Source organism: Lygodium microphyllum, chromosome 26 (assembly GCF_053477565.2).
Source record: "Lygodium microphyllum isolate KBCC chromosome 26, Lygodium_microphyllum_v1.1.10, whole genome shotgun sequence".
NCBI lineage: Eukaryota > Viridiplantae > Streptophyta > Polypodiopsida > Schizaeales > Lygodiaceae > Lygodium > Lygodium microphyllum.
Window position 1 is genome coordinate 4,265,110 of NC_141160.1, and position 72,089 is coordinate 4,337,198.

Here is a 72,089-nt window from a genome sequence, read left to right on the forward strand (position 1 = left end):
GCAATTGCATGTCCTTTCTTCTTGTAGTAGAAACACTCTCCTTGAAAATATTTCTTACCACCCTTCTCCTTTTTGTCACTATTGGTAGAGGAACCACCTTTTCCTTTTGCATTGGCAAAGAATGTAGTATCTCCATTGTTGCTCCTTCTCATACTTTAAGTCACAACTCCTCCTTCATTAGTAGTGTACAAAACTCCTCAAAGCATCAAAGCTTAGGGTCTCACATGAGTATTTAGGACAATTATCAATCCATCAAACTTTGGTGGACAAATCCAAAGACACTTCCAAGCTAGCCCCTTATTAGTCTTTTTATCCAAGTGTTAGCCATCTGGTCACGTAGATTCTTGATTCGAAAGATGAATGCTTCAATTGTCTCTTCTTCAGCAACAAACTTCTCTACTGCTAGTTCATTCTTCAAGTTCTGAATCCTTGTTTGATTTCACATTTTGTATTGATTCCTTAGTATGTCCTAAGCCTCTGATGCCTTGGTTGTATGTTGAATCAAGGTCAAAATGTTGTCAAAACAACTTGTAACTAAGGCACACAATGCATCTATGTTCCTTCATTTCCAAGCTCATAGAATATCTATATTTGGAGGAATGATAATACTTGAATTTAATGGGTTGTCAGTCTTTGAATTATTTGTATATAAATAGCAATACTTGATGTGCTAGTACTATTACTTAATACAACACGTGACATTTCTCCTCTTTGATATTGAAGCACTTGCCTCTCATGTACTCTTCACTTCTTAGAGCCTCTCTCTGATACCATGTAGAAATGACACGTCACAGTGGATAGAATCTGAGCAAGGAGTAAAGAACACATAGCAAATATGAGAAGAACAAAAACTACTCTAATTTCAAACAAACTAATATAAAGATGACTCTATCTACCCATGCACTTCCATTGTGAAGCTTAGATGTTGATCTAGACAAATGATAGGGAAAGAGCTTAAGGGTAGCTAGAAGAACTTTGACCAGTTGAAAGATAGATTGATGATGGCTTTAGAGGGATCTTCCTTTTATAGCCTGGGAAGGTAGTCTGGTCAGCATATCCAACCATATTATAAACCTTCCATAATCCTCCATGAAAAATTAAACGAAATATTTCATTTATCATTGTGCTAGGGGCCCAACCAAGGGCTGCTTCCATGGCCCCCATACCTCAAAATAGGGATTCCTAGTGACTCTCACATCCCATAACTCAATGCATTGTGCCTCGAGTTGCCAGCATAACTACTCTATCTAACCCAAAGGATAGATCAATAAAGGTTGCATTTTTTCCATCTAATCACATAGACCTCATCTAGCATACTCTTTCAAGAGAGCTTTGACTCTTGGTCACTCACTCAAGTTAGCTCACATAGAACCTACTAGTGCAAACAAATCTAGTATTTTCCATTTTCTTTCTTCTTCCACAACCTTGTCTAAAACTTATACCTTAAATCTGGGTTTACGCAGAAATAGTAGCTAAGGTTTACACACAAGCATGTAATGTTTCCTCCTTGAGTATGGAGGAGGAAAGAAACAACTAAGATTATGTGGCTTGAGAGTCTCTCTCTCTCTCTCTCTCTCTCTCTCTCTCTCTCTCTCTCTCTCTCTCTCTCACAAAACAAACACATGAATAATGGTCAACTTTTTGAAGAAGCTCTCATGCTTAAGGTTTCCATTCCTTGGATTCCAAAACAATACATGGACTCATACGGGCAAAGCAAGGATTCTTACGTAAGATCATGTACTAAAGGGTAGAGATAGGGTATCAATCATAGTACTTATACTAGCTAACAACTTTCTTGGTTGTTGGTAGCATTTGATGATGCTGATAATAATGTTGCTCAAGTTAAGATGGAGGAGCTCCATGTGGCCCAAAATTTCCATTCCTTCCCTTTGACACATTCACAACTTCAAGGTCAAACAAACACGTAATCCTTATTCTTTCATGAACCATTGAGTAGCAATGCAAAATTTTAATGGTGGATACTACTCAATAGACCTAGAAGCTTTATTATGAATCACTTCTCTAAGGTCATTGGATCTTTATCTCAAGCAACATGAACTTAACTCACAATGGGAAATTAACTCAACACATGATGCTTTGAAGTTTTTCACAGTGGACAATATTCGGCATGACACTAGCAACATCTTATGACAGATATGGAGTTGTGACATGAGCTATGATAGTAGTGTCGAGCTGCCAACCCTAGACCAATGCTGTGAATTGCTAATGTGAAGCCCACATGCTACCCTCAACAAACTTGTTTGCTTTGCCCATGACCAAGTACATGCGGGCTTACAAGGAAGCCACACTTTTGCAAAAGTTATGCCCCTTGCTCCATTATACAGCTCCTCCACTATTGATCCACCATGAGGCTTTCTACAAAAGTTGTGCCCTCTATCCCATCATGAAAATCCTCTGCTACTAGTGTGCAACCCCATTAGCCTAGAGACAGACAGACAGATAGACAGACAGACAGACAGACAAAGACAGAGACAGACAGAGACAGAGACAGAGACAGAGACAGAGACAGAGACATAGACAGAGACATAGACAGAGATAAAGACAGAGATAGAGACAGAGAGAGAACTAGGTCTCGCTTGCAAAAATACCCTCATAGAGACAATTTTAAGAGGAAAAATTAGCATCATTTTAGCATACAAGTTAGTCAAAACAAGCGTCTTTTAGAGGTTTCTAATCAAATAGAAGATTAGCCTCTCATCCATATTCTTCTTGCTTAAAAAACCTAGAACAAGGTTTCTATGGTTGCCCATAAGTATAGGGTATAAAGTGAAGAAAAAACAATTCATAAAACCATAGTTCAAGCTTATATAGCTTCCAAGAGAAAATCAAGCAAGCATGCCTCTAATATTTGAGAAGTTTGAAAAGCTTCACCTTGAGCACATCATAGCTATCGAATTCCTCCTACATTTGGTCTTGTAGTAGCAGTTTGGATTGTTTGATTTGATGTTAGTTCAACTCTCTTTCTCTTACTCACCCCTTCTACCATCAACACTCCATGAACTCTTCATCAAAATCTTTAAAGGAAACTCCCCATGTTTAGATAAAATAGAAATGAAAGAAGGAAACCCAATTGCTCATCTTGTTTACTCCAAATGTGAGAGAAAAGAGAAATAGGAAAATCTCAATCTCCATTAAGGTATTGTACGGAAAGGAGGAAGAAATGAAAGCCTTGCTCCAACACAATAGTATTACTTCTCTCATGTCGTCTCTCCTCTCTTCAAGCTGCTTCTCTCTATTAGTGGTACAGATTACTACTCAATTACTATTTCCCTTTACTTCCTAGCCCTGCAAGCTACGTTAGCATGGTCAAGGAGGTCATAGACTAATCTACATGTCCATCATGTTTATTATCTAGCTCATACACAATTGTGATACCCTCACTCCCCACATACTTGCTAATTTAATCTAGCCCAATTTTTTTAATCAAAACTACCAAATATGGCTACCAAGAATTATGCCAAAGCTAGGCATATTCATCATGTAGTTTTTATTATTAGCCTTATAAGTCTCTTTAACATTTTAACTTTTATCATTATGTAATCCTCATTCACATGCTTGTGAAGGATGGGTCTATTTAAAGATGATAAAAGCATCTTTCCATGGCTTATGCCTCCTTTCACTCGTGCATTTCAAAAGATTATCTTTCCACTAATTATACAAGCACTTAAACTTGGCTATGGTACAAAACATACATAATTCAAGGGCATAAACATAGCATGTTACCACACCATCCAAAACTAAGTAAAGAATACCATCATCATCGTTTAAGTATTGGGGAAAGAGACTTGTGTGACTAATATATTAGTGCCCATTCATGCAAGGTCACATAATCTCTTTACCAACAACACATATGAATGTCAATAGCTCTTGTCATAAACTACCATATACCTAAAATAAGAAGCAAGACAATCAATAGTACGTGTGGCCTAAAGCATACATTAATCATGCCTTGTCATGGGTGCTCTCCGTGCAAACAAATCACATCTCATCAGCATAGATTAGTTTTGCACAACTACATCCCAAGCTAACCATTACGTAGCCTACATATTATAAATTAAATATTCTCAATACATGATAGGACACCTATAATGAGTGCACAATTTGTTGGCATTGGTGCACATGGTAAACATCAAAATCACATCATGTTGCATATATACAATGTCAAAATAAGGTTGCTAGAAAGATCCCATCAACATCAATTTTGTGCTTCTTTAACACACAGAGGGTGGATTTGGGCCACTAATAAAATGCAACTAAGGAGATTACATATTAGTGCAATGGAGAGGGACAACAATCTTGAACAGGCCAATGTTTTGAGGCCTATTGAGTGTGACAATCAACTAGGCCACCTTAAAGTCCTATTAATCTTGAGTAACCAAGGGAAAAGGTACACACCATGACCTTCTCATTTACTCGTGGTGCTAAGTCTTGCCATTTGAGTTGTTCTAAAAACTACATGAGAAGCTAGAGAACTTTAAGTAGTTATACAGGTTTGAAATTAGGTTCGAAACCATATGGTAGATATATGGTTTTGAAATTTATTCATATGTTACTAATGTTTCATTTTGATGTAGCATACATTTATCTTTTAGATATGGTTTCGAAATTAAGTTCAAAACCACATTTTATTTCCTTCAAAAAAGCACACATGATATCATATCATCAAGACATCCATATTATGATCAATACTTTAAATACTTGTCATGGCCTTTGATCAAGATTAGGGACAATAATATTATATTGACCTCAAAGACATGTTTTCTCTTTCAAGAAGAGTACATTAACTGCATCGGATGGATTTGCCTAGTTGGAGGACTATGCAATGACCTAACAATATAGGGTAATGGATGAATGAAATCAGTTCATTTTGCTACTAACAACTACATTGTGCCTCATTTGAAATATTTTATCTTCTAGTATTCAAGAATGAAGAATATATGTAAGGCTATAATGTGAAAAGATATGCTCCAAAGATGACTTTGCATCTACTAATTTTTACACCTATTTTTATGCATAGCAACTATAAGCAACATAATCTCAATATTTTCTTGCAAACTTTTGTCATATTGTGTGTGTGTGTGTGTGTGTGTGTGTGTGCGTGTGCGTGTGCGTGTGCGTGTGCGTGTGCGTGTGCGTGTGCGTGTGCGTGCGTGAGTGTGTGCGTGTGCGTGTGCATGCATGCGCGCGCGTGCGTGCGTGTAAGCATATGAGTTGTTTGGTTTGAGGAGGGGCGAGATTGTGTTATGTGTTCCAACTACATTTTTAATGACATGTTCACACCATTAGTAAATAGACATGCACTACAAGGTATCAATTATTATAGTCTAAAAACATGTGCACTAGTAAGCACAAGCTAATAAGACATTGATAGGCATAAGATTACTCTGATAGGCCTTTTCCTCGACAATGATAGGCATAGGGTTACTGTGATAATAGAGTTGCTTCACCCATTGTGGCAATGGTACTTTGTTCTATCATGAAATTTATTACTGAACCACCATCCAATTTTACTTCATTCAACAAATGGCCATTAATAGTGGTATCAATAAACTAGAGCTCCTGGATCCACAAATAGATAGACTATTTTTACCACTTTAGTTGCTTTCCTTTTAGGTGCGTTTGTGCTTACCTTAGAAGTGTTAGTCTCAATCCTTTTCCTTCTAAGCCGAACTAGTTTATGATAAAGTTTCCTTTGGCATGTAGGTGTTATTTCAATCAATTTTCCACGGTTAATTGTCAAAAATACATCCTTAATGCTGCCCAAAGATCATAGGTCTTGTTCACTACTTCTACTTTCTCTTTGCTCCCTTCCATTGGAGGAACCAATCTTTCTAGAAAGGGAGCTACCCCCACCTGAATCTTAGGGTCTGTCAAGGGCACAAGTAATAACGGATTATCAGAAGAGTGTTGAGGAGAATCTGACACAGGTAGCTCTATGTTAGGATCTACATCCTTGGATTTATATTTTACAACCCCTTTTAATTTTGGACTCTCTATCTCCAAGCCTTGCTCCTTGTGCACTCTAGTAACAACACCAATCATGGAGTCGGCCTTAAAGGTCACCTTTTGTTGCTACTTTTGCACTGTAGTAGCAACACCAATCATGGATGAAATTTGAGGTCATTGTTGAAATGGATCCACACACATCATATGGTCTGGGCTATTTCAAGCATATTATGCTCCTTGTCTGGATTAGTGTAAGTACTCATAGACTTCAAGATATATATATTACAATATAGTCATAGACTCACTAGATAGACCATTGTAGGGGGATATCGTGAGAATTCTTTGGTCTAGGAGATTTTCCACTATTGGGAATTTCAATGCATAACATGTTGTGAATATGCAACTTTGTGTGTTATTGATGCTTATATGGAAGGAATTGGTTGTAGTTGAAGTGGATTTGCATACATCTCACAATAGATATGACTAAGTATAGGTGACACTTTCTTGCCTTAGGTAGCACACATGGTTTATGAATTTACAATCCTCTATTTTTCTAGCCATCTTTAGATGCACTTGTTGAAATAATAGAGGAGGGGGCCACAAAAATAAACTACCTAATGGATTCACCTACATTGTGTTAGATGTACAAGACTTCACTATCTAGGCAAACCTATGGGGTTGGCTTGCAATTACAAAAGGGGTGTTGTACTTGCTCCATACCTACTCCATTTTCTCGATACCCAAAATACCACTTCATTAGAGAGAGACAGACAAATAGACAGAGGTCCTATAATGAAGGACATTGTAGCCCTAATCTCATTAAAGCTCTATTTGCAAAGACGAGTGTGGCAAGCAAGAGCTGAAAATGCTCACCTAAGTAAATCATAAATATATACATATATATATATATATATATATATATATATATATATATATATCTCTCTCTCTCTCTCTCTCTCTCTCTCTCTCTCTCTCTCTCTCTCTCTCTCTCTCTCTCTCTCTCTCTCTCTCTCTCTCTCTCTCTCTCTCTCTCTCTCTCTCTCTCTCTCTCTCTCTCTCTCTCTCTCATATTCTTTCCTACATGGACCCTTAGTGTGCAGGAATGGCATCTAAGGTCACTGGAAGGGGCACCTGCACACCATAGGGTTCGAGTTATTTCAATCATGTTGTCACCCTCGTTTTTGAGTTATTACAACCATGATCTTCTTGTGTGAGTGACATGATCCTCTAGTCAAAGCATGGCATGAGAGAGAATATATAAATCTTAAGAAATTAAAAGATCTCATGTCTACCTGGTTTATTCTTCAAGATATAGCATATCCATGACTCTTCTTCTAGATCTTCTCATGACTCCCTTTAGAGTATGTCCATGACTCTTCCAATACTCTTCTCTTACATCATCAAAATTATAATCTTTAAAGACTCTTTAGAGTACAATCCCATTTTCTAAAAACTCCCCTTCGAGTATGTCCATGACTCTTCTTCTAGATCATCAAAAGCACAATCTTTAAAGACTTTGTAGACTACAGCCCCATTTTCTAAAAACTCCCTTTAGAGTATGTCTATAACTCTTCTTCTAGATCTTCTCATGTAAGAAAATCATGAGAAAAAGTGTGGATGTTGGTATTTTGGTTTGATAATGATGAAAATGATAATGAACTATTGTCATAGAATTGTTTAAATGATTGTGTGTTCTTACTGCAATGTTTCTTAAAGTTCCTCTATCATTCTTTTTTCAATGCAAATGGAGACCAACCAAGAGAAGATCAGGGTTCTTGATGTTGTAGAGCCTAAAGACATAAACATTGGAGAGAAGATTCTAGCTTATTAGGAAAGTTTGGAGATTGGAGGAGGAGACAAGAGCAGTCCTTGTTTGCAAAGCCTTTAAATCATAACATTAGGTAGGACATCTATGTTGGAGAAGAAGTAGGAGATGAGTCCCCACTAGCACAAAAGCTATTCGCCTTCATTTATAAAGCTGTGCATACTCCATTTTGAGAGTGCCAATTCTCCCTTCAATACAAAATATTGCATGATATCCAACATATATCTTGTGGAAGACGAGTTCAACATCTTTAATGACTTGATGGAGTCATAAATGGTTATTGAAGATTCCAAGATCTTCATACACTACCCATATGAGGGAAGGAAGTACAATCAAATGAGAGTTTTTGAGAAAAGACTCCAACAACTTCCTAGAGGTTACAAGAAAACATTGCATTGCCTATTCCACAAAAAGAGTTATGAGCTATTTGAATTCTACTCTAGGTTTCTGAGCTTCTTAGGTTATCAAGAAGAGCGAACAAACCCAACAAAGATTTACTAGACTTTTTCCACTTGCACAAGAAAATAACAAATGTTGAGGATGCTAACATGGATATGGAGGAGCTCCTGCCTATTAAGGAAAGGGATTCTATGTCAAAGGAGCTTGACATAGTCAACATGAAAATTGGTAATCTACTTGAAGAGGAGCATGAAGACATATCAATGTCTATTTAGTCCCTCACTTTGGAAAATCTCCCCTTCTTTACCATTTTGGGTAGGGTTTTTTATTTCTTAATGATATCCAAAAACTCACAAGGATCCAAAAATTACTCATTTGTCACTTTTTAACAAGTATTTTATGATGTTGATGGCTTACTAGCTAGTTTCGATGGCATAAGAACCAGATTTGGGTGGGATTTTATCCTTATGCATTACCTTCCCAAGCTTAATCCAAGCATTATGAAGATTTACCACACAAAGTATTTCCACAAGCCAATAGTGCCAATATTCATTCTCAAGACCTTGTCTAGATATTTAGGGTATTCCCATGTACCTACAAATAGAGGTAAAATCATATTGATTGAAAAGTATGCTACAATAAAGTCTTTTGGCTATGCTCCAATATACAAAGTTAAAGAAGTGGATATTTCTTCTACTATGACACTTATGCCTTGGTACCTAGTCCTCAAAAGAACCCCCCCTTGCAAGGCTACAAAAGGCAAAGATACCTCATGCAAAATAAGAGGAGTTGATTCTTGCTCAAAGACAAAAAGAAAGATGGGGAAGTAAAAAGTAACAAAAGAAGAAAGCTTTTTTATTGACCTCTAAGCAATACAAAAGAATCAAATCACATGGATTGTACAATCTTGATTGTCAGTACAAAAGGCTCCTTGAGTGACCTCTCTACAAAATAATGTGATTAGAATCATACGTCTTGTACAAAGTCATTATACTAATGCAAAGCTTTATATTGAGTTAGATTTATAACCTGTGTGGTTTCTTCAATTTGTTGTGTACAGTCAATTGATTTTATGTGTCTAAGTTATTTTCTATAAAAGTTGTTGAGTATTTCACAAAGCAATTTTGCTTTTCTTTGTCTAGCACCACATCTTGTAGTTCTAAAGTAGAATGTTCTTGCTTGGTAGTGGAACTTCTCCATCCCTTATGTATATTAACAATGGTCCAAAATTATCAACAAAGTATGTTCCATATCTTAACAAAATGTTTTGCATAAGAAAAGAAACTAATCGAGACCATGGAAAATGTTCTTGTGAGATAAAGTGATAGAAAATCATACTTTACCAAGTAGAATGTGATGTCTTTTTTGCCCAAGATTTTACCATTGCTTCCATTATGTAGCCTTCTTGAAATTTAAACAATAGCTCACTGTGTTCTTACTTTGCCTCAATAGTCCTATGAAGTTATCAAACAAAAGAGAGTGGGAGACCTACAACATGCAAATATATGGTTATGAGTGACTTATTAAACTAATGCAAGTGCAAACAAAAATATAAATTATCTTAGCATTGAAATTTCCTTAATAATTTCTTGCTCCTTCCAATCCAATTGGCACACCAAGTTTTTTTTCCAATAGAACATACAAATATATAAAAGCACAAGAGCGGTAGTAAGAAAGAAAGAAGATAAAGGCATGTAACAATGAAAGACAGCTAAAACCCTTACCATTAGCAATGGAATCGCCTTCATAACTTTCTTGATTCTTCCAATACAATAGATATGGTAAGCCTCTTCTAATAAAACATACAAATACATAAAAAGAGCAAGAGTAATAGTAAGAAAAGAAAGAATAAAGAGAGACACCTATAGTAATTCAAAACCTCTAAAACCCTTAGAGTCAACAATCCAATTACATTCACAACTTTCTTGCTTCTTCCAATCAATTTAATACGTGGCTTCCAATAAAGCATGAAAACACATAAAGAGAGCAAGAGTAATAGTAAGAAAGAAAGAAAAACAAGAGAAAAACTTGTAGCAAATATATAAAAAAGAGTAACACTTTTAAAGCTCTTAACAATATAGTCAAATGAAAATGATACCTCAATCTTCTTCAATGGCATGAACGTGATACCTTAAATCCTCTTCTAGAACTACCTTCAATAGGACTCCTCCATTGTTTAGTACTGGTTAGTCCCATCTTTTTGACACCTAGTGTGTCACTATGTTTTGGCATACTTCAATGTTCCTTTGACCCTAGGGTCTCTTCTATCAGCTTTCATGTAAACTCTATTTTTGCTTCCTTGACTTCATAGCATTGTCTAAATTTTAGTGAGTAGATGAACCTACAAGTTTTGGTGTCCAAATCATAATTCTTAATAAGACTTTCACATCATAAAGTGAATTTGAGTTTCTATGACCTTGACATAATTGACTCATCAACAATAGCATATGAGCTCCTTGGTGGTTTGGTTCTTGTCAGTATTGCTCTCAAGGTTGGTTACTATTTGAAATCAAAGAGGACTTACTCCCCAAATGATCACTTCCATATTCAATTCTTATCATTGTTGTGTGGAGAACAATATCTTGTCTTTGTTGAGGGGATCTCCGATAAGCATTGACAATAATGTGGGCTTGAGTATAGGGGTTTTTTGAGTTGCCATTTACAAGATAACATGAAAAATTAAATCTAACTTACTTACCTCATTTTTACCTCTTTACCAAGTTACCAAAAAATTTTCTTCATACTTCCATGTTAAATTCTTCTCATTGCTGCATGGAGAACACTATCTTATCTTTGTTGAGGGGATCTCTAATAAACATTAGTAGTGGTGTGGGCCTTAGAAGAAGGGTTTTGTGAGCTACCATCTACAAGATAATAGAAAAAAGTCCCCATTAGAATTTCCTAACAATAAAAATTAGATCTGATCTACTTACCTCCTTTTTACCTCTTTACCAAGTTACCAAAATAAATTTACTCCATATAGATAGTGGAAGACTTGATATATGGAGGATGTGGAGGATGCCAAATAGCCTTTAGCTTTCCTCCCCATATAGAAAAAGACTTCAAGCTTCTAGGCTTGGAGGAGTTCATGAAAGTATGTGCATGTTTTTTAAGTTTTTGGTTGGTTTAAAGAATATGGAAAATAATGTTTTATTGATATCTATATACTACAATTGTTTATTTATGTACAATATTTGTTTTAGGAAGCCACCAGTCGTTAAAGTCAAGGTAAGCTCAATAAGGGTATCTAGATCATAGGGTTGAATTAATACGCATAAGTAAGAGATGATATCATTGAGAAATTAAGGGCTGTTAAAGCAACTGGTAACATTTGTAACTTCTCTTTGGTTGGGATTTTATTTAGGAAGTGATATAGCAACTCCTTGGGTAAGTTAAGTTTGCATCATTTGATAAATGACCTAGAGACATAGTTTCACAATATATGGGATCGCATTGTAACAAACTAACTACACAAATGTTAATCAATCGTGGTTATGAGATGGCTACCCATAGTGGCAATGTCATACCACAACATGTAATGATTCTATAGAAAAACACCTTTAAGAGTTGTGTTGTTTCTTAACTTTCTTAGCTTTGGATTCATCCATGAGTTTGGTGGCGTGTGCATAAATCGAAAATATTCAGCACATTTGCAATTATTTTTTGGGGAGCTCACATGAAAGTTTCTCCTAGGTGGATGGGAATACTCTTGCACTACAAGTATTCTTACTCTTTTCAAGTGGGATGCCACTAGGAGACAAGTGAGACCGTCATTATCTACTAGGCCCAAATCAATCATAGCTAAATGGTTTAGCAAAAGTACCGAAGGTTGAGTCCATCTATAGAAGTATTCCATCGTGGAATGTTTCATTTGTTGTGCCATTTCCTTAGCCAGTTTGTAAATACAATGGCAATTGCATTTCTATTTTAAAGTGGTCGGAGCTAGGGGCCTATGGTCACTAGTCGTGAAGGGAGATTGGGATTCTCTCTCTCTCTCTCTCTCTCTCTCTCTCTCTCTCTCTCTCTCTCTCCTCCTTTGTAGCTTGAACTGGTATTAGAGTCAATGGAAGTCTCCAGCATAATACCACCAATAGAAATATTCAAAATATCTATTTTGAACAAGATTCAACGGGCATGAAGAGATCAATAAATTCTCAAGATAATTCCATATGGGCTTAATCTGTTCCAATTTTCAATTTGGAACTATTTTTTGCTCCAATTTTGATATGTCACTGATGCACATGATGTTTCTTCTTTTTCTTCTATTTTGCACATGCTCTTCAAAACCTAGAAAACAAGTCAAGATTTACAGTTCTATAGGGGCATTATATATAACTTAGTGGACATTAGTAACTTAGTGATAGACTCTTAGAAAGAAAAAAAATTCAACATTCAAGTTGTTGAACATAGGTTGCAAATTACGAATTTCACAATTTTGGAGTTGTTGTTAGTTGTTATTTTTTGCAACAAGTGTTATTAGAGTACAAACTTTGATATATATACTGTAATAATTATTGAGCTACATATATTGTCACTTTCTATGCATATTTTCTCGTGAATGAGCAAGAACATTGTTCTTTGATGTGTTGCGGTGATTTCAAGGAGATCAATCCTTTAATGTGCTCCTAAACAATTGGGTGCTATGCTGTTATATTTGTGAGGAAGTATTGTACACAAATACAATATTCTAACTATATGCATTGATTTTCACAATTTTTGGAAAGTAATACATGCATTATTATTAAGCAATGGTTCATTTTCTATCTTCTCTCAATTCCAATCATCGTGAGTAGGTATTGTAAAAACTCTACCAATTTCATGGTGTAGTTTGTTAATTTTTTAGTTGTTATCACTTGACATTTAGTTGTTGTGGCTTCATCATCTATAATGGATAGAAAACTATATGACATCAGGAATTTTGATGGTAAAGTAAAAAAATGATTTGCCATTTAAGTGGATCTATAAGTTAAAGGTTACAATGTGATGCTAAACCAAAGTACAAGGCAAGGTTAGTAGCAAAAGATTTTAAGCAGTAAAAATGTATTGACTTTGGATGAGGTGTTCTCACCCATTGAAAAAATTAATACTCTTTACACTATGCTTGCCTTAGTGTGACTGATGACATTGACCTTATATAATTGGATATTAAGATAGCATTTTTTCGCAATGATCTTCATTATGAGATTTACATGCAGCAACTAGAGAGTTTTGTGGAACACGGCAAAGAAAAGCTTGTCCATAAGCTAAAAAGGAGTATTTATGTATGAAAGCATGCTCGACAAAAATGTTACAATAAGTTTAATGCCTTTATGAAGTCTCGTGACTACAAGAGAAGTGAGATACAACATTGCCTTTATGCGATCTCATGGCTACAACACTGACAGGCTAAAGATGGCAACTTGATAGTGTTGATCCTTTATATTGATAGTATGTTGATAGCTAGGAAAAAAATGATGCCCTGAACAAAAGGTTAACATAAGCTTTCAAAATGAAGGATTTGGCACATGCAAATCACATTCTTTGCATGCGTATAATCAAGGATGGAACAAAGATATTGCTCTACCTTTCCTAAAGGATTATGTCACCAAAGTGTCGTAACAGTTCAATATGGAGGGGGGGAAGGTAATTAGTACTCTATTGCCTTCCATATGTGAAACTTAGTGCTGATAATTGTCCCAAATCTGATGAGGAGAGGGCTGAAATGGCCAAGGTTTCATATCCATCATGTGTGGGCAATCTCATGTATGCTACAATTGCCACTCGCTTGGATATTGCTTTTGTAATAGAATTAGTGTGCAAGTACATGTCAAATCCTAGCAAGAAGCATTGGGAAGCAATGAAAGGCATCTTGAAGTATTTGAATGATACAAAAGATATGTGCATATGCTTTGGAAGTAGTAGTAGTGGTGTACTTGGGTAGACAAATATGGACTATGTAGAGAATATTGACAATAGAAGATCAACCAGATGATATGTTTTTACATTGTATGGGATGCAATCTCATGGATGTCTCATGTGCAGAAATGTGTGGTGTTATCTACCACCACTGAAGCAGAGTATGTCATAGCTACAGAGGCATGCAAAGGAGCCATATGGCTCACTCATCTAATGGGAAACTTGATCATTGATGGAGATATGCCATTGTTGCACAATGATAGTCAGAGTGCAATCATGTTGGTGAAGAATCCTAGGTTTCATGTGAAAACCAAGCACATGGAAGTGAGGTATCACTTCATTCACCAGATGCTTGAGGACAAGTGAATTGGGCTTGTCAAAGTTCATACTAATGATAACCCTACAAACTTTCTCATGCCCTCTGAAAAGTTTGAACATTGCAAGGAATTGATGGGCATTGGGTGAGAGTAACTTACACATACTTACCTCACACATTCACTTATTCTTTTATCTCCCTTAAAGGAACATTGGCCTTTAAGTGGGAGGTTGATAAGGTAAAGGCCAATGTGGCCGGTTGCCTATCTTACTCTCATATTAATCCAAACTATATATATACTCACACTCTTTTTTTATTTTTTGAGTGATAAGACAATAAGGTACTGCTCACAAGAGAGCTATTAGATGCACCGCAACTCTCTCTCTCTCTCTCTCTCTCTCTCTCTCTCTCTCTCTCTCTCTCTCTCTCTCTCTCTCTCTCTCTCTCTCTCTTTGTGCACAATCTATATTCTCCTTGCAGCTCCAACATGTGAGACACATCAAGCTTATCCGTGGAAGATAAATTAGCCAAGCTTTGAGGTGCATCGTTGTTTCCTTCTTAATACCTGGGGTAGTCTTGGTGCAATCATACTAGTGTCAAGTAGTGAGGTTTTGTTGCCTAAGCTTTTGTGATTTGTTTTAGTTGGCGCCTCATGAGAAACATAACAATTCAAAACAATGTGCTTTGATTTATAAACCATAGTAGGCCTAGAACTATCATTAGGTGTGGTGTTTTGAAGGACCGTTAAGTGGTTGGACTTTTTTGTGGGTTTTGGTAAAACTAGGTTCAATTTTTCTTATTTCTCCTGATGTTTTCTCATACAAAGAGTAGTGGCACAAGTCCACTACTATGATGATTTACATTTTTGATTGCTTGTAGTAGCTTGTATAGAGCGGTGCAATGGCTCTCGATGGTGTAACTACTTGGGCTTTGATTGTTTAGGGAGCTAGGGGTCTCGCAACCCTTATAATACCCTTATGTGTGCAATAAGGCCTTGGGTACCCATTGAGGCACTGTGCGGCCTCCATTGAGTTCTTCAAACCCTTTCACCTCACCTTCGAAAAGATTTGGTGGTCTAAGTAGATCTCAATCCCTATTGGGACTTGTTTTTAGACCTTCATTGTAGTTAAAGAGATGGGTTATGCATGCTTACATGATGCAGATTCTAAGCTTGAGTAGTGAGGAGTTGCTTGAGAAGAGTGGTGTCTTTTGGATGTGATAAGGTCAAGAATATGGATGTTCATCTCCATCCCTAATCAATAAGGTCAAGGAGTTGTGGGAGGGAATCACACTATGAGCAGGCATGTTGGGAGGTGGTCTACCAATACAAGAGGAATTCTTCTGGTGGGGACTATGCATCACTTCCTCGAATACAAGAGGAATTCTTATGGTGGGGACTATGCATCACTTCCTTGAATACATAGGATGCACAATAAATGTGACTCTGATTCATCTATTGTCTTTTCCCTATGGTTTCATGATCACTTACTTTACACATCGTTTCTCTTGCAGGGCTAGTCACTTCTGGATACCATGTGTATCCCATGAGTGCACCAAGGTTGGAATCCAACAAGTCAAGTGCCTTGACGAAGGTAGTTTATCAAGGACATGTGATGTTCTCACGAAAGGACCATGGGATGAGAGGACTCATAGGGTAACCACCTATGCACATGACTGCACAAAGCTAGTATGAATGGAAGATAACCCATGAAGAGGGGTTACCCTCTCTCTTTATACTCAATCCCATGAAAGAAAATGAAGTAGGAAGATTCAAGAACAATTGTAGTGAGCATTACCATAACCTTCCATACTGATTGTAGTCCAATCCACCCATACAATCTTTCAATAAGATCCATGATCCAAATGTGGCTCCTCTAATTCCACCACCACTCCTTCCTCAATCCTTTTATCTCCACTGCTCCATTTCCAAGAAGAAGAAGAAGAAGAAATGGATGACGAAGGGAGCTTCTCCCCATCGATCCCTCACTCATAGTCTCTCTCACTCTCCCCCTAACACTCATGCTCTCACCAAGATGGAAAGAAGAATAAGAAGAGTGATAATGATCAGTACATTCACCTCCTTGAGTCTCTCACTCACTCCCTCTTTCAGTCTCCCTTCTTCATCCCTCAAGCTATGGTGAAGCAAGCAAAAAGAAAGAGATTGAGAAGAAGAGACTCAAATTTTTCACACACAAAAATGAGCTCTCTATTAACTTTCATACATTATTTACATATATTTTCCTCTTGGGTGGGCACCCCCAACCTCTCTTACCCACTTACACTACCCAATCTTTGTGGGGCATTGCAATGCATGCATGGGATTTTCCTATTTAGCTTTATGGAACATTTTTTAACACACAAAGCATTTTATTTTACCCATACATTTATGCATTTGCATGAGGAAACCTAGCACTCCAATATTATAATAATTGTTTTGTGCATCCTATGCATATTTTACAGTTGACACTAAATTGTATTGAACTAGTCTCAAATATACAAAATGAGTAGAGATACGATATAAAGAAATGTTGAGGCCCTAAATATCTCCAAAATTACTTGGCTATTTTCTAAGCCCCTCCTTGATCTATTCTTACTATTTCTAGCTGGGATTAGGTTAATATATTTTCCCTCTTAAGTGAGTGCCAATGCCAGTTTATTGAACCTCACTATCAAAGATAGTGTATTGTAGCATGCATTGTAGACATAGAATATTAGGGCTTGCGTGGTGTACTTTATTGAAGAAATAATAGTTGTCTTTTATCAATGTGTAGCTCATGGTGGTGAAGGGGTGTATGCATTCGGCTTCCTTAGCCAATCAAAGGATGGTAGAAGCTATGGTGGATGACAAGGTTTTGCAAAGAATCATGTTGTTGATGATGATTGCTACTCAAATATGCTTCGTCCTTTTACTTTTTGTCCTAGCTCTTATACTTCATCTAGGCTCTTCTAGTAGTGCTCTGCATGGAAAGAGGGAATCAATCTAAAAACTTCCCATTGTGCATTTGTGAGTTGTGGAGATCCTCCACAATTAGTGTGCAACAATTGTAGATGTGTTTTCGCTTGTCTCTTGTCACTAGCACCACTAGAAATTTTTCATGCTCTTTAGCCAACATGCTAATGTTTGCTAAGCAAACAATCGAGCAAGTGTCATTTTCATGTCATCAATTTCCTTGAGGCACATGGTTACATGTTGATTTTCTTTTTGCCCATTTCTTCTACCATTTCCATGAAATATTCATGACCATTTCGAGTTTCAAGCATGTTAGGGCACATCCTTGTCATTGTTATGTTAATTACAATCTCTAACTTGGATTTTGTATCCATTCTTGTTAAAGCACTAGGAGCTTGTTCCTTGATTGAGTTGAGTGAGTTAGCTATGGTTTTAAAAGTTGCAATTGTTTGGATTCCACTCTTGATATGGAAGTAGTAGCTATGGATTTGGTAGTGTTAGTAGAGTCATGGATGATTGCTTGCTCGGATCCTTGGATGGATTAGAAGTATATAATTGTCAAGCAATCTTCAATACAAATATGACAATAGTCTTAGATTGTCATTGCCAAGCGTTTGATGTTTCAATGACTTCCCAATTAGGATCTAATTTCTTGGTTTGTGCATTGGTACAAGACCATCATTGTTTCATTTCCAATTTTGGCTTTCATGGTGTTGATCCTTCAAATATCTTCAACTAGTGGACTAGACACATGACTACCAAGAGATATTGCTCTTCTATGTTGGATAATTCTTTTGTTTTTTGCCTTCAAGATCCAACTTGTTGGATTGAATACTGGCATGGGACTCTTACCATCCATTCACTACTTCTAAGCTAATGGTAATAATTTCTTAAACAAGTTCTTCCTCATATTGAGTGGCAATTGTTGCAAACTATTGCACTTTGGCATTGAGTGGTTGTAGTGTCTTCTTTTTATGAGCATCCACACACTTTTTGCCACTCATTCCCTTGGTTGTGGCTTTTTGGTTTCTTGAAGTGGCCTTGCCAATGATACTAGTTTGTGTTTGAATCTCACTTGCTAGTTCTTTGGCTTAAAAGGAGCTTTCCTCAAGGTGGTAATTTAAATAAACTCTTGTAAAGGATTCAATGTAGATGGCCCAAGCAACCAAATCTATGAGCGCCAACATAATAATCTTGAGGAAGAAACAAGATAACATCTTCATGTGAAAATTGCAATTTTATTTTTTGAAAATAGTGCAAACAATAAATGTGATATAGGGTTTGGCAATTAGGATAACTAACCATTTCCCATATGATACCTATGACTTAAATCCTTCTCATATACTTCTCACTAGCAAGTGTTCTAATAAATTTTAAAATGATCATGCAAACCTTTCAAATTATCTAATTGCAACTTTTTTCGTGGCTCTAGATGATGTACTTTTAAATTGTTGTGATCTAGACCCCAGCCCCCAACCTTTCTTTTGCAATCAAATCATACTTTTTAACGATAATCTTCACTTTTGCCAACATTGTTCCCTTTGTGATAATTCTCTAGCCATTGGTGCACATGCATCAAGCACCCGCACATGCATGCACAATGTAAATCAATCATGACAAGATGGATTCTTTATACCTACAACAATATACACCATTTCTCAATGCTTGATATTGAGCAAGCTCTAGGACACATAAGTAAATTGTGATTGCTGTGAGCTACTAAGACTACAAGCAATGCCTTGATGGATTAACAATTAAGTTTAGTTGCCCATTGCAAATTCTGTGCAAGCTTATTCTCCATAAGATTATGGACATTTACATTGGTCAATTATGTCAACAAAACAAGCTCTACATAGGCATGCACAAACTTGTGTTTTGCATTCACCACTAGCAATTTGCAAGAAGGGCTACACCCCTATGGTTCTTATATGGAAAGAACTCTACAACACTCCTAACACTACTATAGTGGATATTTTTGTTCCATGCACTCACGATCAATATGAGAGAACATCTTTTACTTTGGGTACCTATGTAACGATCCATTGCTTTGCATCCATAACAAACTCATCCAACACTATTCTTAGAAAAAGCAGTCATATAAGCCTCATCACTCCCTTTGAAATATCTTGGAGTGATAACAAGAAGCTACAACTTGTCATCCCTAGTAGAGCATTAGAAGGTATGGCCAAAGGTGGATAGATACCTTAGCACAAACCAATTAAGTGTGCATGCAAATTACTTGCCAACTGCATGAACAGAGAGAGAGAGGGTTTGTTATACAACTACATGAATGCCCGCAGTTCATTGAGAAGTCTGCCAGCTGCTAGGCAAGCTTGACACTTCCAAAAACTCTTGAATTCATACCTCACCTTCTATGTTATATTGGAACTGGAAACCTTGCACTTTGAAAAACGTTTTAAGGGAGAAGGGAATCCAGATCATGATTAACACCTTCATACCTCTCATTTCAGAGCAATTCTTCCATCTCTTGAAAGAAATAGAGAATCCAATTTCTGACTAAACAGCAGTTATTTTTCTGCTATGTAAATCCGCTTCACATTCTATAACCCAGGCTATAACCCACCTCATCCGCCAACCAGTGTTTGAATGGCATTCGACCCTTTATGCAATTGGAAAAAAGTTTCAGAGTAAAATTAGATGATGATGGAATTTCCATGTCTTAAACAGCCCCAAGTTGGTCAAAGCTTGTTCAAATGATTAAAAACTGTAACGAAATTTGGTATTCGTCCAACCCTCAGATGACGAGACGGTTGACTATAAATTTACAGCTGAAAGTTGACGAGTGCCTTCACCTATAACTATGTCTTTTACTCCTCATTAGTGTCAACCTCACATACGGAAAAGCAGCTACAACACCTAAACTATCCACCCACAAGATTCCTGTGTTCATGCAATGGATTGGCAACTAAATAGCCAACTCAATTACATGTATACCTGGAGACCATTTTCAGTTAATAATGCTGCAATGCTGGTGGAAGTGTATATTGTGGTTAGGGTGTGAAGAATTGCATTCATTGGGCTGGTACAAAACTATTTGTGTCTAGCCAGCTGCCGTCGGGTCACCAATGAGACCCAAGAAATCATCTTTAATTGTACCAATACAGAACTGCAGAAAGCAACATAAACAACATTAAACTGTGTCGATTGCCATTTCTTGGCCACATAAAAACACATAAAAGTACACATCACAGATGAAACATAGGCATGTATAGCTTAGAGCTTTGTAATCAAAACTAGTAATATGTACAATGCAATGAGCCATGAACACAAGCATGCAAACAGTCCAAGTAAATGCATTCAACATCTATACAATGTGAAAGTTGCATTCTTATGAAAGCTTGTTACAGATTTGGAGCCAACCACTTTAAACGGTCAGATAAGTGTGGAGCAACAAAAGCAAAGAGATGGAGCTGATAGAACTGTTGTAAACACACAGAACAGAAAAAGAACAGCAAGAACACATTAAGTCAAAGAGAACAGACTCAAGAAATGGAAGCTTTGAGAATAGACTTGAGAAACGAAAGTCATATACCAAGGCTCAAGAGTGTGTACAGAGGCATGGGTTGTCAGCAACCAACACAATGCTGCAGTCTCCCTCTCCCACAGGAAACAGAACGCACTCATAGATCAACAAAGGAGGAGCAGCAGCCAATAAATAGGCTGAAGAAAACAAATGAATGAGCAGGTTGGCCAGCATTAAATGTGACCTGAAATACAATCGGACAACATTAAATGCATCTGACTCAAATCGAAATGCCCTCTAACTATGAGCTCTACAAACTAGGATACATACAATGTTAACACCCTCTCTTAGATCATGTGATCAGTACAATAAAATTAGAATGATGAAATAGTCAAGATCCACCATAGTACATACAACAATGACAATCAGATAGGACCATGCATATCCAATCAGTGGATGATCAAACCACCACCAAGGTCTCAAAAAGACATTAGTGTTGATGTAGGTCATACCAATCCCTAACCATAAAAAGTAGAAATAACTGAATCTCGATGCATGTCACGAACCCACCCTGCATAATGCATGTCATGACCATGGATTTCCTGCCTTTTGCCAAACTACCGAAGTGTCCCCTCACATAAGAACAAACTAGGAGCAAAGATTGCTCTTTTGTCAAACACCCCATCATGAACCTGAAAGGCAAACCTTCTCCAAGATTTAAATCTGCCATATTGAGTCAATGTATGTGGAAAGCCACGCTTCACCACACCTACATATGAATGAGGCTAACCACCACCACCACCACCATCTCACACTCCCTCTCTAACATTGGAGATTCGTGAGGGATGATAGCACCACTAGGTCTACAAAGCTGTAGAGGCCTACACCATCTTTGCCACTTGGCCATAGTCGGTGTCGCAATCTGAGAAGAATGGCTCGTTAAAGGAGTCCTTATCCTTCTTCTCCTCCTTCCACAATGCCACTAGTGTCTTGCAATCCTTTTGGAGATGCCCCTTCTTACCACAATGGTAGCACTGAATCTTCTTCTCCTCCTTGTCACCCCTCTCTAAAGTAGCCAAAGAACTCGAGGGGTGGCTACCAAGACAAGAAAAAAACCTCCCTTATAAACATAAAGTCACCTCATGCTCACGTAGCATCAAGGTCATATGATCAAAACTAACATGCTTTGTCAATCTCTAGGCTCACAAGGCATTGGCAACACCATCAAATTCTAAAGATAGCTTGTAGAGTGCAATCCCTACAAGACAAGCATTGAGAAGGGTGGACTATATGTTGCAAATTTGATAGAAGAAATGATTCAATCATATCAAATGCCTCAAACCAAAATGTCTGCAATTGACTGTAGAGGGTCACAGCTCGCATGGTCAATGGAGCCTTGTACATAAGTTGAAGCTTCTTGCACACCTTTGGAGATGTCTTGCAAGAGGTAACCGCTAAATGAACTTCCTTTGAGACACATCGAAGGAGAGCTGAATATGCCTTAGCATCTACATTGTCCCAAAGGAGGATTGCTTCCTTACACTTACCTTCATCCCAATCTGATGGAACTTGGAAGAGAAGAGGGCTTTCAGAGAGCAAGGCAGATCCTGAAACAAAGTAGCAAAGTCCATTCTGCAATCTGATGGAACTTGGAAGAGAAGAGGGCTTTCAGAGAGCAAGGCAGATCCTGAAACAATGTAGCAAAGTCGATTCTGCATAATCAAGCTTTCATAATGACACTCCAAGTAAGATAGTCATGTCCTTTAAGCTTGTCATAAATATTGCAGCATGGAGGAGCCATTTAGATGAGATGCAAAGAAGATAAAGTAAAGGGAATGAGAGAAATAGGCACTTTGGATGAACAACCAAACACCAAGAGTTTGACATCTCAAGAAAAATAAAGGCAATTCACACAAAGAAAGAAACAAATGTGAAGAGAAGTGATTGAAGCACAACAACCGACACAATTGATCCTACCTCTGAGTGTGTTGAGATCGAGCTCAAAATGCAAACACGCTGAAAAAGCTAAAGCCTATGAAAAAAAATGTGAGATGACTGCAAAAGAGATCAAAATGTCAACACTGATGAAAACAATGGCTGAACAAACAAAATGCAAGCTTGAACAATCAAAACACAGGTATAGTAGTGTTAAAACAGGCTGCCCTGACACTGAAAACTACCACCCAGGTGAGGAAACTACCATCCAGGCCTGCCTCGATCAAGACAGCAGCAAAACACAGATTCTCGAGCATTCTACATGTGATCAAACCCGAAATAACAAGAACACAAGAACTCAAAGAGAATATACTTGGGAAATGGAATACATATACTAAGGCTCAAGAGTGTGTACAAATGCACAGGCTGCAACCAGTAGAGTGCTGCAGTCTCCCTATCTCCAGCAAGAAGCAGGTGTGCTTATATTTGATCAATGATCAACAATGGAATAGCAGCAGCCAATAAACAGGCTGAAGAAATATAAATAAATGGGTAGGGTTGGTCAGCATTAAATGTGGCCTGAAATGCAGCCAGCCAGCATTAAATGCATCTGACACAAATCAGAAATGCTCTCTACCTGTAAGCTCTACAACACAAGACATACAATGCTAGCATAATCAAGTGAAATTGCTATCGGAAGTTGCAACCAAAACAAAAGAATGTTGTGATAAACACATTAGGAAGGAATCGATTAGAATCTTACTAGTAAGCTACAAACAAATGTAGATAGAGAAGCAAATCTACAACAATTAAACAAATGAACGTGCTTATGAAGGCCTAGTGGACAAGAAGGAGATCATGCAGCCACTTTGTACATCATAGCGACATGCAATATGGAGGACCATAAGTAGTGGTAGGTCACTCGGCAGCCGACGTACACCCTTTGCCCAATGCCCTGGTTGCTTTGAGGTGGAACACCTTGGGGTAAAAGAAAAGAAAAATATATGGGCTTGGGCTAGTAAAGTCCCTTTTGTTTCAATTTTGGGCTTGAGAGAGGATGTTGAGCTGAAAAACGCATTATATGCTGATTAGCCACATTAAATAGCCCCAAAACAAGCTTGATTGATTAGATTACCAAACTTTCATCAAAAAGAAATATGTTCCCAAAGAGTGTTTGTGTCCCATAAGTCAAACCCTAATTTGGGAGGAACCAGCCATCTATAAATAGGCAGGCTGTCCACCACTTGGCCTTCATCTCAATTTGTAGATTCCTCGTGCCTAAACTATGCTGTCCACAACCCTCACGGAGGATATCTCAGTTTGAATTGTTGCATGTTGCTGTTTGCTGTTAACACCAGCTTCTAGATACCCCCAGACTATTGGTAATTGTTGTTCAGGCCTTCTCTGTTGCTGGCAACTACAAATGACATGTTTCCAGCCTGTTCAATCGCAATTCAGCCTGCATTTACCCCTGTTTTCTCTCAACCGTGTGCATTTTCTGCATTCAAGCCTATAGGGGCAGTTACGTCCTGATTCTTATGTATCGAGATCGAGCCCAACAACAACTTGAAGGTAAATCTAAATCTTCCCCCTTTAGATTTGATGCACTAGTCTAATGATTTTGCGAGGACAAAAGCTCCACAAGGGACTAGCCATCCTATCTTGGAAATGGGCATGGAGTACAAACTATCATGAGGACATGAAATTGTATTGCTTTGCTTAGCATTTGATTAAAAGTTAAATCAAATGTGCAAATGTGTCTTGCACATGTGAGGTGCAAGTTAATTATTACACAATGTGAGACCCAAGTCCCCAAGATATCACTTGGTGCCAAAGGCAAAAGTTGTAATAAGTTATGCTTCATAGATACTAGGTCAAAACTTGGCTTAAAACATTTAATTATCAATTAATGTCGGTGGTGACGCTAGGGAATTGGCATTAATTAAGTTATCAATGCTTGTCTAATCACTGATAACTGTTCATGGATGCTTGAAAGACATTTTGTTACTGGCTGATGGAATTACTTTTTTGAGCACTAGAATAATTATTGAATTAATTTTCAAAGTTATTATTCTGAAAACTAATTACTAAGCTAGATAATGCTGAAAAATGAGAGTAGAAGACTACCACTTGGGCAAGTGGAAAAAACGTTTTTGGGGACCGGTTTCGAAATCTATTCCAACCACTGTGAGAGAGGAGGCTCTTAGAGAGCAAGGAGATGTTGCTAATGTGATTTACAATTATCAAGGATCAATCCTACAGCAAGTGACAGCAGTTTGCAGCCCTCCAAGTATAGGTGACAACAGCCCAAGGGCCTTTTGGTGTAGGTGACAACATACAAGAGAGGGCAGCAGCCTTTCTATTGGTCCTAAGTTGTAGATAACAACTTCCATGGTTGTTTGAGTAAGGCAGCAGCAATTTTTCAACCTTTCTTGCGATGAAACTCTTAATTTATCTCTCTCCAGCACTCTGTCTCATCCTACAATCATCTCTCACATTATCTTAGCAAAATCCTGCCATTTGAGTCATCAAAGATGGAAACATTGGAAATATTATAATGGCAAGCATACTACTTTGTATGAGGCATTTATGTGTGCCCACTTGTGAATGTGTGAAAGGTATGGTATTGAAGAGTGGGATGCCTAATAGCAGTGAACTAGGGTGCATAGTGGCATTCACTTGTGGAATTGAAAAAGAAAAAGTGCTAAGAATAGGCACAAAAGATCCCAATCCTATTGTGCTTAATTCAAATGTGGAATTTAAATCTCAATTGTTAAATACAAAAGAAAGAGAATTTGCAAAAGAGGGAGGGACCAAAGGGAATTGTGATTGATTAATATCGATTGCTTGCCCATATGAAACAAAATGAATAAATTCAAGTATACTTGCAAACACACATTTGCTTCTAGGGTCTCATTTATTGAAATTAACATATTCAAAGTAGCCATGATTTGAATCTTGCATTCAAGACAAAGAAAATAGGAAGAGTTTTGTTTCAATGACTCTAAGGGGTTGTATGTCCTTAGTCCTAACACCGGGTCTAATTGTGATGAGGAAGATGGGTCATTAGGCGTCCTGAATGCAATATATTCTCCTTGAGTGGAGAAGTGGCCATACTCACCAGTAGACTCAAATTGACGCTTACAGTTTAAAGAAATAGGAGTATAGCGGGATGTTTGATATGCATGAATTCTCAGAATTTCTCATCCTTGATAGGCACGAGTTCTTTGAACTATGCATTTGTCATTGGCTTTACATTCAAAAAAAAAGGTGAAGAAGATAGTGTGTTGCCCTCGTTTTTTTAGGCTAATATCTCCTCAAGGCCTTCAGTGATGGAGAAGCCTAAAAAGGATTTGTAGCTTTCCAAGATTAAGCAATTTGAGATATTATGTTAAGACGGAGGGTGCGGGGATCGAGACATACAGGATTGTTAGCAGCAGAAAGACAAAGAGTGAGAGAGAGTAGAGTAGCGAGGAGAGTGAACATGATTTGTGGGTACAATGATGAGTGTATCACTTTAGATTTTTAGATAGATATATATATATATGAAAGTACAAGTGCTAAGCGTGTGTTCACACTCCAGCACATTAAAAGGCATGAGGGCCTTTATTCCCAACAACCTCCCACCTAAAGGCAATGTGCCTTAAGAAAAGAAAAGAATCAGCTAAGTCTAGGTATGCACAAAGCTGAAATACATATATCTATCCAACTTCCATCATCTGTCAACAATGAGCAAACCGCTCTGTTGGAAGACCCTTCGTGAGAAGATCTGCAGGAGTATCATCTGTATGCACTTTGACAAGCTCAATGCTTAAGGTGTAGCGGAAGAAGAGGGAGGGATGGGTGGGAGATTAAATGGGTTTGTAAATGCAATAGTGAAAAATGTTTTTGGTTTCTTTTGTCCATTAAAAGCATTGAATTGAAATGGAAAAAAGAGGATTCACTTACTTTAAAATGACCTTGAGATGAAGAAATTGAAAAAAAATAAAGAAAAAAACTTACAAGTGGTTGTATTAATCTTTTATACTATTCATATTTCTTGAGTTCATAAACAAAAGTTTGTCTTCTTTAGGATTAATGAAAAGTACTGAAATTGCATACCTAGCAATGAGAGAGATAAAAAAGTGAATGCTGTAAATGTAGATGGAAAAGAAATGAATGGTTTGTGAAACCAACCTTCCTCCTTGGACATGGTAGTAATGACCTGATTAATCAAAAATTACAACAAGCACAAAATTTACATAAATTGAAAATGCATACTTTACCACTTTTAATCTCGAACAATGGATAGTCTATTAGCCCTAAAATTAGTGCCCCTTGTGGTATTTCTTTAACTTTTATTCCAAATGGGTGGAGTACAATTGAGATCCTTTGATCTCCTCCGCTAATCCAAGTGTCTCTTGTTGTCAAAATTGACCAGCAAGCCTTTCAAACCAATTTGCCCCTTGTTTTGCTTGGGGACTGGCCTTCACCTTACTTCTTGAAAGATAAATTAAGCCCTAAATCTAGTATGGGATGGCTGGCCTCTTGAATCTCCATGAAATTCCTCAATTTGTTTTCAAGACTTCAAAGTTCAAGAAAATAGAATAAAAGAGTAGCTAAAGTTGAATATGACAATTATTTAAAAAATCATAGCCAGTAACACATAAAAGAAACGGAGAGAAGTTGAGGGTTGAAGATGGGTCATCTCCTCCACTCTAAAGGAATGTATTTCTGCTCAACCCAAGTCCCTCAAGAATGAAATTACAATCAACTTGAGATCGAGGAGAAGTATTTTTCACATTTGTTGCATGATATAGATGACGATGGAAAGCAACCTAGAGCAAAAAATGTAGGCCTTTAGAGGCTAGAGAGAGCTAGCAATAGTAGCAAGAGCTAATGTGGATCATAGTGTTAGTAGTCATGTTTGTCATGCCTTGTCATCTCCTACCTGTGAGCCTCAGTCTGAGTCAAACGAGGACATTAGGAGCTCTGACATGTCTGTCATATGTTATGATGGGGGAGGCTAGTCACTCTTGACTGGCTGTCTTAGGATGTGTATTTCTTTTTGGCCTCTTTTAGTGGGCAGCCACTAGCTGTCCGGCCACTTTTTTGGTCACTGATGTGGGGCGCCCATTTTAGGGCATTTTTAGGGTTTGCGCCCATTTTAGGGTTAGGGTTAGGGTTTGTCCTTTTGCCTATTTATAGGCAGCCCCCCTCCCCACTTGATCACTTGTCTTCTTGCAGATTCCGACACTCCTCCCCCGTGGTGGTGCTGCTATCATCATCAGCCTTATCCGGTGCCCTCACTGACGCTGTGGGCTGCGTGCAGGGACTGATCAGTCTCCTTCCGCCTTCCCGTTTGTATTCAGCATTCATTTCAATCAGTGCAGATTTCTCTTCCTTATTTTCTGCTTTCTCTCTCTCTCTCCCTCCGTGTTCGTATTCCCTCTTCCATAGCGCACTCTCACACATAGTTTCCAAGGCTTCAAAAAGAAGAGGTATGAAACGGGTTTCCAAGGTTTCATAGGAGTTTCCTAAAAATAAGAAATGGGTTTCATTCAAGATGAAAATGATTTATATTTTTTATACATATAAATGTACATTAGGTCCCATGGACCACAACAAAACACATATTGCACGTGATTCGGCATTATATACAAAATCTAAGTGAACAATCAGTAGAGCAACAATTTACATTCACGATTCATCATGCAGATTTCATAAATATAAAAGAAACATAATGCCATAGATTAAAAATTGCTTAAACATACAAACTGCAAAATCAATCCATGAATCCATGGACCATGTCACATGTCACATGAATCATAAAAGTTGCTCTTAAACATGTTCAAACTTTGAAACCATCTCTTTATAGGCCAGCTTTGACTAGGCAGAGAAGAACAATTTGAATCCCACATGCAAAACTTGGCCAATTGTAGTTTTCAAGAACCAAAATTTCAATTCAGTTGTTTCCTACGTTTCAAAGATGCTCGACGTCTCTAATGTTTCCTATAGGTAGAAAGCACATTTCCTAGCAACTATGATGTGGATGAGCTTCAGACGGAAATGCTGCAGCACAAGACCTCCAGGGAGCAGGGCAGCGAGGAAGCACCTCTAGCCAGATAGCAACAGCACTAGAAGATTGGGTGGCAAGCTGGCAGCAAGGGGTGGCACCTCCTCTTGTCATGTGCATCAACTTGAGGGAACCCATCCTTGATGCAACTTAAAATGGTTTTCTTTATCAGCCTTGTTTCTCCTCTATGTTCTTGTTCTTTCAACCTTGATTGGAGCCATTTGCATGCGGTATTTAGGAAACAGAGCAACAGCAGATCCACTTGAAACAGTCTAATGGATTGAACTGTATGCAACTTGAGGCTTTAGAAGGAAAACACTTATATTTTAACAGTCGAATAGATTGAACTGTAAGCAACTTGAGGCTTTAGAAGGAAAATACTTATATTTTAACAGCATGCCAAAACATCAAAATGTGCATTCCTTTCCACCCATGCTAATGTAAAATATCTGAAATAAATCACAAATTATTTGAGCACAACTGTAACTGGAGACACATGTTATAGGTATAAAGATAAAGATGTTTTACTTACAATTTCAGTCACGTCAACTCTGGTACCCACTATTTTTAAACGAACCTCGCTATCTTTCTGTATCCTCACCTGCCCAGAAAGTTGAAATGCATGTCAGTTGCACACAGTTAATTAATTTGTGAAGTATAAGAAGTGGAAAGGATTTCATAATGAAGCTTGTCTAGGCAATGCAAGACTTACCAAACCATCTGATGTAGCATAGCAAGGGACATCCCCTGATTGGAATTCCATATCATCAGGTATCAGCTGAAGACCTCAGCCACATAAACACACAGGTCAATACATTTAATCAACCATGTGAATGTGAATTTATATTCTTTTGACATCAAAGAAATGAGAAAACAAAAGCAAACAAGCTGAATCATCTGGATACTGCTATATGTGTAACCCTCACTCCATACTTTGGATTGATTGACTTCAAGACTTCACCCTTAGTTTTGTAATCAGATAGCAGGTACAAGCCAAGTAGTGTATGAATAATCAACCACACAAACATGCCTAAAGGGGTACTGCCTGATACACATGGATCTGCCCATAAAAGATTTGCTGACCACTGCTGCTGTTCTCATATCAGGTGTTGCTGCCATCTCATCATGACCACACCATCTTCTCAGCCTGCCAGAGCTGTCCCAGCCTGAAATGCAGCTTATTTCTACCTTCATCTGTGCCCTGCATTAACAGAAGCTCCCATACTGCCACACTGCTGTCCTGCCCCAAAATGCAGCATTCAGCTGTGTCAAACACAGCCTCTGTGCCACCAAACACAGCCTGTGCTATGTCAATTGCAGTTATGACATGTCTATGGCTGATTCAGCATTTATCGCTGTTGAAACGTAGCATACATGGTTTTGATAGTGGGGCATCCAAGCACATCACTTCTCAGAAGTGTTTGTTCACATCCATGAAATCAGCCCCTGCAGGGAAGAGAGTTTCTTGTGCGAACAGCTCTAGCTATGATGTTTGTGGCATTGGTACAATTGTGATCACTGCTACTACAGATGGATTAGATTTTCAGCCTATGGATGTATTATTTGTGCATAGGATTACTAAAAACCTTCTTTCTGTTTCAGCTTTTAATAAACAACGCTTTCAGGTCATCTTCAAAGATGACAAATGCATTGTCAGAGATAAAGAGCTTAATTATGCTCTTCGTTTGTCAAGTACCTTATAAAAATATCTCCTTTTGTTGGATACTTACGAGAAGAGATCTCTTCATGCTCTAACAATTAGTACACTAACTCTTGCTATACAAAATGGGAGCTATGGGATGCTCAATATGGGCACATGAGTTTTGCCAGTCTCATGACACTTCAAAGGTGCCAGATGGTTGAAATGACAGCAAGTCTTTAATCTGATTTGCCCCTTGATTTTGTCAGAAGTGGTGCAGCAATGGAAGCGTAAACATAAGCTGTTATAAACTGATGAAACACAAGACGAGAGAAAGGGAAAGAAAGAACACAATACAAATGAGAACTCGGATGTATGCTCGGGGAAATGGAATCCATATATTAGACACAAGACTGTCACATACAACAATGAATCACTGGCTGCATGGGCACTAGCACCGGCTCCTCTCTCCACAGGACCTCCAAGTCGTGAATTGACCAACTGAGGAGGAGAAGCCCATAATAAATAGGCATAAATAATGCCATAAAATATGTCAGGTCGGCAGGCATTTAATGCTGGTCGGCCAGCAATAAATGCCCAATATAACCATAAAATGACACAATAAAAAATGCCTAAATAGCCTAAATAATGTGCCCAAGCCTTTACAACTCAAACTCACACATGAGCTAACATATCTACTAACACCCTCTCTCAGAGCACGCATGATCTAACACAATACAATGGTACAATGAGAATGAATCATAAACCATACAACATAGAACCACCAAGTAGAACCATGGATACCCAAGCAATGGGTGATCAAGCCACCACTGATGTCAATGTCGATCATACTAGCTCCAGAAGATAGAGAAGATCATAGTAGCTCTCAATGTCTGTCAACAATGCCGTGGATGTAGTGCATGTGACCAGCCTGTCACCAATGCCACAACACATAAATGACCATGGATCCCCCTCCTTTGGCCAAACCGCCGAAGTGTCCTCTTATGTGAGCTCCAAACGAAAGCCACCCGCTCTCTGTCAAAGAACCAGCCCATCATGAACCTAGATGTCAATCCTAGCTCCAAGATTTGTACCTGCCAGACTTCGGTCGATGCATCAAGGACGTCCTTCTCTGGATCCTGTGCATCTGTATAGAAATATAGATGAGGCACGGCTGAATATAGATGAGGCACGACTGCCCCATCTTACCATCCTCTCACACTCTCTCTCTCTCACTGGAGAGTCGTGAGGATGACCTCATCACCACCACTAGAAAGCAATTGAGGGGGGCCACCAAGCCCTTCCCACGATCCGAAGAAGAGGATCCCTTCCGTGCCTTGGACTTCGCCTTGGCTGGAGGATCTGAGACAAAATCTGAGGCAGATGATGACTCATTGAAGGAGTCCACATCCCGCTTCGTCTTCTACTCCTTTTTCTTCCTGGAAGCCGCTAAATCTTTGCAATCCTTCTGTAAATGGCCCTTCTTGCCACAGTGGTAACACTGGCCCTTCGACTTCTTCGTCTTCAAACCCCTCTCTGAAGCTGCAAGAGCCTCACCTAAACCTCCATGATGTGATGGAAGCCGCCCCTTTAGTCGCAAAGTAGCCTCATGCTCAAGCAGCATCGAGGACATATAAAGAAAACTGACAGGAGTCGTAGATGTCTGCGCCCATAAAGCATTCGCCACTCCATCAAACTCCTGAGGAAGCTTGTAGAGTATCGTGGGCCTCTGAGAGGGCAGACTGTATAGTGCGAAGGTGGTCCCGGATTTGGGTAACTTGAAGTAGGAATGATTGAATCGTATCTTTGGTTTCAAACTTCAGTTGTTGGAGCTGGCCATAAAGAGTAACGGCCCTCATGGTGGAAGGAGCCTCATACATCAACTGCAACTTCGACCATACATCTGAAGCTATCCTGCAGGAGGCGACCGCCGATAGGACTTCTTTAGAAATACACCGAAGTAAGGCGGCCAAATAAGCACGAGCATCATCCGAATCCCATGTAAACATTGCTTCCTCATGGTTGTTTTCACCGAAATCAGCTGGAACAAAAGAAGGTTGTTGAGGGCGTGCAAGAGCTCCGCCAATCACGTACCATAACCGCTTCTGGATAAACCAGAACTTCATCACCGCACTCCACGTGTAATAATTAGGTCCATGGAGCTTGTCATTAGTGGATGTGCATAGAGGAGCCATCTGTAGAGGATTTAGAAGAGAAGTAAAGAATAGAAGGTATTTGGAGAGAGAACACAACCAATACACGAGCATGGACTGCAAAAAACAAGAGTTCACATACTACATAACCCAAAATCTGACCAAAAGAAGACAAAAACTGCTGCAAAGAATCAACAACTCGGTCAAAAACTACCAGAAACAGCAAAAACAGCCTGAAAGTACAGTCGCCCAGCCAAGGAGGAGTCAGGAACACCAAAATGCAGCCTGAGTACGGCCACAATCAAGCTGGAAAACTGTCACAACAGCCTGAAAACTGAAAATGCAAGTAACAGAGGGGCTATAGACAGCAGGCAATGGCAAATCTGCAAAAAACGCACGTAAAACGGGTCGCCTGTATGGAGCAATAGTCACTTGATCAGCAAGGGTGAAAACAGTCCTGAAATCAGTAAGAAAACAGAGCAAGAGCACAAATCTTGAAATCTAATACCATGTCAGAAGTGGTGCAGCAATGGAAGCGTAAACATAAGTTGTAAGCGTAAACATAAGTTGTAATAAATTGTTGAAACACAAGACAAGAGAGAAAGGGAAAGAAATAACACAATACAGATGAGAACTCCGATATATGCTCAAGAAATGGAATCCATATATTAAACACGAGACTGCCGCATATAACAGTGAGTCACTGGCTGCGTTGGCACTACCACCAACTCCTCTCTCACGGGACCTCTAGCTGGTGAACTGACCAACTGAGAAGAAGGAGCCCAGAATAAATAGGCATAAATAATGCCATAAAATATGTCTGGTCAGCAAGCATTTAATTCTGGTCAGCCAACAATAAATGCCCAATATGACCATAAAATGACACAATAAAAAATGCCTAAATAGCCTAAATAATGTGCCCAAGCCTTTGCAGCTCAGACTCACACATGAGGAGCTGAGCTAATATATCTGCTAACAAATTTGGGCAATCAATTGGCCTTCACCTGCTTTGATGGAGATGGAAAATGCCCCAAATTCAATGTTTTGCTGGTCCCTCCACTTGAATAGGCTAAAAACAGCTTCAGCCCTATTGAATCCAAGTCTTGGAGCTTCCAATTTTTGGCACACTTCCCGAGGCTGCTGCTAAAACCTAATTTCTGTTGCAGATTAAAGTTTACAGCAGAGAAATCTGAAATTTCACAGCCTCTAGTGATCTCAATGATGTAATCCTCGGAGAAAGGCTGTAGAAAGGTTGGGAGATAAGAGAGAATGCTGAGGAGAGAGAAAATTCAGACTTTCTTCGTGAAGAACGGAAGAAAATCTGTCATTTACAGCTGCTGCCCTGTCTCAACAGCTTATAGATGCAAAGAACTGAAGAAAATCAATCATTTACTGCTGCTGCCTTGTCTCAACAGCCTATAGATGCTGTCACCTCCTATTGATTCGTCATCTCCTGCCCTTGGCTGCCTCAGGTCCTCCAATGGCTGCAAATCAAACCAGGAACATCTCCTCCCACTCTCTTGTAGGCTGAATACACTAAAAATGCCTCTCTCTAGCCTCTAAAGACGCTTTTCAGTCTTGCTTGGGTATTTTTGACAAGTGGCAGCCTTCCCAAATGGTTTTTCTAGCATTATCCATAATTATATATTAATTTTCAATCTTTAAATACTAAAATTTAATCTAATATTTATTTTAGTGCCCTGAAAAATAATCTGACTCGCCAATAATAAAATTGGCTAGGCAACTTCCATTCCCGAGTGTCTCTGCATCATCTTTGACCATCAAATTAGCGTTAGGTACCATTAAACGCCACTTCTCTAGTGTCACCAAACGCCACTTCTCTAGTGTCACCAACTGACACTTATGGCCAAATAAACGACCTAGTTCCTCTTTACATTGCACACTCTCACATGGTATCAAAGCCATACGTGGAAGCCAAAGATTTCAAATACGAGCATGCTATCCGCAATGAAACTTGCCAAGTGCTATCCCTTTGTGCTACAAACCTTGTGTTTGGAGTCAAACAAGGCAAGGCGGTTTCCAGCCCTTTATCGCTACGTTCGCTAAGGCAGATTTTCATTTTTGGCCTAAAGCAACATCTGGTAAGCTGGGCAGCTTCTACCAAGCTGGAAGCCCTGTTTTCTGTCCATTCAAACTTGCATTTGTGAAGGCAAATCCCTTATCTGCTATGTTTTTTAGTTTACTGGAATAGGCCCCTATATCACTTGCGTTTTTATACAAGTAACACCCCGCACACTTGCTGCAGAAACATGCCCTACATTGCTTACATTCTCGGCAAGCAGCCTCCTTTCTCCTAGGCAGCAGCCTTTAAGGCTAGGTGGCGACTCTTCTTAGATGAGCGACATTATTTTCTACTGGGCGGACTATTTTTCAAGCAGACAAACTTCCTTTTGCTGTGTTTTCTATTGAACAATCACTTTCTTTGCCAGGCGGACCCTTTTCCTAGTTGGCCAACAATTTTTTCTTACCTCTTTTAACTGCATTTATTGCAGCCACATCTACGTTTTACATATTTGCCTCTTCTCTTCTCGACATCAAGTCGTCTCTCTCACCTCGAATACTCCCCATCTACACTGCTTTCTGATCAACATAGCCAGGGACCCCATATAGGTTGAGGACATCCCAGTGGCAATATCTTCTTTGTTTTCTTGCAAGTACTTATTGAAGGACGTCTATGGCCGACGTGTATGCTATGGGGGATCATGTGGTTTGGGAATGTTTAGACCAACCGCCATCCAATCACTCTTTGCCGTTATATTCTTACGAGGTTTCCACTCCCCAATTGGCATTGATAGCATGTCTAGAGCAGGTACTAGTCCTACCCTCTCTATCCGCATCCGACAAGCTAGATGGGATGAACTACCCTCTATGGTCATGCCGTGTGGAGTGTCTCCTTGATGATTGTGACCTTTGGGATTTTTTTATTGTCCCTATACCCCAACCTACCATGGATCCTCAAAATGGTGTAATCATGGATTCGGTTGCTTTATGGGATCAGTTTAATGCCAAAGCCCGATCTTTTCTCTTATCGAGTTATACAGATTCTGTACTCGTGCATGTTAGACGTATCCGCACCACTGCAAAGATTTGGATGAGATTGGCGTCTCTCTTCTAAATCCAGAGATTCCGGCATCGATTATCTCTTGAGTTGAAGCTATGACAGCTTTCTACCGCAAATTCCCCTACGATGAGGGATCACATCCATAGGATGGAGGAGCTTCGAGATGAGCTTACATCCCTTCATATGGACATTTCTTTGAAGAACCTAGTTGTAACACTTTTCTCACATGTTCTGTCACCAACATATAATGTGTTCCACACCAATCTTCTTACTTCTCATAGCCGGGAGACTCACTTGGGAGAAATTAGTCCCATTGGTGCTTGAGCAAGATGCATGTCACCATGAGCCATGATCGTGCTTATGCGACTTTATTTACAGGTACAAAACAAGCCAAGTAGAAGAAAGTGAAGCGAAAGAAGTTCGAGTCATCTTCCGACTCTACTCTACAAATTTTGTAGGGAAGCCTTGAGGATATCCCACGTGTCCTTATTGTGGGAAGATCTCACACCCCGAGGAGAAGTGCTAGAGGAAATACACTCACCTTCATCCAAGAGTGAAGGGTAGATCTACATCAAAGCCTTCGTCTACCTCAACTTTGTCACACAACATTACCACCAAGTCCATGTTTCTATACATTTATCTGGTGGAGGAGCCTTCTTCGACTGTCTCATCTATTGAGCAGCCTTGGATCATTGCCAGTGGTGCATCAAGTTCTATGACTCCCCGAGGTGATATGTTGCAGGATCTCCGTCCATCAAAGTGAATCATCACTACTAGTGACATTTCTTCGATACCTATTAGTGGTGTTGGCACCTTGCCTCTATTGTCTGACCATCCATCGAGCTCCATTTCTGAGGCCCTACGTGTTCCGGACCATAGTTTTTATCAAACACGTATGATTCAGTTTGCAGACGTTTGAAAAACATACGATATTAGGAGTATGAAATGTTATTTCAGACGTTACCAACTTTTTTTGCTTTTGGGGGGGGGGGGGGGGGGGGGGGGGGAAGCTGCGCAAGAAACGGGCAGGTAAACACAAAAAACGTGATGATTTCAGCCAAAAGGCTGTCGCCTAGAAAGAAGCACAAAAAAACATTGCAATTTCAGCCAGAAAGGTGTCACCTCACTCTCACCTACCTTCTCTCTACCCAAATTGTGGAGAAACGGCTTCTTGGACTGCGCACGTGGTCTGCTCAGCCTTCAGCCTTTACAAAACTGCTTCAAAGTTAAACATTGAATAGTATGCTTTTTCTTCCTGTTTTGTCCCTCTCTCTCACTTTCACATGTGTTGTAGCCTGTAACTGCTTTTGTCTCTCTGAAATTTCAGATTGAATCTCTCTCTTTTTTTTTTTTTCGTAAAGATTGAATCTCTCTCTCTCAAGTCTGAGACTTGAGACTTGAGTGGCTGATTACTGCAGCCTGCAAATTTCCTGAGTAAAAGTCTGAAATTTCAGTCATTCACAACCAGTAAACTCTCAAATTATTCAGAAATACTCTTTTTCCCTTTAGTATTGGTCTTTCAATCTCTGAAATGTCTTGTTCAAAGTCTGAAATATCTGAAATTTTCAGAAATTTCAGACATTAATAGGCTGGGACAAACGTTGAATGCTTTTACCTTTTAATATTGGGTTGAGAATCTTTGAAATTTCTTGACCTGAAATGTTAGACATTAACAAGCTGAGATAGCCATTGAACTCATTTGCCCTTTGGTATTGAGTTAAAAATATCTAAAATTTCAGACTTTACAACTGAAATTGACATTTCAGCAAGATTTATTAGTTATTATGTCGTCATCTAATGAAGCTTCATCCCCATTCTTATGCATCCGGCTAACACAAGTGTGAAGAAAGAAAAAAGCGGAGTGGGAATTTGTAACAACTGTCAAGCAACGTGGAAGGGGGCAATTTACTTGCAAATGCAAGTGGTGTAAGCATACTTGGGATGGAGGCACGTCTCACATAAGAGCCCACTTTCTTGGGCTTAAAGGTTTTGGTGTAGATAAATGCTCACAACCACCTTCACATGTGAAGGAGACATGTTGACAATTGCACTTAGAAATAGGATTTGTTGATCCTTTTGCAGCTATTGATGAGTCTATGGCTGATTTGGGAGAGGGTTCACATAGGGAGGGAAGCATTGCATGTGCAAATGCCCCTAATGTTTCAGCTACAGGTGCAAGTGATTCCACGTCTTATAGTGTTCAGCCATCAAGCTCCAAAAAGCAAAAAGTGGACAAATCACAGGGAGCTTTGGAGAAGTCTTGGAATATGCAAGCAAGACACAATGCTGATGTTACCCTTCGCAAGTTTTTTTATGTCAAAGACATTCCTCATTGGAAAGTGAGGAGTCCATATTTTTTAGACAATGTGAAAGCAATAGGGGAAGTTGGGCCAAGCTATAAGCCCCCCTCTCACCACATGCTTCGCACAAAGCAACTGAATGATGAAGTCAAATGTATTAATAGAGAGTTGCTTGACATTCAAAATAAGTGGAAGAAATATGGATGCAGTGTTTTATGTGATGGATGGTCCGACACTCATTGTAGACCCATTATGAATGTCATGGTATATTCCATACATGGTTCTGTGTTCATGAAGGCAGTAGATATAAGTCAACAAATTACATCTATGAGATTTTAAAAGATGTAATCTTGGATATTGGGCCGGAAAATGTAATGCAAGTGTGTATGGATAATGCAACAAATTGTGTGCGAGCTGAACAATGGATAGAGGCACAATGGCCTAACATTTTCTATACTAGGTGTGCTTGTCATTGCTTGGATCTCCTTTTCAAGGATATTGATCGATTATCTTGGGTTGCTCCAGTATTGGTTGATGCCACAAAAATTGTCACTTTCATAACATAGAAACATACAGTCTTGGCTTTATATCACAAATTCAACACAAAGGAGCTAGTAAAGCCAACTCAAACAAAGGTTTGCTTACATGTTTATCATGTTGGCAAACTTACTAGATGAAAGATGCTATAATGGCCTGCAACGTATGGTTGTGAGTGAAGATTGGACTAGGAAGAGAGTTTGCCGCACTAATAAAGCAATGCAAGTGGCTAGTATCATTTTAGGGTTCACTTTTTGGCAGGATGCAAGGATTATTTTGAAGATATGTGCACCTATGTTAAAGGTTCTTCGCCTTGCAGATAGGGAAGGTGCAACAATGGGGCTTGTGTATGAGTTGACAGATTGTATGATTGAGAAGATACAAGGCATTGAGGGTGTGGATGCTCATAAATCAACAGGTTAAGGATCTTTGTGTTCATAGATGGGATATGTTGCACTCACCTTTACATGCAATTGCTTATGTTTTGCATCCAATATGGAGATCAAAGAATCCAAGTGGTGATAGTGAAGTGCATGAAGGTTAGATGAATGTGATTGAGAGGTACACTCTTCATGATATAGCAAAGTAGGGTGCTTTATGTGATGAATTGGATATGTACAAGTCAGAGGCAAGTGGAGATGTATGCCCTCTTACAAAGGATGTGGCAAGGATATGCACCAAGGGGTGAAGTGGTGGAAAATATTTGGGGCTTGCACATCTCATTTGCAGCAATTGGCAATTAAGGTGCTTTCTCAAGATACTTGTGCATCTCCTTGCAAAAGGAATTGGAGTACCTTCTCTTTGATACATACGAAGAGAAGAAACAAGTTACTTCCAAAGCATATGTAGAAACTTGTTTATATCCACACAAACCTTTGCCTTGTCTCTTGGATCAAAGAAAGAGGATGGGAAAAAAAATGAGGTTACTTTGAAAATGCTTAATAAGAAAAATGATGATTATAGGATTCTTGCAATTCAAGAATTGCAAAAAGAAGAGTTGGATAATGTCAATGTTAAAACAAGCAATGCTTCTCTTGTTGATCATGGAAAGGACGATCATGATAATGATGATGAGGAAGATGAGGAGGAAGAGAATGATAAGGATGAGGACATTGATGAGGAGAATGAGGACATTGATGAGGAGGATGAGGAGGGTGCATCTTGCCCAATATCGTCATGTGTATTCTTTTTTCCATATGGTTTGCTTCAACCTTCTACTATAGTTTAGAATCTAGACTATTATTATGCCATGATGTGCTTCAATTGTGTCTTGGCTCAAATGACTTGAAATCAAATTTGAAATCTTTTTGGCTGATCAATGTTGTGAACTTGTAAGTTGTGTCTTCAATCTTGATTATTCATCGGCTTATTGGGAGACTGATGTCTATTTTGCAAAATCTAAAGTTGTTGAAACAATGAAATTTTAGTTTTTATTCAGCATGTTAGCTTAATACTAGGTTATATACATTTTTACTGTTTTTAAATATGAGAATTAGGGCAACGTATGATTCAGCCCGAAGTCCTAAATCATACTCCAATCATATTTTCATATCCATCTGCATATGACGTATGATTGCCGTATGAAAAAACTATGTTCCGGACTTGGGCTTCCCTCTCCTCTCAATTTATGACCTTCCTAGACTTGGGACCCCCGTTGTCCTCATCGAGATGGCCGTCTTTGTTGAGGATTCTTCTACTAGAGCCACTCTTGTGACAAGTTGGCAAGAGAGCGAACTATCTATGCTCCATTCCCCTTCCATTGTGCAGGGCCCTCTGGGGCAACTTTCTATTGCTGCACCCATTCCCGATTGTGCACCATTTATCCCACAAGTTCCATCCCATCCCCCACCCTCTCCTCTAGTGGTTGCCTCATACCTCCCATCCCATTTACTTTGGCCTTTTCCTTTATGCAACAACCTTTTTTCTTTGTCATGGAGCCACCATCCCCTGTTGCTTGGCCCTCAGTCCCTATTGTGTTTATGGGGCATATGGCACCTTTGATAGTTCCTTGCTATCATCTGGCTTGGCTCACCCATTCCCAACTAGAGTTTTCAAGGGTAATCTATTCAAGGCCTCTCCCTATCCTTTGCCCTTTGACAGCACTCCATGTGAGATAGTCAGGGCCATGAAGTTTATGATCAATAGAACAGCAAGGAGGTGCATTTGGAGAGAATAGGATGACAAGATAAAGAAATGAAGAGAAATAGAGAGAAAGTATAACCAAAGACACAACACGGACTGCACTGTCAGGAGTTCACATGTAGTTTAAAGAGCTAATCAAAAAACAACTGCAAAATCCAGGAAAACTGGGTTGATTACAGCCAGCAAACATTGTTAGAGGCCAAAAAGGATTGTCACCCAACCTCCAAATGCATTAAATGCAAAAAACGAAAATGCATACATGAGTTGTGTGAGCGTTAAATGCAGCTGTACAGCATTAAAATAGTGCATAAAATCAAAACACAGACTGCAGCACAAAAACGCAGATGGTTGAAGGTTGATAACAGCCAAAAAATACCCAAATATTGGTCACCCAAGTTGCAATAGACTGAGGAAGTTGGATCAGCCGTAAAACAGTGTGAAAGTAGACCTACAAGAGCAAAAACCAGCACTCTAGGACTGAACACAGACATTTGATACCATGTCAAAAGTGGATGCAGCACTACAAGCGTAGAAGACTGCTATAATAAGCTGCAGAACACGAGGAGAGAGAGAAAAGAGAAAACGCAAGAACACTGAAAAGAGACAACTAACAAATATGCTTGAGAAATGGAATCCTTATACCAAACATGAGACAATCGCATACAACAGAGTCACTAGCCGTATGAGTATCAGCACTAGCTCCCTCTCTCCAACACAGACCTCCTATAGAAGATTGCAAGTGAATGATAATTGAGGAGGAGGAAGCCCACAAATATATAGGAATAAAATAATGCCTAAAATGCATCAGGTTGGCCAACATCATGATGGCCTAGAAATACCGTCAACCAACCAAGAAATGCCAAAAACCACAAAAATGAGCACCAAAAAAATGCCTAAAATAATCCCCTATGCCCAAACAACAAATAAACATGCGCATACTCATGAACTGACTAATCTACTAGAAATGAAAAGCCACAATCTGGACCCACCACACTTGCATATGGACAAGGCTTGGAGGCCCCACCACCACCACCCTCTCAACTTAGTCGATGCTATGGAAAGCCACAATCTAGACCCACCACACCAGTATATGGATGGGGCTCACAAACCACACCCTCGCACTCTCTTTGGCATTAGAGTTGCAAGGCATGACAACACCAATAAGGCTAGAAAGCTAAAGAGGAGGTGATCACGGCATTTGCCTTTGCTACATGGCCAAAGTGTCAGAAGTGGCGCAACAATGGAAGCATAAACATGTGCTGAAATAAACTATTGAACACAAGACAAAAGAAAAGAATGAGAGAACACAATATGGATGAGAACTCAAATGTATGCTCGGAAAATGGAATCCATATACCAAGACATAAGATAGTACATATACAATGTGAGTCACCAACTATGGAGGCACTAGCACCTGCTCCCTCTCCCCAGAAATTGTCAAGTGATGAATGAATGGTGGAGGAGGGAGCCAGACTATTACATTAATGAATGTAACTTATGGGAAAACAGCAGGAGAGATGACTGTCCAGGAGCCTTGGGCACCCGTACGGGGTTCGGGGGGCTTAGGAATGAAAGTAGAAACAAGGCAATTCGAAAGAGAGTTATTAATTAGTATAACTCCTAAGAAATCGACAGCTGGCAACATGCTAGACAGGCACGGTTCCTGAATCCTCCTAAGCGTGGCTGGGTGGTAAACGAAGGAATATCTCTCGTAAGGTGTGCTTCCTCATAGGATTGACAGAGGACAGAGGGGCGTCTGCAGAAGACAGTCCCGTATTACTATCAGACACCTTATACTGGTATCAGAGCCCTTCACGGCTGTAGTCGGGCTACGCCAATTGCCACTCCAATTACGTCCCGCGCTGGCGATTGTAGTCGGGCCACACCAATCGCCACTTCGATTACGTTATGCTTCAAGTCGGGCCACGTCCTGCCTCTAGCCGTTTCGGCCACGTCCTGCTTCAACACGGGACACGCTAATCATTACTCCGACCACGGCACGCCCAGATTTTTCATAATTTTCAGGGCCGCGTTCAATGACACGCTAATCCAGCGTTCCTGCCGACAGGCCTTATTCCCACACAACCAGTGCAGATCTGAGGAAAGCCGCACCGCTCCTCACATCGTCTCTACCACTGAGTTATAAAGGCTGTCGACATCTATCCTACCCTTGTAATCAGGGAAGTACCCCACCTTTGTCTGCAAATTTCTTACATTTTCTTTCCAATTCCAATGTATAGATGGAGGAAAAGAGAGAGAGGGGGCAATGGAAGACTCTAGTTCTAGGGACCACCCTATGGTGGATCCCCACGAAACTGAAATGCAAGAAGAACACTGGGAAGAATTTTTTGCTACACGAGAACAATTTGATGATTTAACTGCTCATAAGCAAGCACAGGGGGTTCAAATGGAGTTGCTAACTCAAACACTCCAAGGGAAACCCACCAAAAGCTGAGGGATAACCCAATGTTAAAAGATATGAAACCCCCTCAGTTTCATGGGGAGAAAAAAGATAGAAATAAAGATACTATCTTTAACTTCCTCCAAAAATGGGAGGATTTGCACAAATTAAAGAATACTCCACCACATCTCCAAGCGTTGGAGGCCAGTTTAACCTTGGGGCCAAAAGCATATAAATAGTGGACAACTTTAAAGGAGGCAAATAAAATACTTGAAACTTGGGCTCAATTTGAATCGGTCTTTTTCAAAGAATTCCTTCTTGAAAATGAAATGGAAAGAAATTGGGAAGATTGGGATTTTGTCAGACAAAAGGAAAGACCTTTGCTGATATATCTCGAGGAGTATCGTGAGATAATCCTCAAATTGGAAGGAATAGATGAATTTCAAAAGACGAGGATTCATAAGGGGACTAGATAAGGCCTGTAAAAAGGAAGTGAAAATGAGTTCACCCAAGACGCTTGAAGAGGCAATTAAATTTGCATTAATCTATGAAGATAATACGCGTCTAGGTGCACTCACTAGTCTCACTGATACGGAGCCCAAGACTAAGGAATTTGAAGCCTCAAAATTTGTAGGCAAATCCAAAAGAAAAATGCCATTCCTTAAGGGTAAGAAACGACCCTTTGAAAAGAAACAATATGTACGGCCAAAGCTAAGTCAAGATGACTTTGATAAGGCCAAAAAAGAAAGGCTGTGTTTCAATTGCCTATCCCCTAACTATGCTGCTTGGAATTGCCCTCAAAGAAAGAAGGGGGAAGATAAAGGAAAGAATAAGGACAAGGGCAAGGGAAAAGAGAAACAAATCCATGTAGTGCAGACCCTGGAATTAAAGAGGCATGAAAAGTATAAATCTTTAGAGGTCTTGCACAAGGATGTATAACACAGGTGTTGTATGTCAAATTCTATATGGCAACCTACCTTCGGGCCACATGATTTAGTTAGAGTGCATGGATTGATAGCTGGAAAGAGGATTAGAGTCATGATTGATGACTCTGCCACCCACAACTTCGTAAATTATGCACTGGTCAAAAAGTTGAAACTTTCCCAACAAAAGAGTGAGCATCAATACATTGTTCGCATGGTGCAAGGCTAGGATAACAAAATATGGGATACAATGGTATCCAATTTGAAAATCGAGATCCAAGCATATAAAGATAAGCTTGATTTCCAAATTATGAATATAGAAAGAGCCGATATCGCTTTAGGGAGGGAGTGGCTATGGGGATTGGAACCATCCTTAAAACGTAGTTATCATCATAATATACTAGAATTTGAAAGGGATGGTAAGACTTTTGTGATTCAAGGTGAACATGAAGTATCTGATAACCCTTTGATATGTTTCTTTGAAGTTCAGAAGCTGATAAAGAAGGAAGCTTGTGAGGTATATATGTTATGGTCCCTTCCTATACATGACATTTTTACTTCTTGTAATATAAAGCAACAATTTTCTTATGTTTGTGAATTGAATGTAAATAATGAATTAAGTGGTTTGTTAGATGAATTTAAAGATGTGTTTCCATCTGACTTACCTAGTGGCCTTCCACCAAATAGGGGTGATGTAAATCACCCAATTGATATAGATAGGGATATACACCCTATTTCTAAACCACCTTACAGGCTAAGTGAAACACAGCACCAAGAAGTTGAAAGACAAATCAAAGATTACCTTGATAAGGGGTTTATACAACCCAACAATTCACCTTGGGCTTCGTCAATTTTATTGGTGAAGAAAAAAGATGGTTCTATGCGACTTTGTGTTGATTATAGAGCACTTAATAAGATAACGGTGAAGAATAAATTTCCTATGCCCAGAATGACAGATCTTTTCGATCAATTACAAGGGGCAAAATTCTTCACAAAGACTTAAGATCAGGCTATCACCAAGTAATAATTAAGGCCCACGATGTTCCTAAGACGGCATTTCGTACTAGATACAGGCATTATGATTTTTTGGTGATGCCTTTTCGTTCCACTAATGCACCAACTACTTTTATGAAGCTGATGAATAGTGTGTTACGGCCCTATCTAGGACGTTTTGTAGTAGTCTTCTTGGATGATATCTTGATCTTTAGTAAATCAAGAGAAAAACATTTGGAACACTTACGGTTAGTATTCCAATTGTTAAGAACCCATTCCCTTTATGCAAAGAAAACTAAATGTGAATTCTTCGCACAAGAGGTCAAATATTTGGGACATATTATCTTGAAAGAGGGAATCAAGATGGATCCAAAAAAAATAAGGGCAATTATTGAATGGCCATCTCCAAGGGACCTAGAAGAGTTGCAGATCTTCCTAGGTTTATCTGGATTTTATCGTCGATTCATTCAAGATTATGCCAAGATAGTTGTTCCAATGACGGACCAACTTAAAGGAAAAGGGAAGAACTTTAATTGGGGAATAGACCAAAATGAAAGTTTTCAAAAACTTAAGGTAGCTAGTGCTACAACTCCAGTATTATTAATTGTGGATCCCAATAAACCATTCGTGGTTGAAGTTGATGCCAGTGATAGGGCATTAGGCGCGGTCTTATTACAAGAGGGTCGACCGGTTGCTTTTGAAAGCAAAAAATTAGACCGTGCAAAACGGAATTATTCCGTTTATGAGACGAAGCTATATGCAATAGCACATGCAATGAAGAAATGGAGGCACTATCTATACAATGCCAAACTTTTGATCTTGTCAGATCATGAAAGTATTAAGTGGCCTAATGATCAACCGGATCTACAAGGGTGTAAAGCCAGATGGGCCATCCTCCAAGAGTTCCACTATGAGATAAGGTATAGAAAAGGAAAGTACAATATAGTGGCTGATGCACTTAGCAGAATGCCCATCATAAATGAATTGAGTTTTACTCAATTCTCTTCCGATTTGCTTGAATCCTTAAAAGGGAAATGCCAGGTTGATCCGACATATTCCAACATATGGGAAGCACTTGAAAATGGGGATCCAAATGGAAGGGCCTCCACTGAGGAAGTAACATCTGAGGATGTTCAACAAGGAAATGGAGCATCGGGGGTTGCTCAAATGGGATTCAAGTGGAAGAGTTTTACCATTGATAATGGTTATTTACTCTACAAGGGAAGGTATGTGTCCCAAAAGATGAAGAAATAAGGCGCCAGATACTCTTTGAGTGTCATGATATCCCTAGTGTGGAACATCCACGAGTTAATAAGACTTATAGTATTAAAAGGCAATTCTATTGGCCTGGAATAAATAAGGACGTCCTTGACTATGTGGTCAAATGTAATAAATGCCAGGTTAATAAAGCTGAAAGATTGAAAATGGGAGGACTTCTCCACCCATTAGAGATTCCTTCAGGAAAATGAGAGAGTATCTCCATGGACTTTATTATCGCGTTACCCAGAACACAAAGGGGGCACCACTCTGAGTGGGTGATTGTGGATAGGTTAACTAAAATAGCTAGGTTTATTCCAACTTCAATTGATGTTAAAGCACCAGAATTGGCTAGATTATTCATAGAGAACATATACCGATTGTATGGCCTTCCAGCAAATATAGTTTCTGATCGGGATAGAAAATTTAATAGTCAATTTTGGCGTGTTGTATTTAGGAAGTTAGATACTAAACTTAGCATGAGCACGGCAGAACACCCACAAACTAATGGGCAAACTGAAAGGGTCAACCAAATCCTTGAAGATATGTTGAGAGCATATATAAGTAAAAGGCAAACTAATTGGGAAGAGTATTTACCAATAGCAGAGTTTGCATATAATAGTGTCAAACACTCTTCCATTGGATATAGTCCACTTATGCTAATGTATGGGTTTCAGCCCAGAGCTCCTCATGCAGTAGGACTGCATAAGGAAAAGGTTTAGCCAGCAAAGGATTTTTTGGAGGATATGAATAGTATGTTAAGATTTGCTCAAGAAAATATTAAGAAAGCTCAAGACCGAGCTAGAGCTTATGCAGATCCTCACCGAAGAGACATCTCCTTTGACGAAGGGGAATTGGTCTATCTTGAGGTACCTAAACAAACTAAAACCATGAAAACAAGACAATGTCCAAAGCTTTCACCCAGATATTATGGTCCTTTAACAATACTTAAGAGGGTGGAAAAATAGGCTTACAAGCTCCAACTACCTATTGGTAGTAAAACACATCTAGTTTTCCATGAAAGCAAGCTAAGAAAGAAGCTGGGTGATATGGATAATCTAATCTTAAATGATAACATTGAGGAGCTATTAGGTGACCAATCTATTCCACATGAACCAGAAAGAATTTTAAATGTTCGTAACAGACGAACAAGGCATACTATTTATCAAGAATATCTAGTGAAATTGAAAGATTGTTCAGAAGAAAGCTCAACATGAAAGCGAGTAAGTACTTTAAGGAAAAGGTTTCCCAATTTACAGTTAGACCTCCCAAGTATCGTTTTCGAGGACGAAACCGATTCTTAAGGAGGAGGAAATGTTACATTAATGAATGTAACTTATGGGAAAACAGCACGAGAGATGACCGTCCGGGAGCCTTGGGCGCCAGTACGGGGTTCAAGGGGCTTAGGAATGAAAGTAGGAACAAGGCAATTCGAAAGAGAGTTATTAATTAGTATAACTCCTAAGAAATCGACAGCTGGCAACATGCTAGACGCACAGTTCCTGAATCCTCCTAAGCATGGTTGGGTGGTAAATGAAGGAATATCTCTCGTAAGGTGTGCTTCCTTAGAGGATTGACAGAGGACAGAGGGGCGTTTGCAGAAGACAGTCCCGTATTACTATCAAACACGTTATACAGACAATATATAGGACAAATAGATGCCTAAAATATAACTGGCCGGCCAAATGCTGGCCGACTGGCTGCAAATAATGCCAATCCACAATAAACAATGGCAAATAAAATGCCTAAATAATCTCTGATGCCAACCACAAGTCCAGACTCAACCATGAACTAACTAATCTGCTAACACCCTCTCTCAGATCATGGGTGATCTAATACAATACAATATACAATGATAATGTTGCATCATAGTACATACAACAATGTCCATCAGACTAGAACCATGGATGCCCAAGTAGTGGATGTGCAAGCCACCAACTAGGTGCCTCGGAGAGAACTTAATGTCGATGTCGATCGTACCAGCTCTTGAAGATAGAGAAGATCATAGTAGCTCTCAATGTCTGTCAACAATGCCTCTGATGTAGCATGCATGACCATCCTGTCACCAATGCCACAATGCAAAAATGACCATGGATTCCCCGTCTTTGGCCAGACCACCAAAGTGTCCCCTCATGTGAGCTCCAGACGAAAGCCACCCGCTCTCTGTCAAGTAACCAACCCATCATGAACCTGGATGTCAATCCCAACTCCAGGATTTGTACCTGCCAGACTTCAATCGATGCATCACGGATGTCCCTCTCTAGATCCTGTGCATTTGTATAGAAATATAGATGCGGCGCGGTTGCCCCATCTCACCACCCTCTCACACTCCCTCTCTGGCACTAGAGAGTTGTGAGGGATGACCTCATCACCACCACTAGAAAGCAGCTGAGGAAGGGGCCACTAAGCCCTTTCCATGATCCGAAGAGAAGGATCCCTTCTGCGCCGTGGACTTCGCCTTAGCCGGAGGATCAGAATCGGAATCTGAGGCAAAGGATGACTCGTTGGAGGAGTCTGCATCCCGCTTCGTCTTCTGCTCCTTTTTCTTCCAGGAAGCCGCTAACTCTTTGCAGTCCTTCCTTTAATGACTCTTCTTGCCACAGTGGTAACACTGGGCCTTTGACGTCTTCATCTTTGAACCCCTCTCTGAAGCGGCAAGAGCCTCACCTGAACCTCCATGATGTGACGAAAGCCTCCCCTGTAGTCGCAAAGGGGCCTCATGCTCAAGTAGCATCAAGGACATATGAAGAAAACTGACAGGAGTCATAGATGTCTGCGCCCATAAAGCATTCGCAACTCCATCAAACTCCCGAGGAAGCTTGAAGAGTACCATGCCAACAAGATGTGCCTCTGATAGGGCAGACTACATAGTGTGAAGCTGGTCCTGGAGTTGGGTAACGTGAAGTAGGAATGATTGGATCGTATCCTTGTGTTCAAACTTCAGTTACTGGAGCTAGCCATAGAGAGTAACAGCCCTCATGGTGGAAGGAGCCTCATACATCAACAGCAACTTCGACTATACGTCTGAAGCTGTCATACAGGAGGTGACCACCAGTAGGACTTCTTTGAAAATACATCGAAGTAATGTTGAATAAGCACGGGCATCATCCGAATCCCATGTAAGCACTACCTCTTCATGGTTGTCTTCATCAAAATCAGATGAAATAGAAAAAGGTTGTTGAGGATATGTCATAGCTCCGCCAACCACGTACCATAACCGCTTCTGGATAAACCAAGCCTTCATCACCACACTCCACGTGTAATGGAGCTTGTCATCAATGGATGTGCATGGAGGAGCCATCTGGAGAGGATTCAGAAAAGAAGTAGAGAAAAGAAGGGAGTGGAAGAGGGAACACAGCTAAACCACGAGCACAGACTGCAAAAAACGACAGTTTACATATAGTATAACCCAAAATCTGATCAAAATAAGAGAAAAGCTACGTTAAGAAGTCAAAAAATCAATCAAAAACTGCCAAAAACAGCAAAAACGGCTTGATGATGTAAGTGCCCAGCCAGGAGGAGATACAAAAGCACCAAAACATAGGCTGAAATGGATACACAAGATGTACGGATGCTGACATCAGTAAAAAACGCAGGCAAAACAAGGCACCTTGTAGGAGCAGCAGCCGCCTTATCAGCAAGGGTAAAAACAGTCCGGAAATCAGCAAGAAAACACAACAGACACAAAATCCTGAAATCTGATACCATGCCAAAAGTGGTGCAACAATGGAAGCATAAAGATGTGCTGAAATAAACTGTTGAACACAAGACAAAAGAAAAGAATGAGAGAACGCAATACAAACGAGAACTCAGATGTATGCTCAGGAAATGGAATCCATATACCAAGACTTGAGGCAATACAGATACAATGTGAGTCACCAGCTATGGAGGCAGTGGAACCTGCTCCCTCTCCCCAGAAACTTTCAAGTGATGCATGAATGGTGGAGGAGGGAGCCAGACTATATAGGATAAATAAATGCCTAAAATATGACCGGTCAGCCAAATGCTGGCCCACTGGCTGCAAATAATGCCAATCCACAATAAAAAATGGCAAATAAAATGCCTAAATAATCTCTGATGCCAACCACAAGTCCAAACTCAACCATGAACTAGCAAATCTGCTAACACAAAGTTCTCATGTCCTAGTTGTTTTTTCTATTATTTGTACTCATTCTAGTTTCTATCAATAGCATGTCTTTGCTTCTATTGCTCCACACTCTTGAACTTGATATTATGTAGTTGGCCACAAAGGGTCACACCTCACTTGGTCAACGCAACCTTGTACATAAGCTATAACTTCTCCCATACCTAAAAAGATGTCCTTCAAGACTGCCAAATGATCTCTTTGGAGATGCATCGAAGAAGAGTGGAGTATGCTCAAGCATTGTCACTTTCCATGAACTGCTTGCTCATGGTTGGCTTAATCCCAATTAGCTAAAGTAGTAGAGAGTTTTCTAGGGACGCAAAATCATGCCTAAAATGATATACCCAAGCCACTTCACAAACCTATTCCTATCACTTAGTGGCCATTTTCAGCAAACAGAGCATATGGGCACTTTATCATGGCAGCTAGAGGACAGATTGCTGATTATTTTATTCATTTGTGTGCCAATCGGCAAGTTTTTGATCAACTCAGCTAGTTTTATTGGCCGCCTGCATTATTTTATGGCATCGTTTCCTCCTATTTAGGCTCCAGTGTGGCAGCCTAGCCTTCTCACTAGCTTTTCAAGTGCTGGTGGGAGAGATACGGCTAGAGGAGATACATCAACAACCCTATCTGCCCTCTTCATTTCAGCATTCATTGACCAGTGTTCTATCTCTTTTCTCTCTCCCTTTCTCTCGATTCATTTTCTTTCAGTCTTATTCCATACGCTTCCGCATTCGCTACACTCTGACACGGTATCAAAGCAACGTAGAAGGGCTAATTGATCATGGACAAACTTGATTGTGAGGATTCTTCGCAACAAAAGTTTGAATTTTCAGCCTTTGGAGGCTGCGGTGAACAGGTTGTGCGCCGAGAAGGAGCAAAGTTCCTGTTCTTTGCAGGTCCTTGTTGTTCATGAAGGAGGAAAGGCTGTGTTTTAATTTTTCCTACCATCCTTGATGATAAGGATAATTGTACTATCTTCTCTACTCAACAAGCTGACAGCAATTTGCATGCATCTTTCTACAATGCTTTCTCAAATCATGAATCACTTTATCATCACCGTAGCCTCTATTGTTGAACTTTTCCAATCTGACTGATTTCTTGACTGAGCGGCTCTTATCTTGCAAAAAATTTTGTGCATATGCTATACTGAACTTTTGTTGAAGGTTCTGTATCTGTAAACTTTGAACAGAACCCCTCTCTCCCCCCCCCCCAAAAAAAGAAAACAAAGACAGAACTTTGCAAAAATCTGCCCTTAAATGGACTTCTTGATAAACAAGTTCTCAGTAAAGTAGGAAAAGGAAAGCCTACATGATTAGATACAAATATTTGCACTGGTCCAGCTTCAGCAAAAAACCCCATCTGCAAAATAAAGAAAACCAAATAACAGCATAAGCCAATAATAAGCAGCTCGATGCAAGAATCAAACAGATGAAAGAAAGGGAAAAGGGTAAACAGACCTTGTTCACCATGGTGACTACACTCTCCAGGATTTCCCCTTTGAAGGGCCTAAAGACGACACAGTCGTATTTGACAGGAAAAGTAACAAATCCAGTGCCATCGCGGATGAGACCCTTGCCGATGTCGGACACGTTAGTCACGGCTACAACAAATCCATGCCGTCCACTGCAACAGCATAATCAGGCAATGATGAAGCTTCTGTGTACCGAAAACAGAAGAATGCATGTGTGATGAGAGATTTAGGCATGCCTGCAGGTGCCTTCGACTTCTTGGATGACCTTCGCTATGAGCTTGTCCCTGAGATGCGGGCCGAAGTGGCGGGGATGAAGCTGTATTTTCCTCTCTAGCGTGATGTGGAAGAACATCTCTCAAGGAGTCGAATCTCGTCTCTGAAGCTTCATGAAACTGTCACAGACTCTGCCTGAGCTCCAACAAAATATATCCCAAAGCGTCATCTCCCGTCTGGACGTTCAAACTTTATGCAAAAATGTGTTTGCATTAGCCCTTGCGTGGAGTTAAAATTGATTTTTAGTGTTCTATTATCGAGTTTTGAAGTCTTAATTTGCCTCCCCCACATGAGGTGTCTTGGCACCTCAGCAAACCTTTGATCGACTACATTCACCTATATAGTCTTATATATTATAGTCATACTTACTCGCACATCAATCCTACACGGCAAAGGTTCCATGCTTCCATCCAACTTTCCCATATACTGAGCTCGATATGAAGAAAGAGTTTCATAAAGACATCCTAAACTCAAAAGTCCACCTTGTGCTCCCATTGAACTTTTCTGTTATATAGGCCTCCAAATGAAGAGAGAGTTGTGTAAAGACATCCTAGACTCAAAACTCCACTTCAGAATGAAGAGAGTCACATAAAGATACCCTAATCTAGGATCTTTGACATTATTCTTCCATTAATTGGAAATTGTATCCACCTTTAAAGGATGTAAAGAAACTTAATTGGAGCCCATATCACGTAGCTTTATTGTAGCTCCCTTTCTTGTGTTGATAAGGGGTATTAGAGGGCCTAGAATGGTGATATTATTGTTCAAGGAGGGAGCTCCATGATCAAGTACATGTAGTACATGAAGACATTGAGGCATGACACTTAAGATACGGGTGTGTAGATATGGGCTCAAAGAGTTGTATAGAGCAAACTGTTATTTTTTGCTAGCCATTTCTAGGTGTACACCATTAGGAGCTACAATAAAGGAGTCCCCTTACATGCCACTATATGAGGATATTTTGATAACATACTGCTAGTATGAGACCCCACGCATTAGTACCAACCCATGTATTAAGAGGTTGCACCAAAGGATGGAGATATGCAAAGATCACTATGTGACATGAGAGAAATGACAGAGTATGGCAAGCGGATCATCACATTGGAGAGTGCACATAGGATGGTCATTTTTCATGGCCTATCACAATGATCAACTTTGGGAGAGCTCATACCCTTAGGGGGAATTGAGTTCATTTGAATACTTGTTGTTTATATCAATGAATTTACCCTCTCACACCTATCAAATTGTTGAGTGTTGAAATGACTTGTTTTTTGGCTGATTTTTGTTGTTTTTGAGAGCTGAATGGTTGATTTTATGAGTTGATTGATTGATTTAGAAGTGGTTTGAGAGTGTTTTGGATGATAATGATTGTGTTTTGGAAGTTCATGATGATTATTGGTGGTTCTGTGATGTTCTGATAGGTTCTGAATGGTTCTGTATACCTTCTGTTTTGCTCTGTTTTGCTCTGTTTTGTTCTGATTGTCTTCTGTAAGGAGGGAGGAGTATTGATTGATGAAGATTGAGATCTTGTGAAAGTTTATTGAATGGTTTGTGAGAGTTTGGAATGATTTGAGAATGAGTTATGTGGTTTTGATGACCTTCTGTAACCTTCTGTAGGTCTTCTGTAGAGCTTCTATTTCTGTTTCTGTTTCTGTTTCTGTTCTGTTCTGTACTGTAGCTGTTCTGGTACTGTTCTGTAGACTGTTCTGTATGCTTCTGTATGTGTTCTGATGGATGAGAGTGTAGCTTGGGAAAGTTTTCTAGCCTTGGAAAGAGGTGAATACAAGTGCAAAAGAGCTGAAAGAAGTGAAAGAAGTAGTTGCTGAAGACTCAAGTGAAGACTAGAGTGAAGTGACAGTAGTGAGCTATGAAAGGACACTGTAGTGGCTCTGGTGACTCTTTATATCAAACATACCTCTTGGGAGGGGTATCCACGACCTAAGAAGGATTATTGAGAGTGATTTTTGAGAGATTGTAGTGAGGATATGATGTATTATTGATGGAGAGAGAGAGAGAGAGAGAGAGAGAGTCAGAGATAGCCAATTTTACTGAAACAGAGTGATTGTATATGAGAGATTGAGAGAGAAGACTATAAAGATATTGAAGATGAATACTATGTGATGTATTTCCATTCAAAGATGGTGTATTCCTTTGCTTTCTTTGTTTTATTGATGGATTTTGTGAAGATATTGAAGAATATGGTTGATTCTATCAAATCCGTGGGAGATCTACATGATACTGCATGAAGATTTGTTGTGCCTGGTGTTATTTTCTTCATTGTGATCATATGAAACATGATAAACAAGCTTGTTGATGTTACAAGATAGATTTTCTTGCAAGAGAATTCCCTTTTCCTTAGTGTTCCTCTTGGGGCTCCATGTTTTTGGTGCGCAGCCGGGGAAACTTGCCAACAACAAGCACCAGAAGAGGCTGAAAATGAAGGAAATGGCATTGCCAAGAAGAGAAGAATTCAATGGATGTTTGTAAAGTTCCTTCTTCCACTAAAGAGTTGGAATTCCTCATAATCAAAGCCACTTTCCACAAGAAGTTCATCCCACAATGGCGGAAACACATCACCATCATGATGCATGCTTTATGTGGTGGACAGTTTCCTCTTCCTATTGAAGCAGCAGAAACTTGCATCTTGGTGGCAAACTGTTTGGGAACAAACTGAAAAGCAGAAACAGAGAGAATGACCATCCATGGAAGATTTGGCATTCATTGAGAAGTTTCCAGACAACATCAAGTGGGAGATTGTGAAGAAGCTTCAGGAGTCTTGGTCTGTAGAGGTTCACAGGGACAAGAAGGAAAAGAGTTGGAATTTGTTCGTGGACGCTCAACAGCAAGATACATGGGATGCTTGGTGTACTGATAATCTTCTGTTTGTTCAATTAGCAACCCATTGGAAGTTGGTAGACAAAGTGTTTTTCACAACCTACACTGTTGAAACCATCAGAAGCTGGCATTACTATGATGATGGCACTACCACAATGCTCAGACGTATGTATTTTGACACCTTCAGAACCGAATACTTTCCTCTGTGCAGTGGCATGAAAGCAGAATTCAGGGACGTTGAAAAGAAAGAAGTAGAAGAAATGTTGGCAAGAGAGTCCTCCAGAGACTGAAGCCTTCTGTTAACCCTCTGTGGAGCACTAACAATATAGTGGAACCAACCCCCTGATGAATGACGCAATAAAGAGGCAAGCGTTAGAACGAGTCCAGAAGTACGTGAGAAGAGAGAAAGCAAAAATCAAGGCTGAGAACGAGCTAGCAGCAGAAGCCGCCTTTGACGCCCTTGCGGAACTCTTTACAGAAGTCCCAATGGCACATCAAGCCCTTCCTCCTGCTGCTGGAGGTCCACTTCCAAGCCAGATCCGTCTTGGAAATATTGATGACAGGCCAGCGAATGTAGTCCCATTGCCAGTTTTTAAGGGAGAGTACAATGAAGACCCCGATCTTCATGTAGCAGAGTTTATGGTAGCATGTGTGGCTAACAATTCCAGAACCCCTGAGCATTGGTTAGCAATATTCCCCGCCACTTTCAAGGGCGCGGCGTTTCAGTGGTATGAGAGACAAGCAGCAGGAACTTTTGGCACATGGGACGACCTGAAGTTGGCATTCCTCAATAAATTCAGGCGTGAAGGTTTTGAAGAGCGGATGCGAGAGGAATTTATGAACCTAAGTCAATCCTCTGGAGAAAGAGTAGAAGCTTATGTCTCACGAATGGAATCCATCCTGAAGAGATGGACTAACCATAATCTAGATGATGGCATTCAGAAGGGGGTGTTTCTCAGAGGATTACAACCAGAAGTCCGTAAGTTTGTGGAGCTGCAAAGACCAGCCACACTGCAAGTTGCAACAGAAGGAGCAAGACTGTACGATGAAGTGGAAGCTCGATTAGCGATGAATACAGGAAGAGGAGTCCTACCTCCTCTGATGCCAGGAATGATGTATCCACCCAATGCAGTTCCTGGGACTGTCCCCTACCCTTACCAACAGATGCCCCCAGTATCACAGTACAGTGCACCAAATCCACAATGGCCACAATCCATGCCCCAAATGGTGGTTCAACCACAACAACAATGGTCCCAACCAATTTCCTCAATGCCAAATCAGCAGCAACAGTGGAACCCTACCAACTGGAGTCAACAGCCAACAGTTCAAACAAGAGCTCTGAATCAGAACCAGAACAGAGATCCCTCTGTACCAGCCCAACCCGTTTATGCAGTGATTATAGAGACTCCTCAAAACCCTACTGCCAGTACGTCAGGAGGAGAAAGCTTGAAGGATTACTTATCCAACTCAGTTGCAAACATCAAAAAGGAGTTGATGGATGTGATCACAGAGCAACTACAGACGTTGAAAGTGAATACCGCTAGCATATCCAACGTTGCAGGAGTGGGAAGAGATGTGATGCGGTCAAACACTTGGTGTGGTAAGTGCCATCAAGCAGGCCATTTAGCCGCTGAATGTACACGAAAACCAACCATCCCTGGAGCCTTCTGTTCCTACAGTTTGCGGAAGAACCATACCGAGGACATTTGCTCTTTGAAGGAGATGCATGATAGGAGAAGGAAGGAAGAAGACGCAAGATTCAACTTGTTGGAATCCAAAATGACAACACAAGATATTGGACCCAAGCCTAGAGAGTTTGGTCCTAATTTCGGACCCAGAAGATTTCCCTCTCAAAGTTACAGAGGAAGACAGTCTAGCGGTGGTCAGAGATCAGAAGTGGAATGTTACAGATGCGGAGAAAAGGGACACATCTCACCAAATTGTCCAAATCCTCGAAGGTCAGTGGATTACAAGCCCTTATGCAGTCGATGCAAAGGAGAAGGCCACACTGCAAAAGACTGTCCAAGCCCAGCCCCAGTGAAAAACAGTGCTACTGATAGTCCGGCCAAGGCTCAAGAGCCTACTTCTAATTTAGTGGAATTGGAAGTTGCTGCCATCACTCGTGCAAAGCAGAAGGAACCACCTATCCAGAAAGAAAATAACCCTCATTCCAGAACAGTGAAGTTCAGTCTTCCATCAGAAGAACAGAACAGAACAGAGCCTAACAGTGCCGTACAGAGCACTACAGTGCCACAGAGAGTTACAGAGACAGGACCAGAGGTCCAGGAGACAGAAGAGGAGGAAGTGCCACAAGTGGCAGAAGAAGTCCCTGTAATTCCTCTGTTGGGTGGATCCTATTAAGGAATACGATCTAGTTAGAGATCTAGATACCTTTAGACCAAATCTCACATTCCAACAATTATTGATGTTGTCTCCCAGTTGCCGGAAAAGGTTCAAAAGTATACTAACAAGAAGACGTGGTTTAAGGATTGCTCCCTCAACAGCAACAAAGTCCAACAAGGCTCCAGAGCCTGTAAAAGAAGTGGATGTGGCTAACGCCTTTCTAGATCCGAGTACTCCAGAGACTGGCGTGTGGATAGAAGGCTGCTTCATTGCAAATGCACTGATTGATGGAGGTTCATCAGTGAACATTATGACGGATGTTACAATGAAGGATTTAGGCCTACAAGGTGTGCAACCCACCCAATGGCTCATCAGACTGGCGGATCAGAGTAGGATCAAGCCTTTGGGCATTCTCCCATATGTGAAGACTACAGTGGCTGGAAAAGATTATTGGCTAACGTATCTGGTGGTGAAGCCAAACTCTTATGGTACATCCTATCCTCTGTTACTGGGCAGACCATGGCTTTTTGAAGCCCGAGCAAGGACGGATTGGTTCAAAGGAACCTTGACCTTGGGTAAAGGACCCAACAAAGTGGTGCTGAAGCTATGTGGTTCTCAAAAAGGACATGGATCCACCTCCTTGGAATTATTTTCTGACTCCCCTAATGAGGCTACAGATGGAACATCAGCAGACGAAGAGGCTGTCAAATAGATCCTTCCCAAGAAAACAGTGGCACATTCCTTAATAGTGGATACTGTAAGCTGACTTCCAAAAGATGCAAAGCCGTTATCAATGGGTGAATACTTCCTGCCTGAACCAGGAATGACTTCTGAAATCACTTCTGATAGTGAGATAGAAGCATGGATGTACTGCTCTCCCTATTACATGGCCATAGCAGAGCCAGAGACAGAGGCAGGAGAGGAAACAGAGAATCTGTTCTTCTGTTGCAGAGCTCCTATAGAAACAGAAGCAGAGGCAGAGACAGAAGCAGAGACAGAGACAGAAGAGGTTGGATATGAAATGGACGAAGAAGGTGATGAAAATGAGCCAGAAGAATCTATCCCACTTGAAGAGGATACATTTGAAGAAGAAGTTCTAGAAGCATCAGAAGCCGATGAGCTCATGCTATGGGACAGAATGGTGATGGTACCATTTGGTCTGGTAAATGGATCTTCTTATATGCAAAATTCTTATAAGAAATGGATTAAGGAGAACAAGCCGTCTTTTAGCAGTGGCTCATGCCATCCTCACCCATCCTTGCCAAAAAAAGATAATGATGATGCACCGTGCCAACAAGCACCAGTCCCACCAACCCAACAGGCGTCAGAGGGTCCCTGTTATGTGACGTTCCTGGATGTATCATCAGAAGATGAGTCTTCAAGCCAAGAGGTAATTACTCTTGAAACCAAACCCGAAACGGCTCTTATCTCATTCCAACGTCTTAAGGAGCAACCTAAGTCTCCACCAAAAGAAGAAGTTGGTTCTAGTAGGACATCAGAAGAGGATACCACTCCCTTGAAGGAGTCGGATCTGTATCCAGAAGCAGTCTGCGGGACCTTCATCTGTGAAGTAGAAGGTGAAAGGCAGTTAACCTTTGTGGATGCAGAAGGCACTGAACGCCACTTGAAGGTGGGTAGCAGCCTTCCAGAAGAGGAATTGTCAACCTTGTACAACTTGTTGAAAGAAAATTTGGACGTGTTTGCATGGTCCTATAAAGACCTAAAAGGGATTGATTCCACAATATGTCAACATCATATTGACTTGGAGCCTGATGCCAAGCCAGTACGGCAACGACAGAGGCGAATGAACCCGAATTATTCCACATTGGTGAAAGCGGAGCTGCTGAAGCTTCTAGAAGCCGAGTTCATCTATCCAGTGGCAAATAGTGAATGGGTTTCACCCATCGTGGTTGTACCCAAGAAGAATGGCAAATTGCGAATATGTGTGGATTTCCGAAAGCTTAATTCCAAGACGAAGAAGGATCACTTTCCTATCCCTTTCACAGACCAACTGTTGGACACAGTGGCAGGACATGAGCTTTATTCTCTTCTGGATGGATTCAGCGGATACAACCAAGTCCAAATCGCAGAAGAAGACCAATCCAAAACAACCTTCACCACAGAATGGGGGACTTACGCTTACCGAGTGATGCCATTTGGACTCTGCAATGCCCCTGCTACTTTCCAGCGAGTCATGATGGCCGCATTCCAAAATCATCTGCACGACTTTATTGAGGTATATTTGGATGACTTCTGTGTCTATAGTTTGATTTGTGAACACTGGGAACACCTGGAACAATGCTTTGACCGATGCCGGGAGTATGGGATTTCCCTCAACCCCGACAAATGCATCTTTGGGGTCTCTTCTGGAGTTCTGTTGGGCCACATTGTCTCTGCACAAGGGATATCAACAGACCCGGCAAAGATTGAAAAGATCGCAGCTCTGACAGCACCCACCAACCTCAAACAGTTGAGGGGATTCCTAGGCCATGTGGGTTACTACAGACGGTTTATAGGCCATTTTGCGACAAAGGCAACCTCCTTGCACAAGCTCCTGAGGAAAGATGCAGAGTTTACTTGGACGGAAGAATGTGACAAAGCCTTCCACACTTTGAAGCAGTGTCTGATTGAGGCACCCATTCTGCAACCTCCTGATTGGACGAAAGAGTTTCATGTACACACTGATGCATCAATTGAAGGTTTAGGTGCTGTCCTCTGCCAAAAGGGCTCCTCGAAGTTGGATCAACCGATCTATTATGCAAGCCGAAAAGTCACTGATAGGGAACGGAACTATACAGTGACAGAGCTGGAGTGCTTGGCAATGGTGTTTGCCCTAGAGAAGTTTCGCCACTACCTCCTATCTACCCACTTTAAATTTTATGTGGATCATGAGGCCCTGTCCTTCTTGATGAACAAAGCAGATGTGAAAGGACGAATGATGAGATGGCTCCTTTTATTCCAGGAGTTTGACTTTGAGGTGATTACTAAGCCTGGTCGTTCCCATGTTCTGGCTGATCATCTGTCGCATATCCCACAAAACTGCAAACGAGGAGCAAGATGATCCAGACCTCCCTGATGCTTCCCTATTCTTGGTAGAAACTGTAACTCCCTGGTATGCAGACATTGCCAATCTGCTAGCAGCCCAACAGTACCCTCCTGGTATTTCTAGTTGGGAAAGGAAGAAGCTCATGCTAGAATCAGCCCCCTACACCCTGCTAGGCGGTGCACTGTACAAGAAAGGCAAAGATGAAGTGCTCAGAAGATGTGTTGTAGGAGATGAGATTGGGATTGTTCTGAAGGCTTGCCATGACGAGCCATGTGGAGGTCACTTTGCAGGAGAAGCTACAGCCAGGAAGGCTCTGCTAGCAGGATATTGGTGGCCTACCATTCACAAGGATGCCTATGATTACTGTAAAAGATGTGATGCTTATCAAAGAATGGGGAAACCCACGAAGACAAGTGCCATGCCACTGCAACCTATCCTTCCCTTGAAGCCGTTTGAGAAGTGGGGCATTGACTTCATAGGTCCGATCGATCCTCCTACCAGAAGGAAACAGAACCGATACATCCTCGTATGTACGGATTATGTCACAAAGTGGTGTAAAGCTAAAGCCCTAAAGCGGGACGATGGTAACAGCGTGGCCCTGTTTATGTACGAAAATATCATCACCCATTTTGGCAGTCCCTTAGAGCTGGTAAGTGATAGAGGCACGCATTTTCTCAACAAAGTCATGGAAGAGTTGACAGAGTTGTATAAGATCTGCCATCGCAAGTCCACTCCCTATTACCCCAGAGCCAACGGCCAAGTCGAGGTCACCAATCACATCCTCTGCTCGATTCTGACAAGAACAATTGCCGCACATCGTCGTGATTGGGATGATCGACTTACAGAGGCCCTCTGGGCGTACAGAACCTCCCATAAAGCAACAACAGTCAGACACCCTTCCAGCTGGTGTATGGTACAGAAGCTGTTTTTCCTGTTGAATTGGAACTACCCTCTTTGAGAGTGGCTATCAAAGAGCGTTTGGGGGATGATGATTCACTGCAACGTCGTCTCCTGCACCTGGAATGTTTGGACGAAATTCGTAGGATGGCTCTACAGTGCATGGAAGCCACGCAAGTTCGACGTAAGGCTTACCATGATAGCTTCATCAAGCACAAGGAGTTCAAAGAAGGTGATTTGGTCCTAGCCTATGATTCACGATTTGGCAATTTTCCTGGCAAGCTTCAACAGCGGTGGATGGGCCCCTATAAGGTACTTGCTGTCAACCCTAATGGCTCTGTCCAAGTACAGACCGTTGATGCCTCTGAAGATCCCTTTCTGATCAATGGATATCGCCTGAAGAAGTACTTCCCTCCTTGGGGATCTTGACAATTACGGTCAGTTGATCTTTTTCCTCGTTGGCGCGGCACTGTACTTCTTATGATGCTACTTCTGATAGCCGTTCTTCAGTCACTCCTGATGAAGTGGACGCAACCCTCTGTCCCCTCAACTCCACCTTCCAGCCTTGATCTCTTATCCTCTATTTTCCACCAGCGACAGTGGCGAGGTGGGTTCTGACAAATGGTCTTTCTACCATTCCCTTGCTCAATTTGAAGAAAAAAAAAAGAAAAAAACAAGAAAAAAAAACAAAACATATCGGTTATGGGAGAAAAGGACTTAGGTCTCTGTCATGCCGACCTATTCTTCGAGAAAAGGTGGAAACACCCTCGGGAATAGGGGAAAACAAGCAAAACAAAGAAAACAAAAAAAAAACAAATATGTTATGAGAAGATGAGAATCAGAGTGCATGGGATTTATGGGAGAAGATTCAGGAGCTTTATGCGCAGTAGAGTCCTGCGCCACAGATGTATTGGCTGAACCAGTTAATGGATCTTCGCATGAAGGAGGGGACCTCCCTTTCATCTCATTTCAGTCAATTTCATGCTATCATGAAGAGTCTGTTGTCAGAGGGTATTGAGTTCAAAGACAACTTGCACCCGTTGTTTCTGCTTGGCACCTTGCCTGAATCATGGGATGTATTCCGTACTGCCATATGCAGCAAACACTTCACTTTTCTTTTTCAGCAAGTACACCCAAATCTTCTTGGAACAATCATCAATAAAGGAGACAAAATATGCAGCACCACCCAATGATTTCACGGGCATACTACATACATCAAAATGCACTAAGTCCAAGACATTGGACTTACAAGAGAGACCAGAGTAAAAGGAATTTTTTATTTGCTTTCCAAACTGACACTCGTTACAAAAATCAAGTTTATAATTCCCTGTCATAGCAGGCCTTGTTCCAAGAAAAGGTGGCACACAACCTTGGGCGAGAAGCTGGCTGTGGAAAAGGTGGTAACACCCAGTAGTCCAGAAAGTAGATTCATTAATTGATATTCCCAGGATTCAATTCCGAAGCTACCTCCCTTGGTACGCTGTGTCCTGGGTCCCTCTGCAAAACGTCTACCTGTCCTCTAGCAGATGACATGTTCCTGTCCAATACAACGTTCGATTTGATTGCTACCTCCCTGGGTACGCCTCTTCAACAACTGATGACGCGATCTTCATCGACAAACAATCGAGTGATGTGAGCTTTCATCCTAACCGGATGGGGACGTGAGTATGGGCTGCCCTCTTATATATATCACCAGAGAGTGAGACAGAGGGTGGGGCGAGAGACCAGTCTTTTCCCTTCAAATCAAATGAGAGGTGAGTAGTGTGAATGAAGTGTTGCACGCATGGGATGGGCCTCTCAATGCACAAAGCACAATTTGTTTATGTGCACTACCCTATAAGGCTCCCTGGCCTTCCTTCTTGCACCGTATGCCGGCACAGGGCGGGATGCATTGTTGCACCATCAAATGCGCACAAGGCATACAACCTTTGCACAAGTGACCGTGAGGATTACATCAACGGGTTTCAGGAAAAGGCTGCCCTCCTGTATCTATCAACAGAGAGTGAGACAGAGGGTGGGTTGAGTGTGACTGGAGTTTCTTCAATCAATTACCGAGAGGTGAGATTGAGGGACGTTACGACACTTGGAGTCAGGTATGTTCCCGTTTCCCTATGCACCCACGGGATGGGTCTTTGCTGTCATCACAAGACACATCACCCTGTTTTGTACACTGCACTCTAAGGCTCCCTTGCCTTCCTCCTTGCACTTATGCCAGACGGGTTGGATGCACTAATGCACCATCAACTGTGCACCTTGGCATACTCTTTCTGCACCATCCCCCCCTTGTCGATTCCTCAACCGGGTATGAGATATGGGTTTCAATCATTCTTCTTCGAGTGATATTAGTCATGGGGCGAGTGACTGTTCTTTCATTCCAATTGAGTGACTGCGAGTTGAGTGTAGTATCCCTCATCATCATCGACGAATTTCCTGCGATTCCTTCCATCAGCTCCCTCCCTGGGTACTGCCGCGTGGTCCCTGCCATGACGAACGTGTGCCGAGAAGATGCCTTGGTCCCTCCAGCACCGACAACCACACTGGACGTGCCATCGACACTCAAACTTGCTTCTAGACGAAACGGGCCAAGTTTTTCTAACCCTACACCTTCTGTTTCTTCGTGACAGTCATGTTTTAAGTGTGGGGACGTTAGTGGATTATCCGTGGCGTGGTCCTAGGTCCCTGTTGCTCGGTTAACCCTATCCGTTAAGGTCTTAAGTGTGGGCACGCGTCCCTGCGCGTCTACATTGCATATCCCTTTGCATATGCCTTACCCTGTTCATGCATGTATGCCATGACTTGCTTTCACCCTCATGGGGTCCCTTCCCATCCACCTGGTTATGTTCCACCCACCCTTGGGGCTGTTCCCTTGCAGTTTTCCTTCATTCCTTGATTTTGAGGTCCTACTATGTGAATGCACCCTACGTTCACCGAAGTCCAAATCCAACCTTATAGCCCTGTTCCTCCCGTTGAACTGACCATTTTTCCTTTTTACCTACCCTTGTTCCGGTGCACGGTTTTCGAGTTATTAATTTTTGAAGCATTTTGCGTAATTTCGTCGGTTTTCCATGTGAACGTGCTTTGCTTGCTCCGGAAGCATGCTCTGACATCATAGCTCTGACCACCACTTTTCCCCTGATATTTTTCCTTTTTATTCTGTGTCATTCAGATATACAGTTTGTCCATTCTTAATTTTCCGGGTTTTTTACACCTTTTTCGTGTTTCCATGTGAACCTGCCCTGTTTGCATCGGACCCTCCCCCCATGGGCACCCTCCCCTACCCCTGCCCACCCCCTACCCTCTTGACCCCTACCCAACCCATGGCCTCCCATGGGCCCCCCTCCCCTATTCCCCCGCCCATTGCACCTGCCCACCCACCCTGCCCACCCCTTCCCCCCCAACCACCCGACCCCCAACCACCTCCCTCCCCATCTCCCTTCCCTCTGCGTACCCCCCCTCCCCTCCTCCTCCTCTCCATTTCCTCCCACCCTCCTCCTCCTGCATCCCTCCCCTCTTCCTCTTCTCCCTCCTCCCTCCTTCTCCTCCTTCCTTTCTCCTCCCCTTCTGCCCCGTCGCCGCCGTCTCCTTCTGCCCCGTCGCTTGCCGTCTCCTGCTCGAGTCGCCCGCCCTCCAGCCTCCGGTCGACGCCACGCCAGCCCTTCAGTCGCCGCCCGTCGCCGCGTGGAATGCCGCTGCCGCCTGACCAGTGCTGCCGTCGTCCCCGCCCGCCCGCTGCCGCTGCTGCAGCGCCGACGCCGCCCGCTGCCGGACGCGCCTTCTTCACCTCCACCTCCTCCACACCTCTCTCCTCCTCCTCCTCTAACCACCTCCTCTTCTCCTCCTCCACCTCCATCTCCTCCACCACCTCCCAACCAGGTTTGACACTAACCTAACTGTGGTTGACACTAACCTAACTGTGGTTAACACTAACCCTAACCCTCACTAGGATCCCACTAACCCTAACCCACATTAGGTTACCTAACCCCCTTTAGGTTAGTTTCTACTAACTGGACTTATCTGACTTATCCAACCTGACTAACCTAACCTGACTTGACTTCCTGTGACTTACATGACTTACCCAGACTAACCAGACTTAACTGACTTATTTCTAATTGATTTATCTGATTAATATGATTTATATTATTTAATTAATTTTTACATTAATTTTTCCTTTAAAAAAATTCAAAAAATTTCTAAAAATTCCCTTTGCTTTTTGCCAATTTTTGGGAGTTTGTCCGCTAGAAATTTCCAACCCTAAAATTTTTGAAAATTACACATTTCCTAATTTATCCCCCAAATTGCCAATAAATGTAGAAAATTCATTTAAAAATAGTAAAAAAATTCTTTAAAAAATTCTAAAAAATTCCCCTCACCTCCCTTGATCATTTTTCATTTATTCAACCATAAATAATCACAACTTAACACAAAAAAATAAAAAATAAAAATAAAATAAAATAAAATAAAAATAAAAAACCAACACAAACCAAATCAACACATCTGCTAAGGTGTTGTGTTTGTTGTTTCATCAGTGATCTTTACTTTTCCTTTACTGGATTCACTTCTTTTGGGAGACTCTTCCGTGCGCATTTTTGCATTACATACACACCCCTTCCAAGTATTTATTTTATGTGTTTGATTTATTTTTATTTTTCCCTTAATCACAAATTAATTGTTAAAATGAACTCTTTAATTCACTCACAGTTTCCACGCGCATTCGCGCTAAAACACACATACTTTTTAATTAAAATTAACCAGCCGTTCACTTAGCACGCGCTACGTGCGCTAAAGAGGCACTTTAATTTTTAATTAAAATAAACCAGTCGTCACATGAGCACGCGCTAGCAAAAAAGCGCTCCACATCACCTTAATTTGTAATCAATGAACTTGCATTTAGAGACCCAGTCGGGTATCGAAGTCGGGATTCGAATAAAAGCACCGTTTTAACCTAATAATTGGTAATTTAATTTATAATAAGGAACCGTCGTTTTCTTGCTAAGGTTTATCACCTAATAAAAATTCACCCATTTTTAATAATTTATTAAAATAAACCCTTCATTCAATTAATTCCCCCTCACTGCACTTAATTCCCCTTTTTAATGAACCGTTTCGTGGGATGGGTATGCGCAGTCATTAGCGTTATTTTCCATAGTCACAACATGGTTTATCAACGATGTAGTCTTGATATGTGTCAGATATGGTATTGTTTTGGTTTATTGTTTTTGTTACGGTTACAGGTACGGTATGCAGTTTTTTCTTTTATTGCCTGATACGGGGTTCTGGGTGTTTGTCTGATGCATCGCATGAAGCTTTCGGTCGCATTTGTCTCAAGGTCATGTCGAATTTTTTCTAGGATGTGGTTTGCTTGGGGTTAGTTGGTCGAGTCACGTTTTCTTGTTTGGTTATTCTCTTATCCTTGGTTTTTTGTCTGTTGCTTTGCAGGCATTCTCCTTGATTGTCTGTGTTTGTGGTGTGTGTGTAACCATCTGAATGGCGCCTTATCATGCTCCTCCCCCTATCCAGTACGTCCCATTAGTTAGTAGGGATTACTCTTCCCTACTTACTTTTGAGCCTCTCACGAAGGCGGGACTTGCTGCTTTTGTGGCTACTTCTTTTCCCTTGCTTCCAGAGGATCCGTCGTTATGTGATGAGTTCCTGGCCTCTTACAGCAAGAAGACAGGACTAGTCCAAGGAATTTCTCTGACTTTGACACCTCGCGGCTTAGGGAAGGCTCTGTCTCTACCCTCCAAAGGTGAACCTTTTGTGACCACTCGTCAACTTTTCTCTAATGACGAGATTCTGAAGCTGTTGCAAAAGCAGACAAGGGAGATGCTGGATGTTAAGAAGGTGATAAACTCTTCAGGAGTTTCCTTTTCTATGATCACTGATCCCGTATGGAAGACGATCTGTCAGTTTCTTTAGGACAGGTTTATGCCTGCCAAAACACCATCCCAGTACTTGTCCAAAGAGCTTTTCACAGCTTCCATGATGGTGCTGAAAGGAGTTGCTATTGATTGGAGCACTTACCTCCTCACTAAAATGGATCAGCATTTTGTTAAAGTCACCAGGGGTAATGTTACCAATGTCACATATGGATCATATTTGTCTGCCTTCTTGACCTATTCAGGTTTACAGAAGACTCTGCCTCCGCCTCCTCCATCAGATCCAGTACCTCCTCCTCCACCTTCAGAAGAGTTAGAACCCATTGACATAGAGGATGATAATTCTCCGCCTCCCCTAGTCATACAGCGCAAACGCTTGAAGAGAGTAGCGGATAAAGCTCCTTCAGTACTTCCTTCAGTGCCTATCCTTGCTACTTCTGGCAGTGAACTCCCTGGGTATCTCACTTGTAATAACCTGTTCAGAGCACATCGAGAAGGATCCTTGGACATATCAGTTCCCTCCCTGAACAATCTAGTTTCCGGAGATGCCATTCCTTTCCTTTGCAAGGATATTCAAAGTTCCATTGAGTTGTCAGTGACAGCCTGTATTCAACAGCTGTACGCGTCTTTTTATGAAGAGCTCATGCAGTCTAAGGACCAGTTGCATAAGGCAACATCTGAGTTAGCTTCTGCTAAGGATACCCTAGCAGATTTGTTCAAGCAAATGGAACAGCAAACCCAACTGGTTGCCACCCAAAGCGATGAGATTTCTTCCTTGAAGACCCAGTTACTCGAGGCTCAATCCCAGGTTACTAGCCTTTCAGAGGAGAAGGAGAAAATGTCTAGAGAAGCGAAGGAATTCCAAGCTATCTTAGATGATAAACTTTCAGCTTTACAGATTGCTAATGACACAGTGGCCAACCAAGCCTCCCAAATCACGCAATTGCAAGATCAGCTTGCAAAGTCCCGCTCTGTTCCTCCAAGCCCTAATGTTCCATTGATTCTTTCTCTTTCATAGCAGGACTTGGCTGCTCTTCAGAGACAGGCTACTTTGTGCCCTCTATTCCAAGATAAAGTGGAACGCTTGCAGTCCAGAATGGACTTATTATGGTCTACATTTGAGCAGTTTCAGGAATATGTTCTACCAGACCATTCTTTCTTTGTCCACTACCACTTACAGAAGTTGGTCTTCTATATGAAGCTTTCCACGATGGATTTACCTCTTCCAGAGGATGGCTGGAGTGGGGCTTGGTCTGCTGAGTTGTTGACAGAGGTAGTCAGAATGGTGTTTGAAGATTCTGTCACACCAGATACCATGTTGATGTCGTACATGTATCTACGAGGAGACTTGTTAATTCCAGATGAGGTGGATATGGCATGGTATGTGGGGGATGTGGTCTTACAGGCTGTTTTGTATGTCAACCATTTGGAGTTGCGCATAGCTGACATGTTTCAAAGTTATTCCTCCAAAGTGGCTGATTGTCATGATAATTTGTGGCATCCCATGATTGATTCGGTGGTCCTAAATCAAAGACAAAACACAGCTCCTACCTTTGCCCAGAGTACTAATCAACTGAGGATGGATCTCTTAGCCTATCTTTTAAAACATAATCCATTTGATGCTCCCTTCTTTGATGCCTATCATAGACGATCTCTCTTAGGACCTTCTGTTCCTACCCTCCTCTATTACCAACAAATGGCTCACCGCTATGCTATATATCTTTCCCTTTGTCAATCTAATTCCACAATTATTTTACCCCTTCTTTTCCAACCTTCATCTTTCCCTCAAATTTTCATTTTTACTTATTGTTCCTTTATTGAGGATAGGGTATTTTCCCCTTCTCCACCCTGTTCTTCACCATCCATTAATGTACCCTCTACATTTCCTATTTATCAGTTAACACCCTTCCTTAGTGATTCCTTACAAATTTCTGCCACTCTTTCTTTAACCTTTTCTTCTTTTTATGATTTTTCATATCCCTCCCTTCATCCACTCTTTCTTATTCTCATTGAGTGGAGAAGAATGCAAATGATCATGTGCAGCTAAATGTTGATAATCATATGCAAGTCAATGTGGATAATGATATGGAGGTCATTGTTGTGCTAGAGGAATCTAATGTTGAGATGACAAGCTCAACACATGCAGACATTGATGATGGACCACCTGGTTAGATGGGTCCACACATCTACACTTAGCACGTCAGTGGTCATTATGACTCACACATGGCCACTGACTCATTACTTATTATATTCAGGTTGTTACACATATTTACAGCTGGCATAGTTATAGCGCCAGTCGACTAGTGTAGTCGGTTATGCATTGTTTGACTTAGTAGGCCACTTTCCTTTATGTTGCATCTTATCTATACTTTGTGTACATTGTAAAGAGTGTGGAAGAAGAAGAAGAAACCAGAAAGAAAACGTTTTGGCCTCCATCTCTCTTCGTGTCTTTTGAGTGAGCTTCTCCTTGTGCATTCTGTATGTATTCGGCGCAGCATCTTGAGCAACTTCTCCCACCACGCGATTCTTGACATGCTATCAGAGCCGCACCACTGAGAGAGGCTGATTTCGAAGACTAAAGCAAAGGAGAAGAAGCAAGGTTCGAGCAAGCAAGCCATGGGTAAAAAGCTCTCCCATCCTTCCACTCTTTCTCTTGGATAGTGCATGTGGAGGCACCAGAAGCAGGGTAGAGCAAAAATCTCAGATTGCAGTGAGATTTGGTGTGCGCGAAGAGCTCTGTCTATTCTGCAGATTCACCCTTTAGGGCTTTCCCGCAGAGATTTTGGGCATCTGAGGCCGTTTCAGGGCCCGTTTTAGGGCCGCAAGGTTGCGGACAGCAGTTTCAAGGTACGTTGTGACTCTGTATTGACCGAAAGTGGGTACGCAGGTTATAGATTTCAGATCTGTAAGTTAAAATGTGTTTACCAGTGAGTAAACACAAGGTTTATCTGCAAACTGGTTGTAGATTGCATGTATTGTTGAGCAGACAGTGAAAAAGGCTATCTGGTGTATTGATGTGCACTATAGGTCGAGGGTTGCAGAAGATTTGCTTACTGTTTGGTATTTGTTTTGTGATAATGGCAGAGAACAATGGAAGCCCCATCATTGAGAAGCTCGACAAGAACAACTACCCTTCATGGAAGTTCCGTGTCACGAACTTCATTATTGGAAAAGGCCTCTACGAGTTTGTGTCAGGTGAAGAAAAGGAGCCGGAGGTGAGTGATCCTCCAACTGCAGAAGAGACAAAGGCAAGGAAGGAATGGAATGCAAAAGACAAAAAGGTAATGTATTGGCTGTCTGCAGTAATTGACAATAATATACTGGGACATATCAGAAATGCAGAGAATGTATGTTTTCTGTAAATACAAAGGCACGAAAGATTCAACTCAAGCAAGAGTTGAATACAGTGAAGAAAGGGAAGATGTCTATCAATGAGTATGCATTAAAGGTAAGGAGCATTGCAGATGCATTGGGAGCGATTGATGCAATGCCCGATGATGATGATTTGGTGTCGTCAACCTTGGGTGGACTTAACAATGAAAAGGCTTGGAAGTCTTTTGTAACTTCCGTATATGTTAGAAAGCCATTCCCAGATTTCGATGAGTTGGTCTCTCTAATGATCATTGAAGAAATCAACATGCAGAGTGAGACATCTGAAAGAAGTGGTGAACAGGTCCAGGCTTTCTACTCCAGTTCAGGAAAGGGACGTGGCAGGTTCTCTTCAAGAGGCCGTGGTACAGGACGTGGTAGTGACAACCAGCAAAACAGATTGAATTAGCAATTTGGTGATGTGCAGGTTTCAGGAGGTCATGGTAACTTTAGAGGCAGGGGGAGCTTTAGAGGAAGAGGTGGATGGCAAAATAGAGGTTCTAACAACTCTGGTATTGTGTGCCACTACTGTGGCAAAACAGGTCATATTGCAGCCCAATGTTATGCTAAGAAAGATGATATCCGCAGTGGTAAGTTGCAGCAAGGAAATTATGTATCGTCTTCACGATAGAATGAAGACAAAAATGAACGTTTGTTCGTTAGGCAGCATATGCTGAATACTGTTACAGGAAAGGGAACACATGAAGATGTTTGGTATGTTGATTCAGGTGCATCCAATCATATGACCAGCCATGCAGAATGGTTTGGAGAGATGCAGGATTTGCAGAATGTAGGTTATGTGCAGACGGGTGATGACTCATGCCACCCAATTTCACACATTGGAAAATTTCCCTTGTCCTTGCATGATGGTAAGACAAAGAGTCTTTCAGATGTATTACATGTGCCATCTATTACAAAGAACTTGGTGTCAATCAGTCAAATGGTAGAGCAAGGGCTGCAAGTCAGATTTAATGCAAAGGACTGCTTTGTAGAAGACTTCAATGACAAGTGCAGGTTGGTAGCAAAGGGAAGTAGAGTTGGACGTATGTTTACTCTGGATGCTGGAATTCCTACTATGAATTCTGCTATGTATGCCAAAGGAAAAGGTCTTGTTGCAGACATTGAAATTTGGCACAAACGCATTGGACATGCAAATGTACAAAGGCTGAAATTAATGCAGTCCAAAGGGTTGGTTATAAGTTTGCCTACATTTAAAGTTGCAGAATTTCATAAGGTATGCGAAGCATGTCAGTTTGGTAAGCAGGCAAGACAACCCTTTTCACATGACAGAGATGTAAGCAGAAATATCCTTGACGTTGTGCATACGGACATTTGGGGGCCTACACAAAATGTATCTCTTGGAGGCAGTTCATACTTTGTCACATTCATTGATGATTATTCTAGAAAGCTGTGGGTATATTTTATGAAGGAAAAGAGTGAAGCATTTGAGCACTTTAGAACCTTCAAGGCTGCAGTTGAAAGAGAAACAGGCTTGAAAGTAAAGTGCTTAAGGTCAGATGGAGGGGGAGAGTACCTCTCAAATGAGTTCAGTGATTTTCTAAGGTCTCATGGGATA

At 40.8% G+C, this 72,089-nt stretch overlaps 1 protein-coding gene and 1 pseudogene across 3 annotated transcripts; one reads left to right on the forward strand and one right to left on the reverse strand.

Moving 5' to 3' along the window:
• Nucleotides 1-20,030: 20,030 nt before the first annotated feature.
• Nucleotides 20,031-52,359, reverse strand: NRPB7 (DNA-directed RNA polymerase II). Of its 3 annotated transcripts, XR_015688873.1 has the most exons (7): nucleotides 52,111-52,359; nucleotides 51,861-52,026; nucleotides 51,712-51,762; nucleotides 29,539-29,604; nucleotides 29,359-29,427; nucleotides 20,906-21,080; nucleotides 20,031-20,479 (listed from the first exon to the last, which is right to left on the reverse strand). XR_015688873.1 is itself a non-coding variant. In XM_087668096.1 (6 exons), the coding sequence occupies exons 1-6, from the start codon at nucleotides 52,224-52,226 to the stop codon at nucleotides 20,414-20,416; spliced, it is 534 nt and encodes a 177-aa protein (XP_087524222.1). In that variant the 5' UTR covers nucleotides 52,227-52,355; the 3' UTR covers nucleotides 20,031-20,413. The 3 variants fall into 3 exon arrangements, 2 of the variants coding, with proteins under 2 accessions (XP_087524222.1, XP_087524223.1); XM_087668096.1 differs by lacking the exon at nucleotides 20,906-21,080 and having other exon boundaries at nucleotides 52,111-52,355; XM_087668097.1 differs by lacking the exons at nucleotides 20,031-20,479; nucleotides 20,906-21,080 and adding an exon at nucleotides 29,219-29,275 and having other exon boundaries at nucleotides 52,111-52,358.
• On the forward strand, nucleotides 37,545-39,765 carry LOC148012957 (uncharacterized; annotated as a pseudogene).
• Nucleotides 52,360-72,089: the final 19,730 nt, after the last annotated feature.

Coding starts and splice junctions, on each gene's coding strand:
- NRPB7 (XM_087668096.1), bottom strand. CDS start 52,226: ATGTTCTTCCACATCACGCTAGAGAGGAAAATACAGCTTCATCCCCGC. Junction 52,027..52,110: donor GAAGTCGAAGGCACCTGCAG/GCATGCCTAAAT, acceptor ATGCTGTTGCAG/TGGACGGCATGGATTTGTTG. Junction 51,763..51,860: donor TAGTCACCATGGTGAACAAG/GTCTGTTTACCC, acceptor TTTATTTTGCAG/ATGGGGTTTTTTGCTGAAGC.